At 35.9% G+C, this 72,089-nt stretch overlaps 1 protein-coding gene and 1 long non-coding RNA gene across 3 annotated transcripts; one reads left to right on the top strand and one right to left on the bottom strand.

Annotated features, from left to right (window-relative positions):
• The first annotated feature begins 5,470 nt into the window (after window positions 1-5,470).
• On the top strand, window positions 5,471-23,203 carry LOC149803628 (uncharacterized). 2 transcript variants are annotated; one of them, XM_089953381.1, is made up of 2 exons: window positions 5,471-5,614; window positions 15,093-23,203. In XM_089953381.1, exons 1-2 carry the CDS (start codon window positions 5,609-5,611, stop codon window positions 16,581-16,583), a joined length of 1,497 nt encoding a protein of 498 aa, XP_089809507.1. In that variant the 5' UTR covers window positions 5,471-5,608; the 3' UTR covers window positions 16,584-23,203. The 2 variants fall into 2 exon arrangements, with proteins under 2 accessions (XP_089809507.1, XP_089809506.1); XM_089953380.1 differs by lacking the exon at window positions 5,471-5,614 and adding an exon at window positions 8,288-8,576.
• On the bottom strand, window positions 21,091-52,318 carry LOC149803629 (uncharacterized). The gene is made up of 3 exons (XR_016420239.1): window positions 52,224-52,318; window positions 25,813-25,988; window positions 21,091-21,199 (listed from the first exon to the last, which is right to left on the bottom strand). It is a non-coding gene; the product is annotated as an uncharacterized LOC149803629 (long non-coding RNA).
• Between the last annotated feature and the right edge of the window lie 19,771 nt (window positions 52,319-72,089).

Raw genomic sequence — 72,089 nt, forward strand, 5'->3', positions numbered from 1 at the left:
TTACAGTGCAGTGTTTTCTTTTTGTTTACATTTTTCTGTCCCTGTAGTATCTAATACATTATTCAAATATGCATGCCATATGTTATGTATCTTCATTTTGCATTGTTTGTTTGGTTTTTCATTTTTTTTATTTTCATTACATGCTATTGCAATGTAACATTGTATGTTGGACTTGACCTTGTCCAACATTTAGTTCATTTCTGGTTGACCTAAATTGATTTTTTAAAATTGTATTCTTTATAAACAACTAATGCATAGCTAAAGTATTCTCCATGTGTATGGGTTTAAAATCAGTATTATTATTAATAGAAGTAAATATGTTTATTTGGGTCTAGGTCTAGGTCTTGGAATTTCCTTAGTGAATTTTACAGTCCCGGTTCTGGTTTTTTATTTTGTAAACATCAGGATCATTCTAGAAGGTTATTTTCTACTAGGTAATAGTTTTTCTTTTTAGAAAATGCTAATTGTGACCTAAAGTAAGGTAGAGAACTATATAATCTTGTAACTGTGAGAATGTTTCAGTCGTCCTTTTAAGATCTAACACTTTTAAGTTGTATTATATGTTGTGTCCAGTATTTCCTTTTTGGCTGGACATTTTATTTCTTCAAATTATTGAATTCAAGTGAATTTTTCCTCTGGAAATACAAAGGGATCTGGTAAAATTCTTGGACAGAGATATTCACTGGAATTTGTAGTGAATTCAAACCTGGATTATTTACTGTTATTCAATAAATGACTGTTGGCACATCAACACTAGGAGCTATAACAGAAACATCAACGCCTTCAGCTTTGGAGTTAATGTGGACTTCTACTAAATTGTATTCAGGACTTTAAATTATTAGGAATTGTATCTGTAATTCTTAGATTATTTTCTATTTTTTCATGTAAATTTTTATTCTAGGGAAATAAATTATTTGTAAAACTTTACGAAGCTTATTACCTTTTACTCTTTTCTGTTACTTATTTGAAGAGCATAGACTCATAACACATGAAACTTGTATTTCATTTGAAAATAGGCCAAGCAAGTAAACTTTTATATGCACAGAAGTTACAACAAAATTATTTCAAAACCAAGAATAAAAGTGACAATGAATAAATAAATTTTCTTCCATCCACAAGAATCAGTATCCATGATATTCAATTAATGAAAAGATAAATTTCCGTTATTGTTGGAAAAATGCTATTTTTATGTTTTCTGATTATTTTAATACCTCATAAATTGAATAAAACTTCACCTATTTCAAACTCGGTGAAACAGCTGAGGAAAGATTAGTACTACTGCTTCTCAATTTTTGTTCTCATTCTGATTAGATATATGCGGACACCTGTCTTCAAATCCATAACAAGGCAAAAAAGAGCAATATCAAATTTCTATGTCCATGTTTATGCATTTTTAAAAATCTAGATTTCCCATCCTAAGCATGGTCTTGATTTGTATTGTATATATCTTCATCAAATTTGTTCTTACTTGCACATGAAAAAGAATCAACCATCCTCCCATTAAAATGGTATATTTATTTTTCCTTCTTTGTGTTCAATCAACAAAGCCGACAAGACTAATGCTCAACATTTCTGGCTATCTTTGTCTGTCCAGACTCGGCCAACGAATAACCTGAAAAAATACATTACTTCAGAAAGTCAAACATGACAATAATGGTAACACTAGTCATATATCAAAGAATGAATGTATGAAGGCTGTCATGACTAATTGTTTGCAACTCAGTCCACCTAAGTCAACAGAGCAGCAAGGGGTTCATTTTTCGCTAATAAATGGGTCACCACTGGCAAAGGGACAGGTATCAAGATGTTATTTTTCTAGATCCCCACCCCATGTACATTTGTAAGAAAGAGTATGAAAGCATCTAGATAACTTACATATAATAGTACCATCCCCCATCAATTAGTCCAGTGATCAAATGATTAAATATAAAATGCCTTACATAAATTAGTTTACTCCATCTAGACTTCTATCTGTTGCTAAATTTGCAGGATAAATATCTGGGATAATTTTACCATTGATGCCACTTTTAGTGAATTTCAATGATATCCTGGCTCACCATGAACTAGGTTTCTTGATACAAAACTTTTGTTCTCTCATGCCTGGAGAGAACCACCGACCATCGGCAAGCAACTTGTAAACTTTATTACCACCCTCTTACCAATACCTTTCAGAAAATAAAATTCTCATCCAAAATATAAAATTTAACACAAATACAAAACATTTTGTACACACAGAATGAAATTAGATCGAATACTACTGTTACAGATATCTGCATTATAATATATTTTAATTATAATATACTTTTTATTTAAGCCATGTGGGTCTATGACAGTTATATTTTAAATTCTTTATTTCAGTGGCTGACTAGCACTATAGGAAACTACTGAACACTATGTTGTAGGAATCAAATTTTCATAAATTCTATAATTCTGAAAAATCATTTTCTGCTCTAGTAAAAGTAATACAGGTCTTACATGCATTCAGTACCGACTATTTCAGTAACAAGCCCTGAAAAATACCTACGGCAAAATTAATGTTTAAAAAGTACGTGGACTGTTTTGGACGATATCAACATAAAGATATGATCCAGTACAAAACGGATTGAATGTCGCGCACTGTGATATCATAACGAAAGCTTCGCATGTTGAAGAAAAATCGTACTTTTCTACATTCTGATGTTTAGACACAAAGTGATCATTCATGACCTAGTTTAGTTCAAGGCCACTATTTTCAAAGTCCATAGTGACCAATACGGTTTTGTCTGGTAATTAGGATTGAATGGATTTTGGTTAAACTGTACTAGTATTAAATTTAAGAACAACAAATAATATTCAATTTAAGATGAATAAATGCGCCTACATGACCACATTGGCATTCACTATATTACACTTCTTGCTGCCACGGATGGCCTTGAAAACAGAAATAGTTTGTGGGTTTTACGCAAATAACCGCACACATTTCACCACTATTCTCGTAAAAAAATCTCCAATGTATTTTAAAAATCTGACGTAGGTGAGAGTATATGTTCGTTTTATTAATCTTTCTGCGCTTTTAAAAATTCTGTTTTCTTTTATTTCTGCCGGATACGTTAAGGAAAATCCCAGAAAGTCCTTTATGTCATACACGCCAAATATAGACAGTTAACCTTTCAGCTGTGAATACATTCGGATTTCATAATGTCGGGTTTTTACATGTGAAAGCGGAAAAAGTACGAGGTGTAATGAGGTTACCATTTTGAGAAAATGTTTAGTTAGTCTGGTTCCCTGACCACTCTCCACTCTGTTACTCGTCGTTATGACGAAGAGTAACGGAGATGACAGACAGAGGTCAGGGAACCATACTAATATTAAGTTTGATCGCCAGCGCTCCCTAGCCCCGGTGCCTATTGCTACTATACAATATAGTCGTTCATCGAACTCTCTATCTCTTTCTCTGCACACTGTCAATAACACAGTGTTGCACATACCGACTCTTATATATCATTTTACCATATCTTGTCTTCACAGTGAATACCTCCATGGAGAACAGTTACCACATAAAAAAATCACTAATAATAATGGATAACTCCATAATGCATTATAGAATCTCGATCGTGGTATTCAACAAACGTTCGATGTCTTGCGGTAAAACCATGAAAATCAACATAAATAAATCTGAACGCATACGTGTGTGTGTGTGTGTGTGTGTGTGTGTTTAGGATTTTTAACGTAGCTTTAAAAATTTTGCAGTCATATCGCTACGATGTCTGCAGTGTGCCAGTTTATACTGATGTCTAGCAGTGGGGCATCAAGAAGGCTCTCAAAACTCACTGATTTCGACTGCAAGAACAAACTTAAAGACCTAATAATGTTTCCTACCTGAAATATTCTCAGCATGTTTTTTTTTTTTTGTTGTTTGTTTTGTTGTTTTTAATTTTTTAAATTTTTTTTAATGTTTTTCCAATTTCATGGTGTTTGTTTTTGTAATAATATTTCAATATGTTTTTTATCTTATAGGTTTTGTCTAATGTTGTAAAGCGCTAAGAGCTTCTAAAGATTAGGCGCTGTACAAAGTCCTCATTATTATTATTGTTATTATTATTATTATCATGCCGCAGACATGTAGCATGATGTCCCACCCAATCACATTATCCTGACACCAGGCCGACCAGTCCTAACACTAACCTCTTAATGCTGAGCGCCTAGCGAGGCAGCTGTTAAGAACCATTTTTATAAGTCTTTGGTATCACTCAGCCTGGGTTCGAATCCACGACCTCCTGCTTGCCAGGCGGACGCTCTAACCACTAGGCCAGCAGAGCGGTCTGAAAGCATGTATGCAATTATATAACCGCTACTGGACGATTTCACTAACTCACTCACATCGTGCTTAATGTCATTGTTTCTCTCTCTCTCTCTCTCTCTCTCTCTCTCATAATTATTCATTTTTATATTGTCATGTTGAATATGTTGCAATACTTGTATCATATAAGAAGAGGGCTAATTTAAGTTGTTAGAACTGTTCCCAGTACCAATAGTATCCTTTTAAAGGAATAAAATATGTTTAAAAAGACAATGGACTTTGGTTAAACTGTATTAGTATCAAATTTTTAGAACAGCATTAATATTTATTTTAAGTGCACTTACATCACTACATTGACATTCACTCGTTTAGTTACGGTTCTTGCCATCATGGGATACCTCTAAAAAAAACATAATTCAGGGGTTTTACGAAAATATTCGCACACATGTTACCATTATTCTCGTTAAACGAACCCCAAAGTATTTAAAAACTGGGCGTAGGTGAGCGTATACGATCGTTTTATTTCCGTCGAATACAATGTGGAAAATCCTCGATGTCAATTACGCCAAAATACAGACAGTTAACCTTTCAACTATACATAGCAGTCCTATTTATATCTCGCAAGGCTCGGCTGCGTGATCTAATACAAACAAATCGGTTTTCTTACTACAACACACGAGGAGGAACATGTTTTGGAGACTGCATCTGCGCCTGAAAAGTCCAAGAACAGTTAATATTTAATTTTTAAGATGAGTAAATACGTATACATGACGATATCGACAATCACTATGGTTACGGTTCTTGCTGTCTTGGGTGACCTTTACAAAAAACCTAATTCAGGGGTTTTACGCAAATATCCGCACACATTTCACCACCATTCTCGTAAAACAAACTCCAAAGTATTTTAAAAATCTGATGTAGTGAGCGTATATGTTCGTTTTATGAATCATTCTGCGTTTTCACAAATTCTATTTTCGTTTATTTCTGCCAGATACGTTATGGAAATTCCCCCAAAATCCTTTGCCATACACGCCAAATATAGACAGTTAACCTTTCAACTATGAATACATTCGGATTTCATAATGTCGGGTTTTTACATGTGAAAGCGGAAAAAGTACAAGGGGTGATGAGGTTGCCATTTCTAGAAAATGTTAAGTTTGATCGCCACCACTCTCTAGTCGCGGCGCCTATTGCTACTATACAATATAGTCGTTCATCGAACTCGATGATCTAGCTCGCCAACGAACGCTGCTAAACTAGATTATTAGTGGACAAGCCATTTTGTAGAAAGATATAAATATCAGCATCAATAACATAACCATTAACAGCATGGCGGTGAGTACAATAGTTTTGAATATAATTTTGTATATTTAAAATAGAATAGCAAATATCAAATGATTCTTCATGCTCTCTCCCTCCCTCTCTCTCTCAATTATTGCTAATTTATAAGTCATTTTAATTCACGTACGCATATAGCAGAGCTCAATTGATAATAGTAAGCGCTACAAATAGCTCTCCTATTTATATGTCTCAGACGAGGCGGCTTGATGTAGAACAAACAAAATAAGAAAACTGAAAGATTTTAAGAAACAGAACAAAATCTATTCTTTCTGGACAAGGGATGAGAATACCTCATTCAGGTAAGCGGAGAGAGGTGAGATATTTCATTTAAAGTCAGAATCAGATATCCCAGTATCTTCCTAATTCATATTAATTAATCAAAATCTTTAATATCCAATTTACAAATTGTGCACACAAGTTAAATATTTTCAATAATTATGTACAATTTGCAATCTTTGTGAACTCCTTAGACAACTTCAGCCATCGCTTTGCTGTATCTGCACGTGCGGCTGATTATGTTTAACTTGTATCACCGATTTTGATAATCCCTTAGAATTGTTCAACAATTTATTAAACCTGTGACTCGTGCTATAACTGAATAATGCTATATTTTTAACTCATAAAAATGTCATCCAACTCAGTTACTGGAATATGGACATTTAAGACCAACAAGTATATGTGTATGTGTAAATGTATGTATGTACAGGTGAATATAAATATAAGTAAATAAGTCTATACATATGTATTTAAGCATATAAGTGTATGTGTATGAATGCAAGTGTGTATAGGCAATTGTGTATACATGTCTCGCTAATTTTAGATTACCATTGTGGCCGTTGTAATGTAACATGATGTCCTTTCTTATGGTGGTAACATTTTTTGACTTCATCTAATTTTATTTTATCTGTATTGAATTTATTTAGTATCTAGCTCAAGTATTTGTTCCAATTTTAAAATCATTACATCTCTACCCCAGCTGTACGCCAGATTAAACAGCAAATTATCTCAATCTCGAGAATCTTGTCAGCATGATCTCATTTATTGTTTTCTTTATCGTTTTCAGACTATTACTCTGTTCTCTATCTCCTTCCCTGCACACTGTCAATAACACAGTGTTGCACATACCGACTCTTATATATCATTTTACCATATCTTGTCTTCACAGTGAATACCTCCATGGAGAACAGTTACCACATAAAAAAATCACTACTAATAATGGATAACTCCATAATGCATTATAGTATCTCGATCGTGGTATTCAACAAACGTTCGATATTTTGCGGTAAAACCATGAAAATCAACATAAATACATCGGAAAGCATGTGTGTGTGTGTGTGTTTAGGATTTTTAACGTAGCTTTAAAATTGTTGCAGTCATATCGCTACGATGTCTGCAGTGTGACAGTTTATACTGATGTCTAGCAGTGGGGCATTATGCCGCAGACATGTAGCATGATGTCCCACCCAGTCACATTATCCTGACACCAGGCCGACCAGTCCTAACACTAACCTCTTAATGCTGAGCGCCTAGCGAGGCAGCTGTTAAGAACCATTTTTGTAAGTCTTTGGTATGACTCGGCCGGAGTTCGAATCCACGACCTCCTGCTTGCCAGGCGGACGCTCTAACCACTAGGCCACCAGAGCGGTCTGAAAGCATGTATGCAATTATATAACCGCTACTGGACGATTCCACTAACTCACTCACATCGTGCTTAATGTCATTGTTTCTCTCTCTCTCTCTCATAATTATTCATTTTTATATTGTCATGTTGAATATGTTGCAATACTTGTATCATATAAGAAGAGGGCTAATTTAAGTTGTTAGAACTGTTCCCAGTACCAATAGTATCCTTTTACAGGAATAAAATATGTTTAAAAAGACAATGGACTTTGGTTAAACTGTATTAGTATCAAATTTTTAGAACAGCATTAATATTTATTTTAAGTGCACTTACATCACTACATTGACATTCACTCGTTTAGTTACGGTTCTTGCCATCATGGGATACCTCTAAAAAAAACCTCTAAAAAAACATAATTCAGGGGTTTTACGAAAATATTCGCATACATGTTACCATTATTCTCGTTAAACGAACCCCAAAGTATTTAAAAATTAGGCGTAGGTGAGCGTATACGATCAATTTATTTCCATCGAATACAATGTGGAAAATCCTCGATGTCAATTACGCCAAAATACAGACAGTTAACCTTTCAACTATACATAGCAGTCCTATTTATATCTCGCAAGGCTCGGCTGCGTGATCTAATACAAACAAATCGGTTTTCTTACTACAACACACGAGGAGGAACATGTTTTGGAGACTGCATCTGCGCCTGAAACGTTCAAGAACAGTTAATATTTAATTTAAGATGAGTAAATGCGTATACATAACGACATCGACAATCACTATGGTTACGGTTCTTGCTGTCTTGGGTGACCTTTACAAAAAACCTAATTCAGGGGTTTTACGCAAATATCCGCACACATTTCACCACTATTCTCGTAAAACAAACTCCAAAGTATTTTAAAAATCTGATGTAGGTGAGCGTATATCTTCGTTTTTTGAATCATTCTGCGTTTTCACAAATTCTATTTTCGTTTATTTCTGCCAGATACGTTATGGAAATTCCCCCAAAATCCTTTGCCATACACGCCAAATATAGACAGTTAACCTTTCAACTATGAATACATTCGGATTTCATAATGTCGGGTTTTTACATGTGAAAGCAGAAAAAGTACGAGGTGTGATGAGGTTGCCATTTCTAGAAAATGTTAAGTTTGATCGCCACCACTCTCTAGTCGCTCAGCCTAGTGCTGGTATACAATATAGTCGTTCATCGAACTCGATGATCTAGCTCGCCAACGAACGCTGCTAAACTAGATTATTAGTGGACAAGCCATTTTGAAGGAAGATATTAATATCAGCATCAGTAACATAACCATTAACAGCATGGCGGTGAGTACAATAGTTTTGAATATAATTTTGTATATTTAAAATAGAATAGCAAATATCAAATGATTATTCATGCTCTCTCCCTCTCTCCCTCTCTCTCTCTCAATTATTGCTAATTTATAAGTCATTTTAATTCACGTACGCATATAGCAGAGCTCAATTGATAATAGTAAGCGCTACAAATAGATCTCCTATGTATATGTCACAGACTCGGCGGTTTGATGTAGAACAAACAAGTAGGCTTTTGTGTTACAATACATATGTCGGGACACCATTGCACTTGTGCACACAAGTTAAATGGCGGAACACCATTAAACAGCATTGCATCGCCGCCTGAAAAAGACCATAGTTATCAATAATTTTGGAAATAACTGTTTATTCATGACAGTTAAGGTGCAAAGCATTCATAATCAGGATTGAAAGGACTTTATTGACGATTTAACCAAGACTAGTTATAACCATATAAGAAAACAAAGAACTTAAGAAACAGAACAAAATCTATTCTTTCTGGACAAGGGATGAGAATATCTCATTCAGGTAAGCGGAGAGAGGTGAGATATTTCATGTAAAGTCAGAATCAGATATCCCAGTATCTTCCTAATTCATATTAATGAATATAAATATAAGTAAATAAGTCTATACATATGTATTTAAGCATATAAGTGTATGTGTATGAATGCAAATGTGTATAGGCAATTGTGTATACATGTCTCGCTAATTTTAGATTACCATTGTGGCCGTTGTAATGTAATGTGATGTCCTGTCTTAATGTGGTAACATTTTTTGACCTCATCTAATTTTAGTTTATCTATATTGAATTTATTTAGTATATAGGACAAGTATTTGTTCCACCTTTAAAATCATCACATCTCTACCCCAGCTGTACGCCAAATTAACCAGCAAATTATCTCAATCTCGAGAATCTTGTAAGCATGATCTCATTTATTGTTTTCTTTATCGTTTTCAAACTATTACTCCTTCTCTGCACACTGTCAATAACACAGTGTTGCACAATCCAACTCTTATATATGATTTTACCATATCTTGTCTTCACAGTGAATACCTCCATGAAGAACAGGTACCACATAAAAAAGTCACTACTAATAATGAATAACTCCATAATGCATTATAGAATCTCGATCGTGGTATTCAGCAATCGTTCCATTTTTGCGGTAAAACCATGAAAATCAACATAAATACATCTGAAAGCATGTAGGCAATCATATAACCGCTAGTGGACGATTTCAATAATTTACTCAAATCGTGATTAATGTTGTTTACTCACTCTGTCTCTCTCTCTCTCTCATAATTAGTCATTTTTATGTTGTCATGTTGAATATGTTGCAATATTTGTATTAGGTAGGGAGAGGGCTCATTTAAGTTGTTAGACCTTGTTCCCAATCCCATTGTATCCTTTTATGGGAATAAAATATGGTTAAACCTATAATGGACTTTGGTTAAACTGCATTAGTATTAACCTTTTAGAACAGCATCAATATTTAAGTGCGCCTACATCACTACACTGACATTCACTAGTTTAGTTACGGTTCTTGCTATCACAGGGTAGCTTTAAAAAGACATAATTCGGGGTTTTTACGCAAATATTCGCACACATGTTACCATTATTCTCGTCAAACGAACTCCATAGTAGATCGTCGGAACTGTTTAATATATTCGACAAAGTGATGATAATAGAACTTGAGGCAGCCTGCTCTGTCGACTAATCTACTTTTGTTATTAAATGATAAATCCGTTTAACATTCATCTAAAGACCCATGTAAACCGGCTCGACAATCTGCGGAATATGTATTTAGAAAAAATCGCAGCAATTCGCGTCTGTTAAAAATATCTTTCAAAAAATACTTACAAATGAATGATTCAAGTAAATCCAACTAATACATGTGGGGAAAAATAATTAAGTTTAACAACGTACATGTGTACTAATTAGATTGATGAAGTTCAGACTAATTGCCATCCAGATCGTTATTGGACATATTATACGTGTCTTGGACCAAACATGTCTACTGCAAGAAGTGCCACGCTCTACATCGCTGACTTTCTACATACTTGTAGGTAACTAAGAATGGTGTACGGATGCTTCATACCAGTTTGAATACCAACACAAGCCTAAAATACTAATCCACAAAAATATCTGTATCATTCACTGGCAAAAAATACTACCTGAAAAAATCACAAGAAAGACCTAAATTAATAATTTCAGTTGTTCGAGCCACATTTTGAATCAATGCTGTTACCTTAGCAAATTTCATCCAGTATCATCTTTAGCGATATTGAAAGAAGCTAAATCGACAACCGTGATAGGTTCTTTCTTATAAGAGTGTCGTGCCAACGAACGTCGCTAAACCATGTGATCAGCAATCAGAATAATTTATAGGTAGATCTTAAAAACATCAGTACCAGTTACCTCTTAGAAGACTAGCCATTTCCAGTATGGATATCTGTATACCACCTTTGAATATACATTCCTATTTCAGAGGAATACCAAATTCTAAATAATCTCCCCCTCTCACTCAAGACACACACACACACGCACGCACGCACACACAGAGTGTAACGGTGGTAATAAGCATTCGGTTAGATGTACTGTTAACTTCTATGTTCTGACTCCACTTCCAATCCTTTGATTTCATGTACTAAAGCTAATAAAATCCTTACAAATGATTACAATAGATGCAAATTAACGATACAATTATTGATAGGACTAATTTAACTCCTCAGCCTCCTTGTCCGAATTCGTTTCACTTTATGTACGCATGTTATAAATCAAGCAATTTTGATTTGGGTGTCTTTTGCGGTGTTAGGTACGTAGAAAAGGTCCAAGACTTTTTCCAACTATCTACTGGCAATAGCATTGATGAAAATCAAACTTTTATATGTTGTGTATCTGGGTTGCATTTACTACCATCCCTCCAATTTTGACAGTTAAACCCCTGACCAAAATCGTCCTTGATATGTCTATTTCCACCCAACCATCTTGCAGTTCTCCAAAGATTTGATGTCTAACTTTTTGGTGCGTGCGTGCACGCACGCACACACAGGGACGTCTTTGAAAGATGACCTGCCTGAGAAAATATGCCTGCGTATTTTGATTTTTGAAAGCTTGCTAAAGTTCTTAAAGAAGTACAGAGCGATGTGGAGGGGAGATGGGGTGTTGTACAATTTTCACAACATTTCACTGTCTGGCACGTAAACGATTCAAAACAAAATTCTTTATCAGTGTAGCTTGTGATTTTTTGTATTTATAAATCACTGCACCGGGCTAAACCTAGCTTGTAAACGTACAAAAGTGCTTTACAGAATAGAAGATTATTCGTTACAAGTGCCACGTCTCCTTTTTAACAAGCATTATTTCCTGTACCTGCGCTTGCATGGAAATTGAAGTACCGTAATATACCTTTTCCTGTATAAACTTTAAAGTAAATCTGACCGGCAAAACGTTCTGAATTTCTTCTCAAACAATTTTGGTATATAGTTTCGCTTTCTTAAATTGTGTATTCAATCTAAGCTTTGAAACGCTGTGGCATTGACACTGAGGTAAAGTATACATCACTGCTGTCATGCACTTCTAACATTTTAAATAAAATAGTTCCTATTCTACAATTTCTTGCTAAAGTAGTTTTGCAAAAGTTTGTTCATTCCTGCTTTTTTAGTAATCTGCACCTTAGCTGTCATCACAAAACTCTCGGATGAATATTATCGATCATTGTTTACTTTTACAATGCGACTTCATCTAATTTGAGTCAAAACAATTGGACGCCGTGTATATTCAGTAACGGTGCAGGGGATCGGTTGAAATTATTTGCATCATTCACAGAGATGTTTATTTTCGTTCAATTTTTTGATTCACTGTAATGTAAGCTGGCAAAACGGTGCTTGTATCAAATGAAACTGATGGTCTATGTGATCATTATATGTGAAATAGAAAATGGACACAACTTTAAAACAAGAAACATCCGTCATAGTATTTTTAATGTTGATTAAATCGTTTATATTGTTAACACACTGAAGAATCGATATGAACACTAAATCAGTAATTCATGCACATGACATATCAAAACACATTTTAATAATGTAAAGCTAATGACACTAATCCTAACATTACCTTTTAATCAACTGATTAAAACGAATACCTCCATAGAGGGTATGGGGGGAAAATACAGACAGACAGACACATTAACTAATCAATGAGACTGAGTAGAAAATACGACGAATTTAGTATATTTTCATATATTACCTCAAGTTTTGTAACTGCTATCCTCTTCATGAAAATCACAATATGCGGTAAAGTCGTCTAAAAGGAATAAGGAAAACTGCGTTTATATTGCTTTTGAATTTGTTTTATTAAAATGAAGCTACAGCTCCAGTTGCATTTACAATTGACTGAAATTAAGAATCAGGTAAAAAACCAACATGAAATAAACAAAAGACATATAACTGTGAACAATATTAAGTCGACTTTAATTTCTGTGAAATAAATATTTGGAACTTGCAGTACCCTTGATCAATAATAATCAAAATCTATGCTCCAAATCCAAAACACGAATAAATTAAAATGAAATTTGCATTCATGAGAGATTATACCGAATTTGTTCAGGGCAGCATCGAGTCTTTGTTCCATGAATTCACTCCAGTTTCGTCCAGTGTAATGAGTTGTTGGATAAAAGGGTGGTCTAAAACTACGGACGTGCGTTACATTTCAGCTGGTGATGCATGTTTAGAAGCTGGAACAACTTTTTCAAAGCGATGGCTAGCCCTCGTTTACAACCTGGATTTGCAAAACGTCAAGTCCAAGATTAAAATCTAATTCAACTATTGAGGAAACCTAAGACTCAAATTAGTTCAAGAAATGTGACAAGTCAATATTAGTCTCAAGAAATGCATAATAGTTTCCATTATTTCTGCTATATAGGATAGATCAATATATCTATCAGGGAAACAGTTTTATTGTTAACGCCTCAAAGCCAATTGAAAACGTATCAAAAAATTCTTTAGTACCTGGTGCAACTTTCACGTCAAAAAATAAACTGACGGATAACAGCTAATTAAGCTTCTGGTCGTGTGCAAACTGTCACAGATAAAGAAGCTGTTAACAAAGTTAATCAAGAAAAATTCTCGTCAACTGTTCTCCACATACAACGTCATCCTCAGGGCCTTTTTGTGAGGCTTCATTTGCACACACGGTGGTTCATTTTGCCATTGTTAATGATAGCGTTTAGGCTCCCACTGCAAGTACCTTGTGCAAGACCAGTTCTTTCTCAAGAGTTATTGTGTCTTATTAGTTGTTTAATATAGCACTTATGTAGCAACTTATATTTTATATATTGTTTAGTTTTAATTAAACATGCAATATTTTGACCAACGCTAGTCTCTAGCAAGAAATCTTTGCTTGTGAATTCCATCGATTATACCATTGAACTTATTTACTCGGTTCTTTCTACTGTAAGTTCTAGTTTAAGTAAAACTTTTCTGTTTCTGTTTTAGTACTTCCTTGCAGATTATTTTTCTCATTACATTTTGTGATGTTTCGACTAGCAAGTATCTGACTCTGTGTTTTGCAGAATCTCTTTGCAAATGAGGTAATTGTATTAGCTATGACTCTGTGTTTTGCAGAATCTCTTTGCAAATGAGGTAATTGTATCAGCTATGAATGTTTGTAATCTTGGTAAGATACGGCCTGTTTGTCCCGTTTCAGTATCTCTTTGCATTTTAATTAATTCTATCAGCCATCAATACTTGCTTATATACGGATAATGGCATTGCCAGTATAATCTGATTGTGATTAGTCCTTGTTATGTATAAATTTCTGTCTTTTTGACTTACCTAAGACATTCTAGAACTGTCTGTGACCCCCCAGTGCTCTCATTACACCCACTGTACAGGTGTGGCCACCTAGCGGGAACGTCATGCACACATATAGACAGGTCTACATAATATATAAGCATATGCGGATAGCTAGAATTTGAATTAACATACAAAACGTGATTTACTTTACTCAGCTCAAAATCTATATTACATTTGCTCTCAATATTTCTCGCTACTTTGCTATCAAATTAAAAAATGTATGCATGCATGTATGTATGTCTGTCTGTATGTATGTATGTTTGTATATGTGTCTATCTTTGTGTGTGTGTATGTATGTGTGTCTATGTTTGTATGCGTGTATGTGTGTGTGTCCTATGTTTGTGTGTGTATGTATGTGTGTGTCTATGTTTGTGTGTGTGTTTATGTATGTATGTATATATTTATGTGTGTCTATGTTTGTGTGTATGTATGTATGTGTGTGTATATGTGTGTGTATGTGTGTGTATGTGTGTATGTGTGTGTGTATGTGTGTGTGTATGTGTGTGTATGTATGTGTGTATGTATGCCTATTTTTACGTATGTCTTCCTTTTCTTAAAGATCACACTATTTTTAATTTCTCCAGTGGTTCAAAACTGTCATATATTACCTGTTATGTATGTCTGTATTCTTTTAAATTTCTGACAATGTGGTTGCAGAATAATGCAGATCAACATCCTCGCGATGGACGACGCATGATGAACAGAGCTCAGTTTATAAATGAAGTCGGTCCAGCTTCTCATTTAGCACAGAAGAGAACATTGGGTTATTACCACCATGCTTTCGTCGTAGAAGTACAGCACAGAGGTGCTCAGATTATTCATTATGGATCAGTCCGCTGCTCTGGAAAGGTACACGAATCATTCTTGAAATTTGAAGATATGAATTTCGAACTAGGAGTCTATCTCATATGGTGTAATGGGTATCCAGCATCAAGAGAGCAGAAGGACGAAGCTATCAGTCGTGCCCGCTCACGTCTTGAAGAAGACAACTATATGGTAGCAATTAATAACTGTGAACATTTTGTGACCTGGGCCTTAACAGGAACGCCTTCGAGTCGCCAGATAAATGATGCAACGCGTGCAAAAATGTTGGTGGCAGATACCGTTGATGCATGTTGCAATAAGAAAACCAAGATCAGTGCAACTGGCAGTGCTGTCATAACGACAATAGTCGTTAAAAAAGTAGGGAAAGCATCAGTAAAGAAAGCGGAAGCAAAAGGCATTCAAGAATTGGGGGAACATTCAATTGAAACAATAGGAAAAGCAGCAGTAGAGGGAGCAGAAACAAAAGGCATTCTAGCCTTGGGGGAAAATGCAGTGGAAGCAGTAGGAAAAGCAGCAGTAGAGTCAGCAGAAACAAAAGGCATCCTAGCCTTGGGGGAAAATGCAGTGGAAGCAGTAGGAAAAGCAGCAGTAGAGTCAGCAGAAACAAAAGGCATCCTAGCCTTGGGGGAAAATGCAGTTGAAGCAGCCGGAAAAGCAGCAGTAGAGGCAGCAGAAACAAAAAGCATTCTAGCCTTGGGGGAAAATGCAGTTGAAGCAGCCGGAAAAGCAGCAGTAGAGGCAGCAGAAACAAAAGGCATCCTAGCCTTGGGGGAAAATGCAGTGGAAGCAGTAGGAAAAGCAGCAGTACAGGCAGCAGAAACAAAAGGCATTCAAGCCTTGGGGGAAAATGCAGTTGAAGCAGCCGGAAAAGCAGCAGTAGAGGCAGCAGAAACAAAAGTCATTCAAGCCTTGGGGGCAAATGCAGTTGAAACAGCCGGAAAAGCCGTAGGGGAAGAAGTACTTGAGAAAGTAGCTAAAAACATTATTTTAAGACCAAGTTCAGCTACATCAGTATTAAAAGCAGCTGGAAAAGTTGCAGCTGCTAATGCTGTCATTGAAACAGCAGTTCTCGGATGGGATATATATAAACTAAACGAATCCCGTAATGCTGGAAAAATCGGTAAAAGAGACTTTGAAAGAGGAATAATTACAAGGACATCTGGAGCAATTGGTTCTGTTGCCGGAGGTACTGCTGGGACAATTATTGGCCAAGTATTAATTCCGGTGCCCTTTGTTGGTGGTTTAGTCGGAGGTGTTATTGGTTCAGTTCTCACCAGTGTTGCTTCTTCTGCCGTATCAGGCCTTGTATTTGACAGTGCATGATTACGTGGTTATGGGGATTTGTAATGTTTCTTCTAATAATTTTTAAAGATGCGACCATATTCAGAATTCTCGTACAAAATATGATTTTATTTCAAAGTGTCACGTTTCTTGTACAGATAGTAACATTTGTCAAGATTCAGATAGCATATAAACAACATTGTTGAATTTTGATAGCTGCAGGCTACATGTACTTTGAAACATCAGAGAATAGTTGACATACTCCAATTGTAGGTAACAAACAACAAAAATTCTACATGTGCAATATAGATAATTACAACTCCTTCTCAAATGAGCATCAGACCCTGAATTTTGAAAATTCTCATACATAAAGCAGTAACATTTGCAACATCGCACAGCGCACAGAACACAAACACTCACACATATGTGCGTGCAATTCCGAAAGTGTTTGGTCATATTAAACTTAAACTTTACCGATACATTTTGAAAAATGTTTAAATAAAATGTAGTTTTGTGACAGAGGTAATATACCGTTTTTATAAATATCAAGAATCATTACGTCTCGTTACTTCAAACTTGTGTATGATTCTTATCGGTTCCGGTGAGGCAGGTAAAAATTATAGCGAATAAGATAAGGCATTTTATCCTTTAGGTTACATGTGTGTATATAAGTTTTGAGATAAGTATATCGTTATTCAGGGTAGGAACACACACCTATTTACTTTTAACGAACCCGAATATAAAAGTATCCGGTGTCAAAGGTAACTATCTTTCTGTTCTGCAAACGGTTTTTTCAATCACACACACACGTGTCCAAAGGTAGGTGGCTCGATACCCACGCAGGCCAGCAAACAAGGGTACAAAGGTTGGGGATTCGATACCCGCCCAGTCTAGCAATTGTTCACTAACTCGTTATGTCATTTGAAAGGGAACTGGTTCACAAAGATATATCTAATGATGTATTAAAGTTGCCTTTAGCAATAAAATAGACCAAAGAAAAAGAACACAAAATATAAAAAATAATCAATGATTGTATGCAAGTTCTTACAGTAGCCCACTTCTTGCACCAGTTTATGTTAATAAAATTCACTCTTAAGTTCGAAAGATAATTCAGAAATATCCTATACATACAAGGCATTTTCAAACGAATTATTATAACAATTGAGGGAAGAGTCGAATTATCAGCAAAACTGACTTAAAAGGTTTTCGCCATTTTATTAGTGTATCTAGGTAAACAATATTACCAGTGTTGCCATATTCCATAACATATTATACTATGAATATTTCAATATAGCTGTACCAATAAATTACATTTTTGTGTTCGACAATCAACAAAAAATAAATACTTGAGAAAATATAACATCATTATGTTAAAATTGGAAAGAGTGGCCTTTAAATAAATTTTGTAAGTCATGTCTCTTAGGAATGGGGTTTATTTTCCAACATTCAAAACATGAGCCTGGATCAACGTTCAAACAACGAGATTTTCTGATTTACTGCACCGCACTAATGTTGACGATGATCAAGGATCACTATCAATGCCTCATCACTCACTGTGCACTGTTGCCGAAATACTCACAACCACAACATAATGTTCATATTCTAATTAATAAACAATTATTTATTGTTGTTGTTAATGTTGTAAAGATGGGAATTTTTTCAGCATAGGATGGGATATACATGGCGGCCATTATAACTGGTGGCCGAAGTGCCCTGTAAAATCCCGAACTACCAACTACGGGAAGCTTAAATTAATCCCACGAATGCCTAAATCCAACTCTTGTATCCTCACCAAAATGAGAGAAGAAAAACTGTTCTAAAAATATATTGAGATTATATTCATGGGTGCTGAACCGGAAGTAAATAATTGTGGCCTGAGTGAACAACAATAACAAAAACAACCATAATGATCATAATAGTTATAATAAAAAGACTAATAATAATCATAATAATCAGACTAATACCAATCATAATAATAATACTAATAATAATCATAAAAACATGACTAATAATAATCATATGACTAATAATCATAAGACTAATAATAATAAGACTAATAATGTGGTTTAGTACAGCGCTTTATCGTTGGAAGCTCTATGTGCTTTACATTATTAGATAACACGATAAAACATACTATGACAATATTATATAAAAAAATCCACCATGAAATTGCAAAACAAAACGATGTCAGGTTTGCTTGCATGTCATGTATTAGTTTGGTTTTATTTAATATGCGGAGGTTTCTCTAGTAGCAAACAGATGGGGCTTAGGGATTGATACGGTGGGATGGCATATGACACAGAGGTGATCTGATGCAAGTTCGAGGAACACCAATGAAGACTAGAATATTATCATCAGATTTATGAAGAATCTGGTCTAAAATGTGACTGATTATTGGTGGGTCGGCTAACTATTTGAAGGTGAAAATGTGAATAAAATCTACGAGTTTTGAGGTGTATCGGTTTTCAGGACAGTCAAATTGAATATTGAAATATTAAAGAATGATCAGTTTGCCACCTTTCAAATTTCTATACTCCCGGAGGTTAGGAAACTGTCCCAAAAAGAGAGATTCAATTAGCTTGATTTTTCAATTAGGAGAAGGGCGGTAGAGGCAGCAATTAAAGTCCATGCATTGACTCTGGTTGTGACAGGAAGAGCGGGATTGGGATTAGAATATAACGAATACACTAAAATTTTGTGAATGAGATGTTTATTTATAATGTGATTGAAAAATTCAATCTTACACCAACCTCGAGCGCATAAATTTCAACAATGAATTTACCAAAATGATGCGCACTGAGTTAAACAACCGATATAAGGAAAATGGTATCGTTCCCAAGTGGAACGAATCATAACATGGCACTTAAACGAGTAATCAACAAGAACTGATGAATAAAAATTAAGCAAATATGATTTACCTAATGGATCTATCACCATGGATGATCAAATGCGTAGAAATTAACATAAACAATACAAATCTTGCATTTACCACGAAGGGTATCAAATATGAATTTACACAACTATGAGTCTTTTTTCACCTAGGATGAATAGAGTATGGACTTTTTTCAAATGCTAGTATTATTTCATCCACAAGTAGGATGTATATACATGTTTTCACTCAAATAGTAATACGGAATATATTTAGGATTTTAGCTCAAATAATGATACAATAAATAAAATAAAACGGAACATATAATTTCTGGTGTCTATTCGACAGCCTCAGAGTATCTTCAGTTCCACCGCTCTATCGGATGATCAAGGAACCAACACGCATAGCACTCCCCTCCAAGTCTGCCAAAGATTCTTTCATAAACCCAGCCTTTTTGCGGGTCCCGAAACTTTGGTCCCCCACCACGATGAAAAACCATCTTCGAGCAAACGTCATCACCTAGAGCGGCAGACAGGTTATACAAATCCCGAGAGTATTACGACTCTGCATCATGTAGATCTACCTCCAAAATCACACATCCAATTCCAGACCCTTAGTCACACCTCCCTCCAAAATCAGACAGCTGCAAATATAATGACTAAAGTCGGGCAGTTCACGAGACACGCTCATGTACGGATATACTTTACGTGGAGTTGCTTGTTACATATTAAATCATTTCCTCGGAACTACTGTACAAGATTATTATTCTAATAACCAGGTTCGTATATGAATCTGTATCAGACAAGAATAATCTCACAGAACTCGATGATTTTTCCCATCCTTTAATACATGCAACATTTAAATCAATTCAATTCGTTTGTTCAGTTATAAAATGGCTAACTTGAAAAAAGACTCAAGTGTATCCAATATATGACACGGGTCTAAGTATTTTGTAAAACTTAGAATACGTAGTGGAACAGCCACAATATCAAACAATTCTACCACATAATACGGACAGCAAAAATATAATAGAATTCAATTTTATATTTCACCTACATTTCCTGCAAAGTGGACAGCTTCCTGATAAAACTTTTTGTGTTGTGACGTTACTATATAACTTTAAAAGTACCTCGGCTATGTTGTAATGAACGGCCAGAGAGCTTAAGTTTATCGGGTTTCTCATGGCTCTTGCAGCATGGGGTGAACCAGCCTCGGTGTTTTAAGACGTAAATAAACCACTCTTGGCTAATGCCGTATGCGGAAACAAAACCAAAGCACATTTTAGTTCAGATATAAAACATAAACATCATGCTTACACAGTTCTGTGACATTGGTATCATACAGACCGATTCCCATTTTCCCGATGAACTGTCTCTCCACTGTCTCAGTTAGTGGATGTTGAGCGCCATGACACCTTTTGCATTGCGTAAATATATTAGTCAACCCTATTATATTCTACTCTAGTGAGTTAAGTAACATTACACAGTACAGACGCAGATAATCGCAAATTCTTCCACGCTTACGTCTGTAAGTTAAAGGTATATATTAGTATTTGGAAGGTGGTGAACTATGAAGTCCGGTAGCGCGAGCTTTGCCCGATAGGCGAACCATTTTGGAGACAGGAATACGTTACCAATCTCGTAATTTCTTGCAACTTCAGAGCACAAGGTTAAGTCCTTCATTTTAACATGTAGTATTTTATAGTTTGTAGGTGAAGGGTACGAATTTCAGGCCCCCAAACGCTTGGGAAAAACCGTTACACCTGTGCATCTCCAAAGTTATGCCTTTCCTTAAATGTAAGAGAAAAAGAAAATACATTTTATTACATTTTAAAAACTTCTTTCTAGTACTTCGATGAATAAGTTTGATTTTTAATGACATTCCTGGAAGTATCTAACTTTTCTCTTGAGACCTGCTGTATTCTTCACTTATTCTATGATATTAATTATGAAATATAATATTTTATGGATTGTTTTAACTGTTACTAGGAATTTATTTGTTGTTGTTGTTGTTGTAATTATGGGGTTTAATGCCATTTTCAGCACAATATGGGCTATACATGGCGGCCAGTATTAATGGTAGAGGAAGAACCTGGGAAAACCCCGGAAAGAACCACCGACCCACGAGAAACTACTGGAATTTTTCTCACATACCCACATAGGCAGAACCCGAGACTCGAACCCACGCAGACAGAAGTGAGATGGCAGTGATCCGTAACGATGAGCGCTTTAGACCACTCGACAACTCGGGGCCCCGAATTTATTTGTATTTGCAATGATAATATTGGATTATTGTTTAAAACAATTTCGCTGCCAACTTCCTGCTCCATAATAATTAATTTTGAAATAAAATGCTTTTAAAAGCAATATAAAAATGATACTCCGTTATTTATGGTCACGCATTCCCCTAAGTTTTCTTTACTATAAAACGAGTTTGGTAATAGTTTGAAATATTCAATTCTTACTGAATTTTAAATAAATTTTGGCTATCTTTAGCTTATTCGATATTTAATTATTTACCTCATATTCTTAAACAAAGAAATTCCAGAATATTATGAAGTTCCTCTTTCGATTTGCGAGTTTCCTACCGATAAATTGGGATGGTGAGAAGGAAAACTACCATAACAAGTAATGGCCAAGAAACATTTATCATAAATGGCAGTTGAAGAATTCGTATCATAGGAATTGGTGGAAAATTTATCCTAGGAATTGGTGGAAATTTATCCTATGAATTGGTTGAAATTTATCCTAGGAATTGGTGGAAATTGATCCTAGGAATTGGTGGAAATTTATCCTAGGAATTGGTGGAAATTTATCCTAGGAATTGTGGAAATTGATCCTAGGAATTGGTGGAAACTTATCCTAGGAATTGGTGGAAATTGATCCAATAATTGGTGGAATATCTTATCATAATATGAGTATTGCTGGATTCTGCTTTAAATAACATAGTCCTATTGTTCAAATGATGGGATTCGATTTTACTTTAGAAATTGGCCCTTATGTCAAGTACGACCTTGACTCAACTGAATAATTCTTACTCTGAGAAGGATAATACAAAATAATAAAGTTGTTTACTGAAGCTGCCACTGATTTAAAAACAAGGTCAGCAACTTAATACATTGTTTCTATTATTAGTTGTTTACGTCGAAAATAAAAAAATAAGAAAAAGATCAGTCAGGTCAAACAGAATCGAACTCTATTCTGGACAATATCAAATCAAGTCAACAATATTACATTACAATAGCATGTAACGGAATACATTTTTTTTAATAAAAAAAACTGACAGACAAATAATTACATTAAATAAACATAAAACAAGTGAAAGCAAAAATATTCCGGACTTGACTACTATACTTCAGTCTTTGAAATACTGATGCATCGGTTGTTCATCATTAGAAAACTGTCACAAAATTCTTTCTGTTCGATATGGTAGTCTTAATCTCTCATTGCTGGACCTGAGGATTGGGGTGGGTGGGTGGGTTGTCAATGGGGCCAAAAGCTCTCGCCTTTACATGCCACTCACACATTTCATCTAGTCAAAGACAACAAAAAAGTGCCAACCTAGATCTTATATCTTTCGTTAATATATTGATACTGTGCCTAATATATTTCATATATATAAATAGGTTTGATGCAACTTTGCCTAATTTTCGTAGCTTTTGTATTAACTTGATTAAAAATCTGTTTGTGAAAATATTGGAAATTGGAATGAAAATGAACGCTTTGTAGACGAATAATACCGACTTTCTTTGATTTCTAATAAAAACATATTACAGGAGAAACTCTCTCCTTCATCTCTGTCTCTGTCCCCATCTCATTTCAAATTTTTTCCTGTATCAATTTAAGTATACTTAAGAAGATATACTATTCAGATGAGTTTATTATATTCCTATGTAGTAAATTTTCCTTATTTCACGTTATTTAGATTTGTACATTTATGTATTTATGCTCTTATTTTCTTTCTTTCTTAAATACAAAGATTCTTTCCGAAGATACGTATGAAACTTATGCATGATTTTATAAATTGTGTTATGACTATCATAGTCCCTACACCCAGGCAGATGGGGTTATGTAGGATAATATAAAATCCCAGAAAATAGAATTGAAAACGGACTTAACTTAGCTACTTAAGTGGATACGTTACAACAGACAGCAAAGTATATACCAAGAAAGTACTTCGAAATAAGATAAACTTTATAAACCGATTGTTTACGTAACGAGACGAAGGTTTTGCAGTAACAAACGAAAATGAAGGCAAGCGTTTTAAACCTGTATCAAATCCAGAACTGAAACCCAGTAACAAATAAATAACAAATTATCTATCCAAATAAATAACAAATTATCTATCTAGGTAATTATTTTCGCTCTATGCGTAATTGGTCAGCATTAATTGGCCGTTTCACAATTCATTTCGGTTAGCTTGTTTGCTGTGTCTGCAAGTTGTTTAAAGTCTTGCATACTACTTGTGAATGGTATGCTTTACAGGTTAACATGCATATAGTTTTCTGCAGCGAACAAGACAAAACAAATTCACTGGGTTGAATTTGTTACATATTTTCAATCAGGGTAATTGGTATTTCGTTTGACCTAACCTGTCCGAGTAAGCGTTCCCAGTGGATCGAACCAAGTATTTTGGTGTCATGCAAAAGGATAGGATAAAGGTAGACAGGATGAGGATGCTGTTGCACAGTAAGCAGGCATTTGCTCGATCGTTGTACTGCTTGTGTAGAGAACATCTTTTTGAAATAAAAGCCCTTCCAAGCGTAACTATATGCCACTTCAGTAACATCCGTCCATAACCATCAAATTCTTTTGTAATAGGCGCTAGTACTTTGGTTCTTTATAAATAAGTAAGTGTAGACGTTATAACACTTTGACTAAATACATAGGATTGAAACAAACAGAAAATATATAACTTATCAAGAACAGGAAAGAACACCACAATGCGTTAAAAATCTTAATCCAATTCAATACTGTATTACACACACTCCAGGTAGTATAAAACGTGAACAACATCTACAAGTTTTAATACCTAAACTAGAGCCAATGTATTAACTGTACCAAGACGTTTTTGTTTTTCATATTGTTGAAACCTGGTCTAGTTAGTTCGTTTCTCGTATCCTCGTGTTTCTAGGTTTTATTTTATAACTCTTGCAACACTTGTTTCCGCAGCATTTATTTGTGATAAATTCATTCACTTTTTAAAACATTTTAAAGATCACAGCTTTGCTTGGATTTTAATACTTTTAGAGACTGATAAGTTTGGTATTTAATACCGGTTTTGTCCGTAAAATGTTTATTAGTTGCAGTTTAGGAACGAATGTGTAAAATATCGGGCTTTCGCTTTTTAAACTAAAAAACCAAATTTTTAAGATATATATATTGTATTGAAAAAGATAAATCAAAAAGACAAATCCAGCAATCCGACCCCCCCCCCAATAAATAAATAAATATGATAAGCTAAATATTTAGTTGAAAAGTAAGAACAAATGGAATTTTGGGCCATTTATACAAAGAATCGTGAAAAGTAGGAATAATGGATAAAATCCTGGAAAACGGAAAATAATAATTTTGTAAAAATCTTATAACGGCTCCAGTCTTAAGCCATTTAAAAGAAACAAAATGAAAAACAAGTAAACTAAACAAATAACAAAATAACAAAAACAAAGCCAAAATGAATAAATAAGCCAGGATTTTCATATACTATACTAATCATGTTACAATGTTCACATGAATTTGATCTATTTTTATTATTGTTACAGGTATTTATCTGACACCATTATGTGAGAGGAAAGATAACGAAGATCAAACTGGATGACAATACAAAATAAATAAAATGTTTAATTTTAATTTTTAATGTATTATTTGAGATAAACACTCCAGTAAACCGTAGTTATGTTTTAGTAGAGACACAAATACAGAAATTAAACTTGCTTGTTAATCTCTCGCAGACGCAATTTAAAATGATAAATTTTGTTTTGCTAAAAGTTTAATTTCAAAATTGATTTTTACTAAAGATTTAAAATCTGGAGCTGATAAAGTTTGTACTTAACAATGTTTCTCTATCCCATTATTATAATCATAATTTCAATTTCTAATCAGCGATAAATTTAGTTAGAAAATCCCGTCATTAAACGATAACAGTCGACATTTGGGAAGTTACGATGGAATTTTTCAAATATGAATGGTAGAAACTCTTCTAATTCCATCCTCCAAAAGCATTGGAGATTTGGTGGAGTTTTGATGCCATCGTATCCCAGCTTTGCTAAGTATATATGGGAGAGATGGCACTTACGTTATTTCAGTATGCTTACTGTTACTTTGCTGAAAATGTGAAAAGCTATACTAAGAAGTTTGAACTATTGCAAACAAAGGGTCGGATTTTAGACTGATGATACTAAACCAAGTTCCATTGATACATCTGCTCCAGTGACCAGAAGAATCGATGCATAGAGGTTGCAATGGCAGAGAGGAACCCGAGAGATGGAGAAAGGTCTAAAGTCAGTTGTATCAACAGACCCTAATGTCACATCTGGGTCTGCTATAATTCTACGGCGATTATCCAAACCAAACGTGAGCCTGAAATAGACAGAAGTGAGTAATACGATCTGTATTAATAAAAATCTTGACATATGGAACAACCTTATTCATTGACACATCTATCAGGACACAGATGTAATAGATTTAATTTCCAAATTGTTGGTTAAAAATGGAGACTTCTTATGAAGCATACAATGCAGTGCAGGAACTAGACTATAGGTAGTATGAAGAGATAAAGCCTTATCAACATTGGCCAAGTCCAAATGTTTCAAGCTGGAATGGAGGATGCATCAAAAAGAAACACCAGGGCTAGATACCAAGTTGCCGCCTAATTCCACCACCTAGCAGAACATCGTTGCAATAGGATTTTAACATCATAAGAACAGTTTCTGAGGATCTCAGTAAATGTGATATGGCAGGCAAGATGAAACTAGTAAGACAAATTAACGAGATGGTTGATGTTGAGGATCGTGTGTAAATAATTGTTGCATTTATGTTAATATACAATGCTATTCACTTTGTACACGAAAAGAAGTTCGTATCACTCTGGTAGATTTGTCTGTGAAACTGTTAAAAAATAAAGATAGTGTAGTGGTTACAGTAGAAAACAATTTATACTGGACTGGAGCATGTTTGAAAAGGCAAAGTTCTGATCTGTCATGTCTGGAAGACCATGGTTACTGTACAGCAAATCTGTCGCGAATCGTACGTATTCAGGGTATGGGTTGGCTAAAGAAATAGGAAAGTGTTTGCTGGGAAAGAGTCTTATTGGAGATGTACCAATATATGGAAATGTTCACATCGATGCTCCTTTGTAGGATGCGTACACCTTTCTATATCCAATAGGGGAAGTAGAAAAATTGTCTGACCCCACTCATTAAGGTTGTTCTCGCTTCAAGACCTCTTACTGGGACAATACGTTTACGGGAAACGAAACAAGAGAAGGAAAACAATCGAAACAGAATATTCTCCATTCATATGTTCAAGTCCAATGCAGTTCGATTTGCAAATGATGGAGGAAACAGGTCGTGATGAAAGAGCTATAATATTTCAACGTCAGCATGTACTTGAGGTTACTCAGTGATGTTATTTAGCGGATTGCAGCAAATATAGGTTTTATTTTAAGGTCTGTGAGGAAGGAAATACTTACAATTTGTAAATACGATTCAGTATTCATGGGCCCTCAAAAAATCATCTAAATCTGACAGAAAATGTTAAGCATATTCTTCTGGAAGCGCTGACAACGAAACATTACTGTGATGCTGCGAACAACATAAATATGTCTCTCTCTCTTATATATATATATATATATATATATATATATATATATATATATATATATATATATATATATATATATATATATATATATAAGTGCTTTTCATTAGCTGTTACGAAATGGATTTCAGAAAAAAAGGAAAGTAACGGTTCTTGCCCAAGGACACATCAAGATTGGCGACATTACTGGTATGATGCTAGCATTGAAACAAGCACGTTTTCGGTCGTTATTCAGGCGCGATTAAACTCTGAGCCACCGCAGTTACATTTTTAATTTAGGGCCAGAAGCACATCACGTGAAGTCTTTGATGAAGACGATACTGTGAACAATATTATTCAGATAGCGGTCTGATTTGGATACCACGCTGACACAATTTTCCTTTGGCACATGTTAGCCATCAAACGAAAATCTTGAATGGCATCACGTGTGTTTTTGGTCTATGACGCATGTAGATAAAATTAGAGGTTTGATCATAAAAAATTAGATAACCTGATATTATTAATCGTTATATTTATTTTCAAGACATTCAAGATTACGTCAATTGTATTGTCTCAACAATTAAAAGATGCAAGTCTTTTAAAGCGTGTGCGTGTGTGTGTGTGTGTGTGTGTAACTTCTTCCTGACCTACACTTCTGTATCAAATCATACCGAACCTTTCTAATAAGCTGTATTATTATTATGATTCGTAAGTAAAGAGGAGGTTCAATTGCTGCTCAAGTTTAAGTTAAACTACCTTTCGAAATGTACGTTGGGACAGGAGATAATAACAAATTGCTCGCAAGGATTCTACAATTTGAATTCCATATAAATGCTAACAAAATGAGAACATCTGCTTATACAAATACTACCAGTAGAAATTTAACATTACTTTTGGTTGTATGTAGGGCTCTGGTGCTGTAATGTTAAAATACTCTCTGCAGTTCGGTAATCTGGCTTGGTATCTTAAGGCACAGGAACGCAGACATTTTTTTTTTTTTTTTAAGTGTAAACGGTACTTGAAGGACATTGCCCCAGGGCACATAAGAGTAGCCGTGCTAGTATGACATGCTGAGTTTTCTATATTTTTTGTTGTTTGTGGCTGTTGAACCTATATTCTTTGTTTGTGTTTTTATTTCTTGTTAGTTGTTTCTTTTATGTATTTATGTATTATTTTTTGTTTTATTTAGTTATTATTGTGTATTTGTTTGCTTGCTTGTTTTACTTTGTATTCACTTTTGGAACACTCATTTTAATTATGAAATATTTATCTGTTATTATTGGGCTACTATGCATTCTTTGTTGCTGTCGAGCCCAAGGAGATTGTTCCCGTCCTCCAATTAGTAATTGGAGATCTCGAGAAAAGAACAACATGATGATAGTTTTTGACTGGGCAAATTCCGCCAACCGGAATATTATCCTTTATTGAACTGGACCAATACTGAATGACATCAGAGCGGGGAGGGAAGGTCAATTTGGGTACTAATCGCAGGTAAGCATTAATTACATTGTTACATTTACTTTTATCCCCACCATAGCTACATATTCACATTTTAATAACAGTAATACATCAGTTGTTATTATTGTGTTGGTGCATTTGCCAGCCGAAGGAAGACTGATGACATAAGATAAGATGTCAGAGTAAACTAGTCCTTGCTGTCAGTAGGATGCTCTGCTGCAGACTGGAAGATAGCTTGGCAACTTGTTGGGCTGATACAATTGTGCCCAAAGTATAAAAGTTTTCATTCTAGTGTGACATTGATCGAAGGTACAAGGACAATAAAGTGAAATGCTATTGCCATAAGGTGACTTTCATAACATCATACAAGAATGAAGCAGAATGGCTTAACATGCAAGAATAGCCGAATATCACGGGCTTAGATTCTCATAGTAGAGAGATGTTTCTAAGTGAGACTAAAACTCAGTACTGCGTACAATCTAACTTTAGACTGTGCTGCTGAAATATCAGAGATAACTCTAAGAGAAGAAAAAGACGGTTGGAACGATTTTTCTTTCCTCTTTTGATCTGGATACAAAAATAAATCTCTAATATAGCAAAGGAGTTCATCTTTATCATCCCAATACAGATGCATCTGAGTGTGTGGATTTCATTGGGAACAGGAGCTACACAATGTAGGCTTTCCTACAGCTACAAACCAAGGCTGACAAAGAGAGAACGCCGAATCATAATTACAATTGCACCATAAATGGTTCTTTTCAACCGAGAAAGGCGAACTTCCTTCCTTCTCGTCGACGCTAGGGAGAAGAGGAACATTTTTGGAGCTCAAGGTACTCAAGGGGAATTTCAATAAAATGTTCATAAGCATGTGTAAAGAGCAAAGAAGTATACGAGAGGTGTCCCATGTCACCTAAACACGAGTAAATTTCAACCAAGTATACGAGAGGTTTCCCCTTCCATCTCAGCATTAAAGAGTGAGAGCGTGGTGTCTGGAGTTAAAATACCTGATGAAAGATATGGTTCCGACCCTATAGTGTAGACCACAGAGAACTTAAGAGTATTGCAGACAGCTGCCCTAAAGCCCTGTTGAAACTAAAGGATCTTTCTCCTCGAAAAATAATATAATACAATTTGCAACAGTAGTTAAGGTAGGGCTCACATCATCAATACATTTCCTGCATTAAATTCTTTAATTCGCTTCATAAACCTTTGGTAAATAAATTGTCTTCTAACCTGAGCGATGCATTTGGCAACCTTGATCGAGCACCGATTCTGGCTGATACATCGTTTAATATGAGCGAGAGGTGAAAGTTTATGATTTCCGGACAACGCATTAGGGTCCCTCTGTGCTGTCTAGGCAGGTACCATCTTAGCATTAATCACAAGGAACCATTGTTCAACAGGTAGTGATATTGTTTAACCACAATCGCTCATGCGACAGGTAAGCTATTAGGATGACCCGTGACTTGGAAATCCTGACTTTGTGCAGAGCCTGAGGAATTATTCTGAAAAGCGGGAAGACATGGACGTACAATCGATCACACTTCAGAAATTAAGTCGTCCAACGACCATGAGATCTGGTCTGGGAATGGTGAGCCTCCTTTCAAGCAAGTCTGCGTTGACTTTCAGCGCAGATATAACAAATGTCTCTTCTACCTGCTGTTGCAAAGACCATTTCCCGAGGACTACTCACCCCTGTCTGGACACGATATCTGCCCAACTATTACCCTTGCCCGGAATGTGGGACTGCATTTCTATAATGCTGATGGAAGAGAAGATTCATTCTGAGACCACATACTCTGCAGGATCGTTACTTCGGGCCTGAATCTGGAGAGTTGAAAAAAGGAAATAACGAGGCTTTGATGCGTGAATCAGAACATACTATGGCCAGAAACCTGTCGTGATTTGTCCACTAACTCAGATGGTCGTAACGTTTTGATCTTCCTGTGATCTAAGCTTGTGAGCGCTCAAGTTTGCTTGAATCAAGAAACGATAAAGTCCCGAACAGCCCTATCGTTCAGTATCGGTTTCTGTGTCGTCATCTCAAGGAGGAATTGATGCTGAAAAACAGGACATACCTCAACCATGATCCGGCGAGCTGCTTGATATTCGATATAAAAGAAAATTAATTTGAAACAGCGTGGAAAACCTAGGAATAAAATGAAATTTTTCTTTATATAGGATTATGCGAAGGGAGTGTATGACTAATTGATTTAATAACTTGATATATTAGTTTTCGTTATTTACGTACAACGGTGTCAGTGGCGCAATTAGTTAAATAGCTGACAGTGGAAAAGTCATTGCGGGTTCGAGTCACGCAGGCGGAAAATATATATTAATTATGGAGACATTAGAGCTTGGATAGTTGTCTCTATAGACCTAAAAGACACTATTTACGAATGTACGGATTGTTGCTAATTATACTATAAGACGCACATACTTTCCTTGAGAATTAGTGGTGTTTGAGACGCCTTATGATCTTTCTAGGCTGTCGTTTGACACCCTAACAGCTCATTTGGGGATGACTACACTAAGCATAATTAACACCGATCGGTTACACGTCGGTTGTGCATAACAACAATATATACATAACTTTTTTATGGCATGTGTGTCTGTAATCTCAAGGTATATCATTTAATAGGCATATGAGCAGTACCATATCCTTTTACGAAATAAAAAAAATATGGACGTTTGAGGTATACAAATTTTAATTGATGACATACTCTAGCAAATAATGGACGCCGAAGATCTAGGTTAGCTGTTTGATGAAATTGCTTAACTCGAGGACAAGTACACGTTGATTCATCCACTGCTAAGTATATCCGAATTAGATAAGAAGTTTAACAAGATATTCCAGTTAGCTAGTAACAGATATTGTACACTATTTAAAGAACGTAGATCTATCAAGGAAATTGAACGGGCTATGTTGGAGACAGATATCCCCGTGGAGGAATTAGTTCCGTTTCCTTGTGTCGTGGACAATGTACTAGCTAAAGAGGGGCAACACTTGGAATGACGAGTTATAAATCAGACCAATAAAGTCTCTGAAGAAACCTGTCATTGAGACTAACATTGGCACTCTAGTTAGTGCAAAAATTACCCGACTAATTGCCAAATAGTATTTTTTATTACCCGTTCGTTGGGATCTTTTATTTTTTACATGTTGAGAGTTTCAATTTTAGCCAAATACGCATTACATTCTTCGATGGTTATCGCAGCGGTATTAATCATACGAATATAATTTTGTAATCATGAGCATGCTCCATTCCGAAGCGGTCTTTTATTGCGACGTCTTTGAATATTGGTGTTAACCAAACCGGCTATAACGACATAACTCTGATAGCTACTAACGATTAGGTCGCCACCTACTGTCAGCGTAGTTATTATTCCAGTTCCACATGCGACGTCAATGATTCCACTTGCACGTTTGTATTTGGCAAGTATCTGTTTTCGTATGTTGAGCCTCGATGACTTTATCACGTCAATACCCTGGCGGATCGTCCATAATAACGGATGTATGAGTTCATTAGCATATACATAGCTTGATTCCACTAAACATGTATCTATTGCTTTAAACCTAAATTTCGGATAAATCGTAGCTTCTTCTCAATCCTGATCGTACGATCCTCGCCGATATTCAACAATCAGTGTAACCTTTGAAATTGGCTGAGGCATATTAGAAAAGTCTACGCTGTCAATTAGGCTGCTGGTGGCAATTTTAGTTTGCTTACAGTTGTCCGCAGAACTTAAGTCAATAAGAACAACCCTGATAAACCGTGATATATTCGTCTCTCGATGCGGTGAGATATGCAAGATTTGACCATTCGATACGATTGTCGATTATCCATACCCGCTGAGGATTTTTGTTTTACAGTCCTTGTGAGGAACAAATGGTGATTACGTAACAAAGGTCCTATGGAGACTTGTCCAAGCAAAATGCCTGATCAACAGTATCGAGTGGTACAGTAACTTTAACACTGAGTAAAAGTTTGATCCTTTCAAAGCTGCCAGGTATTGCCACAGCGACGTTTAGATTCCGGTTATCTGGTAGCCTATATAACAACGAAACTGGATCGACTGGATATTTTAAACAAACCTCGCTGGAGACGAAGACTATCATGAACATATTTTCGAGAAACTGCAACTAGATCTTTGTGCGTTCCCAATTCACATTCCTCGTATTATCTTACGCATTTCCTCACATTGTATTTTATCTGATTGCAAACGCATTCCGACTTTTAGCTGTTTGAGTTCGTTACCATTGCCTGTTATCATCAGTGATTAGTTAATAATAATAGTTGTTTTGAGCTTGTCATGGGCGAATTTACCTGTGATAAGTGGGGCTGACCTTGAACCCACACGCGATTACACAAGAATGTCGCGCGGACAACCATGTTAAAAAATGTTTAATGTCTCAACTGCAATTCTACATATTTCATCCCCTATTATAACCCGAGGTATGTATTTCTAGCCCATCCTAACACTGTCCCAGTTTAAGTCGCCACTCCACCTAAAAAAAAACTTGTATGTCCGTGCGTTTACTTATCTCGTCGCTCTGTGGTCTGCGGCGAGTTTATGTGTTGGAGTCAACACAACAAAATTATCAGCGAGGTTTCTGAACACGATAATGAGCCGAATTTGTCTTTAGATATTTTTTCGATGTATTTTGAATCTATGGCAATTCTGACTGCCGTGGATGGATTCTTCACGTGTTTGTGAAGACCTCTTTTTTCTAGTATCACGTATAAATGAGAAAGGCTAGCTTGTAAGAAGAGCAATAAATTTGCTAGTTTCCTTAGGGAATGCATAATTTGGACCCTAAACAACCTCGGCCTCTCTTTACGTCATAAATATATTACTGCCGATTGGCTAATCCCTGGTCACATTTCTAGAAGCAATAAGCGTGTCTCTAAACGGGTGATACAGAGGTATCAGTACATCCAGTGTTGCGGGTTCTGCCATCGGTATGTTAGAGTTCTGGATCAAAATTTCTCAGGATATAACGTCAATTTATTCTGAAATATTCCGAACAAGATACCAAATTTCCCACAATTACCATGAACGGAGCCAGATTCATCTATATAAAAGTGGGGCAAATGTACAATGTAAAGTTTCCATGAGTTATTTGACCATGCCTTTAATACAATGCCTAAAGCGTTTGGAATGACAGAAATAGTCAAAGTATATTTTCCACACTATTTCAATAACAAAGTTAATCAAATTGTTCTCTCCCATTTGCAGGACATTCACTTTTACGACCAAGATGGCATGTACATAGAACAACGAGATGAATTCTACCGGTGGTACCAAACTCACTACTTTCAGGAAGAAATTTTGAAGTGTCGTCGAGGTGATGTGGACATTTTATGCCATTGCTGCCACAAATTTCGACAATAACTTCTGGATCACGGAGGTATCAGTCCATTGAAGGAACTTCTACCAGCGCTAAAGAGTGTGGATTATTATACCAAAAAGAAGTTCATGCCCGATAACAAATTGGGCATCAGAAGTCCTCAGTCTTTACCTCTAGGTCAACCGTCGATAATCCACCAAAGCGTTACGTTGGTTAGGTTACTTGATTGAAAATGAAGAAAAATGGACACAACATGATAGAAAGGGGACAGAAAAGAAACCTGGAAGTCTTTCGGTGAATGGGTGGGATTTAGAAAACTTGAAGATCGTCTACGAATTCCATAGTTGTTTATTTCACGGATGCGTCAGGTATTTCTCTCAACGAAACCAGAAAAAGCATATTCTTTGGGTTAGAAAAACTGATATCAAGTGGCAGAATTTTGTAGTACAAATAAGATCAACGTTTCAAAACTGATCCCGAATTTAGAAGCAACGTCAGTAGTTACGACGTGGTGGACATGGAGCCATTGAACCAACTTGACAATTTGTTTGGAGGACAAACTGATGCGACACGCTTGCTATACGACGTAGATGAATCTCAAGGAGACGAAATCAAAAATATCGCTAAATGTTCCTTGTATTATTGCATGTGCAAATACGTTCTGTTTGCCGCAGGGCTCCCTGGACTGCTTACAGAACATACCAACTAAAGATTGATCAAATGCAAAGTCTTTCCTCCAGCTCAGTTGCATCATCTGTCTTAACAAATCATTGCCAAGGAAAACTGATATTTCCATTATGCTGTAGGTGTGCTGAAACATGTAACAATACAAGTCTTGTTGCCACACTGTTCGCGTGTTGTGCTCAGGATATTGAAAAACGACTTTTAAAAGTCTACGAAAATTTGGCATTTTTCTACCACAGAACAATACCAAAAGGACGAAGACTCAAAACAAGGGGATTTCTCAGGTAGCGTCACCAAATTTCTAAAACAGCAACAAGAAGCTATTAGCTATATCTCGTCTGTCCTTAATACAGAGAAATCTTCAAAGAACAGTAACGTTACCTAGAATGCATCACTCTGGATAAGTGAAAATGAACGAATGAAGACGGTCGTTTGCCAGTCATGTTAAATGTTATATCGGGAAAATCGGCACAACGTCCGATATTACCAAAGACGGAATATTTGGCAGATCCAGGTCGCTAATTTGAAATGGTAGACGACAAAGAGACCCTCGTGAAACAAGTGGAAATCATGTGAAAATTTGATCATGTTAAATTGCGAAGAAGCGACAGAGCTTGCACCTCCAGATGCGTTTGAAAGTGTCATCATTGCAGCGTACGTGACAGCCAGTGTTCGTTCAGAATTATACAAAGCCGTAGAACTTTTAAGAGATCGATGCCTTTACTTTGACACGGACAGTTGTACATATGGTTGCCAATAATAAGATTGACAGAGAGAAATTCGTACCAAATTCAAAGTCAAGGGACTGACACTGAAGTATCGATGGAGTCCAGTGAACTTTGACGTATTGAAAGAAGCTCTACAGTCCGGACGAGACTAAGACTTTCGCGTGAGAAAACAGAACAGTCTTAAGTTTATAAAAACACGAAATATCCGTTGTCTTTTAGAAAAAGTTTATAAAATTGTGTAGTAGCAACGAGTAGGTCCTCTGGATCACAACACTTTACTGAACGGACACGTTCATCTTCAGTATAAAAGGGAACAGTTCAGGACCAACACCTCATTGCGAATACAAACGCCGACCTAGAAAGATGATGAATAATTCAACACAGCAACAACCATGTGAGGGACCAATTATGAGCTCCATGGGCGATTTTGAGTCCTAACATCATCACCTATATCGACGAATTTGACACAGCAAGCGAGAAAGAGGCTCACCATAAACTTCATGTTCGATCATGAAAACGATTACGATGCTATGCCTTCCGATCAGAGAATTGCCGTACCCTGCGACTTTAGCAACGTAGCACGACCTTGCCGGTCCTCTACTATTGTCGCAATTGATGCCTATTGTTTATCTTACTGATCTGCTAGCTAATGCGATGCCGATCAACTTTTCGGCTTTGCTGTTAAAAGTGTTATTGTACGTGTACCTACCTACGGGTCGCATCCATAGGCTTGCTAATCACTCTGGATAGCACCTCCAGTGACTCGTCGAGATGTTTTAATCAAAAGAGGATTTCACGTTTCCTTTGACTTCTCCTGTATATTGTACGTTAAAAAGTCGATTCCAGACTTTGAAAGGAAGTCTAAATAGTCTAAATATATGAAAGTGGAAGGACCTACTCCAAATTATTTAGCTTGATTGGATTTGTCTACGTGGTAGAAAAGTATATGGTACGGTGATTTAGTTGTGCTGTGTCACATCATGAACTGGACAATAAAGACTCCGCTTATCTGGAACACGCCAGATGATCTCAGCGCTGTTACTTATCCTCATGGATACTATAGAAGAGAACAGTCGTTGTTTTTCTCTTGAACTAATGGAACACATTTATGAAGAGCTCGTACAGTTGCAATGGAAGCGCAAAAAATAATTATATCCTTTAAGGCACAGACGTTATAACCAGTGGTACATGACTGCTATAAGAGTTTTGAATCTTTTGAAAATACTCAAATAGTCAGACATTGATCAACTACGAGACCCTTTAGATTGCATTGACTACAGTCCTGCACTTGCTGTGGGTTATGAAGAATTTCCAAAACAGTATTATGCTACTGAAACCAAACTTAAAGGTATACATTTACCAGAGGCGAGACGATGATTAAAAGAATAATCGACGTACATGTTACACAAACCCATTCAACGAAACGTTCCCAGAAGACAAGTCAAAGTTACTGGCCTCGATGATCAATGGTAAGACAATATAGCAGATGTCCCTCATTTGGCAGCGTAAATTGTGGTTACAAATATTTGTTTTGTGTCACTGAGTAGTACCACTGACTTCTAAAGCTTGTTCAGATTTAGTAAGAACGGTCGTAATCCACTAAGATTATAAACAGACAAAGGCACAGAATTACTCAAACAAACGTTTGAAAAAGGATTAAAAAGAGACATCTAAATTTTCACCACCGAGAATTCCGATACGAAAGCCAGTGTCGTGGAACGCTTTAAAAGAATTTGATGATGACGTACGTGGACATATTTTACACATGAACTCACTCTCAAATACAGTGACGTGTTACCACGTCTCGTCAAAGTTATCGATAGTACCATCGTAGCATCGCATCTGCACCCGAAGCTGTGACCCGCGAAAACGAAGTGTCTGATCGATTGTTTGGAACTCTACCTACTAATCGAGAAAAGCAATAAATAAGAAATGCTAAAGAAGAGAAATTTGGTTTCTATTGGACTCAATAAACGCATCTTTGACAAAGGTTATTCATCTAAATGGACATCCGTATTGATTTGTGTCACTGGACGAGCACGTTGACTCAGTTCTCCTGTCTATAAATTGGAAGACATCAGCGGTGAAGTGTTAAGATGAACCTTATATTTACCAGAGGTACAAAGAGTGACAAAGAAAAGAGAATACGCCGTATACGATATGGAATGCATTCACTATCGAAGAATAATAAAATGGGCAAACGATGATTCGAAGAAGTGAAAGTGCGTTGGAAAGGATATCCATCTAGTTTTGATTCCTGGATTTCTGCATTGCAAGTCATCGATTATAAATGGAGGAGCAATCCTCATGCCGTTAATCACAGTAGTTATGTTTCGTTCTCAGAGTTCCTCTTTTCAAGAACTAAAAAGCAGGGTATGTCGCTATGGTGCTGAGAACGTGTTCCTAAAACTCAATCCGTCTTTATCTGTTAAATCTAGGTGGTGTAATGTGTTAAAAGCGCGAGCCACGATGTGTGCTTTTAAAGTAGTGCTTGAGAGCGCGAACAGGATTTTGCATGGCTCTTGTTCTCGACCTCTATATGGAAGAGAACGAGTGAGTTATGACTCTTTGGTTATCGATAGACGATAACATATTTTGGGATACATACCTTGGTTATGTCCGGAGAACCACTAAATACTCCTATCTGAGCTGAAAAGAATTACGGTCGACATAAAGGTCATGCAGCTCACTTACCATGCATGAAGAAGCAAAAGATATCAGAAAACATGACTTGTATGATATTGGCTTTAGCGAAGTCTGAGCAGTAGGTTCAAATTGGACCGATTCGAGCCATATTAAAATCCTTTATTTGTTTCATTTGGAAACAGAGTGAGGGATTTTGGTCGAATGAGAACAAAAAGATTTAAAGATCCGATAATTCTATATCCAGCCAAATTTCACATCTACCAGGTGCCAGAATGTGTCCAGTATCTTTGGGCGGTAGCCTTTGATAGAAATTGGGGCTGAATGTTTCTCCTCAAAGAGGAAGAGAAAAAGTGGGCCAGTTGAGCTATTGAGACACCCAGAGGAACGGTATTGTTGGGATAATAACACGCATCTTTTCCCTAGTAAACCTTCAGAGTGGAGGGCCTTCTTCCGCTCGAGATTGTCTCCTTAATTGAAGTTTTTAATTGTTTCTCTCGCAAGGTATCCTGATAAGCGCCGAGCATGTTGAAGAAGAAGACGGTCCGAGCAGGAAAGGACCACCCGTGACCGTGGTCGCTGAAGAAAATTAGGGTAGGCAGGAATCTTCCTGGGCATATCTTTTTTTCTAGAATGAGTAGCCCAGGACTTGTCTTATCATTACAGGAGCTATTAGCGGCACCTCCAAGGTCAGCCCCTGACGCAGGAATAATCAAATCTCGGGCATGATTATGACTGTTTGATCAAAATGTGCAATTACTGGTTGTACCAAAGTAAAGGGCAGATTGGAAACTAAATCTGAACAGTATAGCATGTTGGCAGGCGAAAAGAAATTCGAGATTTTACTTTTTATTATACATTAACTTGTATAAAATCAATAAGAAAAAAGATCTTTATAGTTACGTTTATATAAGGAATGAAAACCATTGTGGTAGGTTTATTATCCATGTCATTGAGGTCTACAAGAAAATGACAAAGTGAACTTCATAAAGACAGCCCTACATTAGAAGACTGCTGATAATATCAGCGTTCATTTTTTAAAATATTACATTTGTTTGTGGCTTTTCAAATGTGTGATATACCAACGCCAGTATTTGTTTTACAAGTGATTAGGAATGTACCCATTTTATTGGTACAAATATGGAAAACATGTTGACCTTTTGAGATAGATATATTAGGATGGCGCAAAAAAGCAGATAGGACGGTTTGCTATAAGTTTTCTTTCGCTTCCCCTCTGACATATTTTTGATCCATTCTGATGAAACTTTGGATCCATGCCAAGCACTACACCTGCCAACTTTAACGATATTCTTACTTGAAATTACATGAAATTGTTGCTTTCTCTCTTTCTCCCTGTTTGTCTCTCTGTCTGTCTCTCCCTCTCTCTCTCTCTCTGCATTTCTCTTTAATATCTTTGCATCTGCTTCAATTCTTTTTAACTCTGAATTTATATTTCTCTCTCCTCTTGCCGCATCGACATTTGTTTCTCTCTTTCTCTCTTTCTTTGGATGTGTATTTCTCTCTTCTTTTTCTCTTACTCTCTGCAAATTTTGTAATTCAATTTATCTTTTTAGTGGATTTGAAATATACCATCGTTGTTTGTGCAGGGGAAGCTTGATTATTCCCATTCCATCTGTTGCTTTGTTTACTATAATTCCTCTAATTTCCAATCAAAACCAAACACAGATTTACTAAACATACCCAAAGCACTATAATCCAAAACTTCGTTTCCCACCAAATACTTAACCAAAATATTTTTATCTCCTGTTTATTAAAGATGCTTTCGCTTCAGAAGATCATAATATCTGGCGAGCTCAGACAAAGACTCAACTTTATTGCGTAAGATTTAATATAAAGTTCTCCACTTTACATGACATTGTGAAAATTTGCTGAGTTCACTAAAGAGTTTTCAAATATGTGAAATTAAAATCTATACCATAGACAATTAAAATTCAGAAACAAAGTGAATTTAAATTTTAAATGTTTTAAAGAAATTCGGATCCCGGAACGACCCTCAATTTCTGTTACGACTGATATATCTTAAATTAAGTAAAGGAAAAAGCGAAAGGAGCAAACTTTATGAAAATCAACACAAACATTATTTCTCTAAAGTTACATTGCGAAAATTTGAGGGAATATACAATATTGTGAATAAAATAACAAATAATCCTAAAAGTTCTATCACAAGTCTAAATGTAAAGAATATCCAAATGGCTTCCAATAATATCGTGAATGTAATGATGTAGTCATAGTCTTATTCGTTTTGAATATGTTGATATGCCAGCTGTATTGATGTCACGCTTATAATTCACAAGAATCCAAAAATAGAGAGTCTGTCCAAAAAGTCAACGAACAGTTTGTAATTCCTATGAATACTTTATATAAATCATTCCTATCAAAAATTATATCTGGATACAACAGCAAATAATTTCATAGACTGAACTTAAGGCAGGAATTAAAATAATGTGGTCCCCCCCCAACCTTGTATAACCCAATAAAATGGCAAAGATGTGGGTCAAACGTTCATTTCGAGAACATTATAAGTTGTAAATAATGCTTGACCTTAAACTTTAATATCAGTAAACAACTTTTCAAGAAATAAAAGTCAGCTACGCCATATTTGCTCTGCGCTCAGTCACGGACAATGGTCAAGAACATAGAGTAAATATTCATTAGCATTATTTTGAAATAAACGTGACTGTACATTTTATTATAGCAAATACGGGAAACTTGTTAACTTTTCGAGTGAGACATGTTAGGATCTCACAAGAAACAAAATGGACAATACTCTATACGTTTTATTCGATTCCCTCCGAAAGGTTTAAGAAGTATTTTCATACCCTACTGAAGTTTTGATCAGTGCTAATTTGTACACGTACCCAAGTTGAATCTATTCTCGCTTGAAACGCTATGATTCTGCCGCTTTTTAGCAGCATCACTACTACATTTAAGTCAACCATTTGCAACCCTAAATTATATATAGCTCATTATAACTTAAATTTCTGTAAAAAGGATCAAATCCATGGTTATAGATGTTACAGCCAGTGTCTATAAGAATGTATCGACATGAAATCAAATTACTCGTCATTCAATTATATTAATGGAGAAAAAGAATGGACTGTGAAACTTAAGTATCTGATTATCAAAAAAAAAAAAAAATTCAATTAAGACACGCTAAATGAAACTTCAAAGATATAAACAGTTCACTAATAGAACATTTGAGATGGGACACAACTTAACTCTGGCATTTTTGGTTGATTTACCTCCCTTCTTCCACCATATTTTATTACTTTAAACTCTACAGGCAGTTTGTGTTTAGAATATCTTAGAATGTCAGATTCAAGCTACATAGGTAGTGGGAACATGAACTTTGGCACAGTCAATGCGATTTGTGACGATTGAAAACATATTTCATGACCTTGCGGTCAACAAGAAATAAACAAACGGAATTTTATAATCACAAATATAAGAAATAGATTTTGTGACGAGTCTATGCTCTTAAAATAAGCAACAGAAAAGAGTGAAAGACTACAAATTTTGTCAAATTTAACAAATAATTTAAAAAGTAGTTTAAATAGTTTAAAAAATATACATAGAATACAAAGTGAAAATGATAAAAATAGAACTTACGGTATTGCGAATTAAATTCCAAAAATAATCCAAGAATTACAGACAAAAGTCCTAATAATTTAAAGTCCTAAACAAAACTGAGTTTAAGTCCAGAACAAATCGAAACCTGAAGGCGCTGACGTCTCTGTTATAGCTCCAACTGTGTTGATGTCTCAACAGCAGTCTTTTGTTGAACACATAAACATAATTCCAGGTTTGAATACATTATAAATTCCAGTGAATGTTTCTATCCCAGAATTTTAAAAGAGCACTTTTGTATTTCCAGAGAAAATAATCACTCAAAAAGAAAAAGAAAGATTTTCGCAATAAAGAATTCTTTTTACTATTAGCCAAAAATACATGTGGTAAAAAATTACATAAGTTGAAATCTTATGAATGACACAAAGTATATATGAAACAATATATTTATATACACGCTAAACTGCGTCTCCTATTAAGATGGCTTTTCCCTTAATGTGCTTGATGTCACTATTATATGCCTGCAACATCACAATCCACCGTGATAATTTCTGATTTTTGTTTTTCATCTTGCCGATGAAAGTAAGGGGGTTGTGATCACTAACCACAATAATCGGAGAAGGAGCTGAACCAATGTAGATTGTTGAATAATTTCTCTGGTGCTTATTTAATTTCTTAGAAAAATAGTACACTGGATCATATACACCATTTTTGTCTTCTTGAATCTATACTGCTCCAATTCCAACATTACCTGCATCAACAGACAGTTAAATGATTTGCTGAAATTTGGATCTATAAGAACTGGTGCATTCTTACGTTTGGCATTTAACATATCAAAAGCCTCCTGATATTTTTCACACCAATTAAACTATGTTTTCTTGCTCAAAAAATGTGTCAGGGGTTCAGCAATTATGGAGAAATTGGAACAAAATTTCCGATAGTATCCAGTCATGCCCCACAATCGCATCAACTGCTTTTTACTGATGGGTACAATAAGTCTTGACCTTAGTAACAATAGGTTTAATTTGTCCATGTCCCACGACATGTCCTAGAAATGTTACACCATCACAGAAAAACATAGTTTTAGATAAATTAATTGTCAGATTTGTATCAGTGAGTTTGTGAAAGGGTTTCCAAATTGTCGCTAAATAATCTATCCATGTGTAGTTCTAGATGATGACATCATCGATTTAAGCATCACAGATGTAATCATGTTCACGAAACGTTGAAAAGTACTAGGCGAACCTTTCATCCCAAACGGACTCGCTTTATGTCGAATGTCGAAATTTCCTTTGCCCTTTCCGTCAGTGGAATTTGCCAAAATCCTTGCAGAAGGTCAAATTTGGTGACATACTTTGCATTTCCAATTTTATCAATGCAGTCATCGATTCTTGGTAATGGAAATGTATCTGTTTTAGTCACCGTGTTCACCTTTCTATAATCGGTGCAAATGCGCAAAGTATTACATGGTTTGGGAACAAGAATACACGGTGAACGTCAGCCACTTTTACTGGGCTATATGAAAGCATTGTCCAATTTAATAGTGAATTTAGATTTTCAAACATTCCTGTTCGAGAGGGTTCATCCTTTATGGTTGTTATTTCACAGGTGTGGAATTTACAATTTCAACGTTATGATAAATTTTATTTGTTATTGTAAGAAAATCTGGAAGTAAGTGCTCATATTCAAGTAATAACTGCTTTAGTTCATTCATTTCTTTTTTCGGGAAATTTGAAAGTTTCTGGTCCAGATTATTCATAATTTCTGAATTCCGAAGATTTGTTACTCCAAAGTCGATAGAATCCGATCGCATTCTTCGCTTAAATCCTCACTGAGTGGGACAGGTACAATTAAATTAATTGCATGATTAACCTGGCTATCTCTCTCAACATACTCCTTTAACATATTTATATGGCACTGTTGTTTTTGTTTTCGCCTCCCAGGAATATTTTTTGATACACTTTAAATCATTTACTTTGTTTTCAACTGTGTAGGGACCATAATAATTAGCATCAATAGGATTTTTTGGTACGACAAGAAAGGCAGAACTCAATCTAAAGGCTCAAAATTCCTTTCTTTTGTATTTTGATCATACCTTAATTTAATTTTTGACTGAGTAGAGTGCAGAGTAGTTAATGCAACCTCACAAGCCTTTGAAAACTTATACTTAAAATTGAAACATAATGGAGAAGATTAATATTTTGGTATCTTCATTAGAAAGAAGTTTCTCTTTAAACAACTTCATTGGTCCACGAAGAGTGTGTCCTAAACCTAGTTCAAAGGGGCAGAATCCTAAAGACTTTTGAACTGATTCCCTTACAGCAAACAATATTAAATGGACGCCTTCATCCTAATCTTTACCCATATCAAAACAATATGGTCGAATCATATTTGTCAAAGTTTGATGAAATCTTTCTAATGCCCCTTGGCTCTCAGGGTGATAGGTAGAAGGCTTGAACTGTTGGATGCCTAATTTGTATATAACTTGCTAGAAAATTTCAGACATAAAATTTGACCTTTAATCAGATTGGACAGATTTGGGAAGGCCAAATCGAGTAAAACCTTCATGAAAGCTTTTACTATTGTTTTAGTTTTAATATTCCTCAAAGGAATTGCCTCTGGGAATCTTGTTGACGCACACATTATAGTCAACAGGTATTGGTTACCTGACTGGGTCTTAGGTAAAGGACCGACATAATCTACCAATATTCTGCTAAATGGTTTGCCAAATGCAGGAATAGGTTGCAGATGAACCTTAGGTATCTAACTGTGACAAGATCTGTAGTATTACAAAGATTACATTTAAATTTTGGCCAGTAGAAGTGATTAAAGGTCGTTTGATAAGTCTTATTCATCCTTAAATGACCAGTCAAAGGAGTTTCATAGGCCAAACTAAGACGTTTCTGTCTGTGCAATTTCGGAACTCCTGTTTGATAGTTCACTGACCACTCATCATCAGCAGGTACCTCAGGTGGTCTTCATTTTCTCTTAAGGACCCCATTTTTAATGAAATAACAAACATGAACTGTGTCTTCAGTTTCACTAATGGCTCTTTGAAACAAACGTGAGATCTCAAGACCTTTTTCCTGCTCGACGATAAGTGATTGCTGTTTATCACCCTGATTAGAATAAAGAGAACGAATAGTTAAAAGTGGATCACTGCGATCAATACCCGTTGAGTGATCCAAACTAGGAGTGAAAGTGACATCAGCAAAATCCTGACCAATACATGTGTTAGATAAAGTAATACTTTCCTGATCAGCATCATTCTCAAGAACTTTCTTTGGCATAGCTCTAGCAACTGCACAAGCTGGGTATAATTCAGAGATTTTATTTTTAATAGGATAGACTTTCTCATCCAAACAAGGCTTGTCCGTTACAATTGGATTAACCATAACCTTATCTCCAGCTATGTCATTACCTAGTAATAAATGACCGCCATCAATGGGTAAAGACGACACTGTTCCGACTGACACTAAGTCTGATAATAAATTTCCACAGTATAGGAGAACATTAACAAAGCCACACTCTACTCCCTGAATAAGAACACTCTCATTAGAAGAAGACTTCTCAAAAAAGACAAAGTACCTGACAATAAAATACTATGAGAAGCTCCTGTGTTCCGAAGTTGCAATAGGGATATGATTGGCCGAATCACCCATAAGTGAGATAGAACCTTTCGCATGAATGGTTCATAGTTCTCCATAATAAAATCTGACATGGGTGTATAAGACCAAACAAAGTTATTGCTTCCAATACATGACCGTGTCCTTGACCTCTTAGAAGTAAGAGAATTTGAAATAGGTCTTTCTTGATTCTGTTGCATATTTTTCAATTTGTAGCAATCCGATTAACGTGTCATTTCTTCTTGAATTAGGTACAGGTAGGAAGAGATAAAGAGTTATGATCAAACTTATCAGAAACCTGATTTCTAAAAGTTGTGCCAGATTCAGATTTGAAAGGGCTCGTATTAGGCAGAAATACTTTTTAAACAGACGACCACTGCTGAGCAGAAGACTTACTGACCCTAAAACCTAAGAAATACTCGTTAGCAGTGTGAGTAGCATTTTCTAAAGTTTTGACCTAATGCTCATCAAAATAAGTCTTAGCGTCATTATGGACACAGTTCTTGAATTCTTCAACTAGTATGAGTTGTCTGAGATTTTCGTAATCTTGATCAACTTTCTTGGCTAAGCACCATCGATCAAATAACTTCTCTTCTTCTCTAGCGAATTCTACATGAGTTTGTCCAGCTTCTTTTTTATAGTTCCTGAACATTTGTCGATAAGCCTCAGGCTCTAACTCATAACCCGTTCAAATTAGTTCTTTAACAAGATCTTAGCCCTTTCCTATTCTGATAAACACACTAGACAAGATGCTGTAAGTTTTATTCATTTCTCTATGAAATATTTACGAATGATTCCGTAACCTGCTGAAGTTTTGGATCCAAAACAAATTGTAGGCATTCCCAGTTTTACTCTTTCTTCTCTTCAAATGCCATGAAAATGCTGCTGCTTCTCTCTCTCTCTCTCTCTCTCTCTCCACATTGTCATGGTATTAGAAAATATTTAGTTAGATCTATTCCTTACGTGTCTCTTCAGACTCCACTTCCAAAGTCGTTTCAGTATACTTATGCATATTAAAACTAATCCAGTATATGCAACTAATTTTTTGGATGCGAGTTTGAGGATACATAGTAAACACGAATGGTACCACTGACTGTGCGATGAACTAGATTTACACTATCAAAAATGTTAAAGTTCACCGTGTCTCATCTTTTAAGAGCATAGTTGCACATTTATTCCTTTCCTTTACTGATGAAGAAACAGTGTAGCTATAATCTGTTAAACATAAGGACTAAATTTGTACAAATACCTACCTTATTGGAGTGTTGAATCTGGTTTTGTATTAAATAGATCAACATAAGTATTCTTGTTTGATGAGTCAACTAACATTTTATCGATTTAGTCAGAGATCGTAAAAAGGTGAGAAATGCACACGCCTATCAGATTAGAGCTGCGAATCATGTTTTGAATTAGGTCAACATACATATTATCATTAGTGACATAATTCTTACGTCGTTTGGATTCTGTAAGAGATCATTAGAGATAAAAAAAATATATTAACCTTAATAGGCTTTTCATTCCAATGATAATTTTAAAAAAAATATATATATTCATAAACTTAGCACGAAATTAATCTCGTTTAATAGGTAAAAAAGATGAAGCAGATTTTGTCAATTGTAACACTCCTTTGAAACTGATATTAACCGATTTGGTGATATATTTTCTTTGTGTTACGTCACTTTCCCTTTTTTCAATCTGCTTATTATGACTAGGCCATCTTAATTTCATAATTGTTAAATCCATTGTTTCCCAAATACCTCGATGCATTTTAAACTAATTGTCATCCAGGTCTTTTTTGACATATTGTGCATGCTTTGGACCAAACGTGTCTGCTGATACAAGACTTTAGTTTTACATCCTCGCTGACGCTTAATAATAAATGTATCTAAATAATTTTAGATAACTAAGAATCGAACCAATCCTCTGCTACCTTAACAAATTTCATCGACGACCCTAGGTTTTTCCTTGCATGAATATCGTACGAACGTAGCAAAACATATGTGATTAGCGATCAGAATAATTTATACATAAATATTAATATTAACATTAATTGAACCATTACCAGCATAGATGTGAGTACATGTCTATCAGTTTTGAATATATATTCCTATTTCAAATGTAATACCGTATACCAAATAAGCATATCTCTCTCTCCACACACACACACACACACACACACACACACATGCGCGCGCGCACACACACACACACACACATGCAAGCATTGCCTACATTAGGAGGACCTTGTAAATCCACATATATTAGAAGGTCCACCTCTGGTAAAGCATTTATTCGCTTCCTTTATAGAGAATTTTATTTGATTTTAGACGAAAACATGTCATCGGAATTTAGATGGTTTGAAAAACTACATTTTTATTTGACTCATATGATGTGTTTTCCACAAACATTGGGGGATGACACAAATGTGGTAAATGTCATACACTGCGGGCACACAGGTTTACACACCTGTAGTACACTATTCTTGAGAGGACTTCGCAGAATTACCTCCTCCTTGTCAAATGGAAAATTTCAGAATTCCATTTGCTTCGTAAATTGTATTTATTTCATTGATCTGTGTTTCCAATTTTACTTGGTGAGGTATAGATAAAAAAGAAACAACAAAATATATAAATATATACATTTTCCTATATTTGTTTTACTTTATTGTCAAGTTTGCTCAGCTCTAGTTCATAAGTCGTTTATAAACTAAGGTATTATTACAAGCCATGGTTTGATATCTTGAATCGGCACAGGCGTTGGATCGCGCGACTTCCCACCTATGTGTTACAGCTTACTCCTAAGATCAGAGGAACCCGCGGGGGTAACGGGGCGTGTTTTAAATCCGTCCCCACGTGGACAGACAGCAAGAGGACATTGTCCGCTAAGTTTGATTGAATCGGGTCACAGCGACACCCAATCGGAATTGAGATAGAGGGTGTGATTACAATTTCGATCCGAATTATAACTTCTAACTAGCAAGCAAAAATTTAGTCTCGCCTAGCAAGATTGCTGAACAATATAGGGTTACTCCGAGGAAGCCACTCGTAATTTGGCGGTAAAACGTAGAGATGAGATTCTAAGAAAAGAAAAAGTAGTTTCGTAAAGGTCAGTAAGCTATTTGCTCGATTTTTGCAGAATGTTACGGCATTGCAATTGTAATTATGTATAGGATGTATAATTAATTACTATGATCGTTTAGTGCATATAATTGCCTTTGTAGTATTTAATTTACACGCGTATTTGAAAAATGAGCTTGAGTATTATGTATATAATTAGGTAGATTGGTAGCTTATGGTCAGAATTAATTTTGTAATTCGCTATTAGGTTACTTCGTAGTAAACTAGTGCATTTATTCGTGTGATATATTAGAATTTACACATGCTTGAATTGTGAATTTGGAAAATGGTTGAAGTGTGTAAGATTGGTTAATATGGATGTATGGATATATCAGAGCATGGATATTTGAATATTTGTGTACTTTGTTTGAGTTGTAATGAAAGAAATGCGTCTGATTATTGTGATATTGCCTAATATAATGGGACTAGGAATACGTACTGATGTGACGCAATTTTTGTATGTATGTATGAGAAGCAATTGATACCGTGCTTTTATTACGAAGAAATTTAATAGCCGTTATCTGATGACAGACTGGGTGTAATGTGAGATGATAGGGCTAAGGAAAATATTGTACAGTCCTTGTGTTTTCACAGGAACTTTTTTTTTTGGGGGGGGGGGGACAGAACTCCGGTCCATTTAAGTCCCGAGTCTCTAAAAAGGGAGACGGAAATGAGACTAACAGAGCAGTCAGAGTCAACAAAGTCTAGTCGGTGGAGAGAGTCGAGGAGGATGAGGAAAGGAATTGAGAAGGGGGAGGTAGTGGAGAAGGAGGATCAGTATGGAGATGTCGAGAGAAGAATGAAATTGGAGAAATTCGGGAGGAAAGAGGAGAAGTAATAGGAGGAATAAGAGGGAAGAATACACAGATGAGTAGAATACAAGGACAGGTGGAAAGCTATCTCACACTACTAATCATATGATGCAATAGACTATCACAGGGTCGAGCGGAAGGAGATTACTTGGGAAATTTGAAGCATTTGACTATTGAATTATTATTCAATTGTTACTCCTTGAATTTCACTCTTCTGTATATTCAATCATTTAGCCGTCGGCATTGCTGACTGGTGCTCGGAGCTTTACATCTATCCTTCACTAATTTAACTTCCAGCCAAAATCGAGACTGGGTGGGACTTCTATAATAATTTAAATAGAATATTGGGGAACCCCACCCTAACCATAACACACCTGTCACAGTGGCGGCGTAACAACCCGTCACACCACATTTAGCATAAAGACATTCCGATGATTACAAATGACCCTGTAACAGCTAAATATCACTTGTCGTTTTTTAATTTTACGAGGAAATTTACAATTTTAGGGATTTTATGGATACAAATAAGACAACAAAAACATGTGAACACACAACAATAAATTGTTTTGGCAGTAGCATATTTTAAAATTGTAAAACTTTGTCAATTTAAGACTATAATTGAGAAAGGTGAGCTAAAAACTGTTGTAAATAAGGCAACTAGAATCGTAACCAATACAAAAAATTAGTAACTATTGAAGTTTTATGTCGAGAAAAATAAGACTGGAAAGTCATGGATCCCGACTACATTTATATGCACCAGTTTGTAGTGTCATAGCTTATGACGTAAATAGCTTTCAATCAATACAAGCTGGAGTAAGAGTCTTTACTACAACTTTTTCTTCCTTCAGTCATCCGACAAAGAAACACATTATCTATCAATACTCGTTAAAGCGACTCCATTAATAAAAGGCTCATTTAACAATCGTGACAATCATGTTCCCAGACACTGTTTCTAGGTAGAAGGAAATACCTCAAATTTTTCCTCCTCTACTTAATACAAATTGCATCTCAATTAATGAACAATCATTTAAAAAAGATTTAATTGGATTACCTCTATATTGATGTTTAATTGAAGAAAGTACACAACACATTTTTTTTTCTAATTGCGAATATTACCCAGAATAATGCCATGTAATGTTCCAGACTTTACTCCATATGGTAAATTAACTTTAAATATCTTTAATATGGTGATACAATGCTCCCATATGAAATTAGCATTAGTGTATTTAGGTCAGATTTGTTCGACAATCATGCTCATGCCTGCTGGTATTCGAACAACCAACCTTTCGCTGAAAAATAAGACCACAAAACAGACGATATTTGCCTTTGATCAGTTGAATTTTCGACTATCTGCTTGTCTTTGTTATGGTATCTTTTGGCAGTTTAAAGTCTTTTATAGAATGATAGAAAGGATGTTATTGCATGTGAATAAAACAGTGCTGAAATTCATAACTTAATATAATTTTGCTTTTCATTTCTTACGTGTGTTAAACACGTTTGAAAATGATTTATACCGTCGAAACCTATTAATTTTTAACCCAGGATATATAACTGTCTCATTTCTAGAAAGATCGTTCCAGTGGCCAAGTGGTTTGAGCGTCCGCCTCGGATGTGGGAGGTTGCGGGTTCGATCCAAACACTTATAAAAATGGTACTAACAGCTGTCTCGCTACGCGATCAACATTAAGAAGTCAGTGTTAGAACTGGTCGGCATGGTGTCAGGATAATATGACTGGGTGGGACATCATGCTACATATATGCGGCATGATGTCCCCGTGCTATACATCACTCTAAACTGCCACACAGCGGACATCGTAGCGATATGACTGAAAAATTGTTATAGCTACTTTAAACATCCAAAGCAAGCACACTCATTTCTAAAATAGTGCGTGTTTTTTAAGTAACTGTCACAAGTATTCTATTGCTGTGTTTTTTTTTTTATTGATTTACGTCACAACACATAAGGACTACACAACCTCCTATGTGAGCCTTTAACCTGTCAAACAACAGTCTAGTAGACTTAAGAGGGCGTGTTTCCCAAGGACGGCACAACACATAATATTTACATCCGTAAACTCCTAGGGTGCCACCGCATCTTACCGAGTTTACAAGGATACAGTAAACTTTAATTAAGGACAGCACAACACATAAATCTTAATTAACTTTATTCTAAGGAGGACTGCAGAATTTCCCATGTAAACTCCTAGGGTGCCATCGCATCTTAGCGAGTCCACAAGGATACAGTAAACCTTAATTAAGGACTGCACAACCTCCTATGTGAGCCTTTAACCTGTCAAACAACAGTCTAGTAGACTTAAGAGGGCGTGTTTCCCAAGGACGGCACAACACATAATATTTACATCTGTAAACTCCTAGGGTGCCATCGCATCTTAGCGAGTCCACAAGGATACAGTAAACCTTAATTAAGGACTGCACAACACATAAATCTTAATTACCTTAATTCCTTAGATTCTCTATGGAGGAGGACGGCACAATACATTTACAGTATTTACGGTAAGGTATTTATAGCAAGCACGGCACAATACACATAGTACGGCACAGACAGATACGGGGTTATTTTCTACTTTCAACAGATTTTGCACACCCTCCCCCAAAATCAACCCCTGAGAGCGCAAAAGACGCCCGCCATGGCGGGAAGATGTGTTTATCTGTCGAGTTTCGAAAACCCCAATAAAGAATACGGACCCTATAGTATATAAACTAGACTAATACCTAGAAATTCAAAGACAGGTGTGACATAATCTTAATTTTTTCTTAATTATAATCGCAGAAAAAATACAGATGAACCAGAAAACCAGACGGATTCAGTAAAACATTTATATCGTCTGTGAAAAAAATTTATTATTCATCCCAGTAATCAATTACACTTGTCCGTGTTGACAGTCCTTGCTAAAAATCTACGGGGAGTAATCGGATATATTTTAGTTCTGTGTTAACCATTGCCACAAAATGTTCTGAAAGGACAGAGAACAAAGAATATAAACTTACCTTTGAGTCTGTGAAAATCTGTAATGTGTATACAATTAAGAAAACGCTCGGCTACACACAAGGTATAAGTTATTAAAGGTAGCATTGTGATGCGCAGTACAGAACAACGATAGTGAAACTAGAATCCGGTTAATCAGAACAGGAAACGATGATAACTCTGTTAACCGCGTTAAATATCCTCAGTAGAGTTATCTCCATTCATTGCCTGTATCTTTACATAAAAGAATGGGATCAAATTTTCGTACTTCTTAGAAAAGCTGATTTGTATATTTTATTTGCGACTTTTTGTACTGAAGACGTGCAGATGTCAAAATACTTGGCAGCGGCATATATCGACTTAAATATTTCTTCTTCGCTGGTCTCTATATTGAAAGATTTAACTGCCCTAGGCTTTCTGTATCCCTCATCATTCCCGCGTGTAATACTCATGCTCTGTGTAATAGCTTGAAGATTTTTTAAAGAATTATTTTTTTTGGGATTTGAGTCAATATGATCGATCACAAGACCGTCTTTGATCTCCCCCAAGAAACATTCGAATATAAAATAATGTTTCTTCCCAACGGTGAATCTAAGATGACCAAAATCATCAGCAAAACCGACTGTATAACGTTATCAATGACCTTGACAGAGTCAAGATTGTTATTTTTTCTTCGTAATATCGTTTAATTCTCTATATTTGTTTACCACCACAACACGCACACAGCTGTGTTTTCCATTTAACTCCAACACCACACCGTAAATACGGCTGTGGACCAAGACTCTCCCGTCGCACACTTTGCAAATGCTGGCCACAGAATTCCTCCACGAGGTTTTATTACAAAGAGTTGAAGATCCCGCCATCAACCACTTACACTGATTTCTTATGTGAGCCATCGTGTGTGTATGTGTGTGTGTGTGTATATATATATATATATATATATATATATATATATATATATATATATATATATATATATATATATATATATATATATTATTTAAATACTTGCCTAAAATATAATATGGAGGAATTTGAGAGATTATCTACAATCTACAATCCAGCCTTGGAAAGCTTCTAGATTCGATCTTGACAGAAGAACACCTGACTTGAGGAGGCGAACTCTGACTGATCCGACGATTACTCTGATTAATATAATCAGGGATGCTAAAAAAGAATTTCGTGATGATGGAACATCTCATGTGTGGTCAACATTCAAAATTATACGCGATGACTCTGTCAAGGACGAAGTCATTAATGCTAGAATGAACGCTACGCGAGCGGAAAAGATAATCGTTTATCTCAGTGATCAGAAATAATTGTTCAGAATGAAATTGGATTATCCGTGACAAACGTGACCCTGTCCTTGCTAATGGAAAAACCGCTGTTTTAAGTTAAAAAAATTCCAAGCCAGGATTACTGACTGTTATTGACAGACCATATTATGAACGAGCGTATCCTTTAACAGAGATTTTGTTTATGGAATTTATCAGCTAAATGATAAACCCAACGTCGATGATCTTGCACCAATGAGATTTTCCAAACTGAATTGTGTAGCCGAACGAGTAATTGAACATTTTACAAATGCGATGCGTAGAAATGGGTTAACTGATTTAAGACGTAAAAAATATATGAGTGCGCTGAATCGGTTAAGGATACCTGAGCGACAATTAATGATGTTGCCGAGTTATCAAGTAAAATAAAATGTCCAATAGTAGTAAAAACGTTAACCGGAGAGGTTTTATATGAATCAAAGAATAAAGCAAAGGGGACACCAATTGAAATTATTAATCATAACGCACACGCGCGGACCAGCGCATTTACAATATTTCCACGAGATCGAACTATAAGATTTTACCCCTTAGAGAACTCTGGAAAAGGCATGTTTGATTTTATTCACAAAACAGGTAAAAACGATCCCGGATCTGTTAAGGATATTCAAAATCTGTATGTTTATTTAAAAGTTCAGATGACAAATATGATCAATTTGTGCGATCTAACGGCGAAATATGTCAACGAGAATCTCTTAATGAAACAACGAAAAGTCTTGCACAACAATTTTCAAAAAATACTAAACAATTACTAAATAATTGTTTTAAAGCTCCGTCAGTTGCAGCTCACTTCGCAAGAGAGAAAAATGCGTGGAAGCCAACACGATTTGAATTTCTCGAAGACAAACAATTCAGTTGCTGTGAATACGGACACGGTGGACTGTGGAATACCAAATATGACCCCAATGACGTTATCTCGGTTAATATGGTCGCGTGTTATCCAGGAAGTTCTTTTAGGAGCGGGTGAGTGTTCTGGATATTTTAAAAGATTTGGACACCCACAAACGAGATGACGCGAGTATCGATAAATGGACCCATACCTGATTTTGACCTGACCGGGTTTGCACGCATAGTGTCGTTCGAAAAAGCTAAGGGTCTTCATTCAATCTGTTATGTTTGGTTTGGTAGACACTTTTCAGATAAACGCTGGGCACCAATAGTTTTATTACGATACATGCTTGATTGTAAAATACTGATATCGCTGACTGTAAGTGAGACAATTATATCATATCGGAAGCAAACCGAAGTTTGGTTACCATCACCTGATGATGATAGCGCCGCAAAGGATCTCGGTAGAAGAATAATTGGCAAGTTTACTCGAGATGGAGCATATGATCACCGACGGCATTATGCAAGATTAATTCTAGATGATGCTGAATATGATTTTATAATCGCTGATGCAACAGCGAGAAATATATTTGTAAGTCGAGAAAACGTTTACTTATCTGACATAACACAGTTGGGTACTATTGTTGGTTATATGAGTGGCGAATCGTCTTAGTATACTCATTTAAGATCTTCAATGCTCGCTTATGTATCTATAAATTTATTATCGATGTGAAATAGATTCCCTGACACTGCAGTCAGAGTTGCCACGGATTCATTTTATATCGATAAAAATATACATCACTGGTAACTCGTTTTACAAACATTGATACATCATGGGGTTCGTAGAGTATAAAACAAGAAATGTTAAATAATTATCCTGAATCCGCGGATGTTACGATTAAAGATATTTATCGTAGCAATCAATGCCCATGACAAATGTCGAGGGCGGCATCAGTGTATGATCCAGTATCCAGACACAAGACTGTTTATCTAAACGGCCCAGGCGGTTCTGGTAAGATCACTCGGGTGATCGAATTATTTCGACAGAATTGCGATGGTATGATTGTGCTAACAGCAACACGCAAACTTGCCAGAGAGGTGAAACAACGAGGAGTTAGTACGTGTACTTATCATCGCTTTTTCAGATACATGGCGACACATGGGCTTCTGACTGAATGGGAGAGAAATATATTCCAAAAATTATTATTTGGGATGAAGTATGCACAGTGTCGTTAGAAACATTGAAAATATTTCTTGATTGGTTATTGACAAAAAATACAGCTGTGATAATGTGCGGAGATCACGGTCAACCACCGCCGTTTGTTGGGAAATCTTCACATGACTTTTGTTGATTATTATGAAGAAATAACTGATGATCATAGATCTCTTGATCCAGAATTAAATCTGTTCAAGAAATTAAGCAGACTACAACCGAATAAAATTCAGCGTGAAATAATGTGTCAAATAATTTCAGAAACTTCAATGAATGGTCAAACTTAGTTCATTTGGCAGTATCTCGAGTCAGACGAATATCTCAGCTGTGGAGAATTGTTATAGACGCTACAGAAATTATAGATGATGTAACCGATGATAGCACAATAAGAACAAAATAAGCCGGTTATAAACAAAGTGATTTAAGAAAATTCGAGAATTTGATATCGATGCCGAATTTATCATGACACTGAAGCAGCAGCAGAATAATCACTGTGCTAGCTGTAATTGAGTAATGTTGTGGCAGTACTCAAGTACTCAAGTACTAATCCAAGACAATTTACCGTAGATTGAAAAGATAACCGTCGTGGTCATACACGTGAAAATGTGATGTTGACCTGTCTCGAGTGTAATCGACGTAACGGGGCTAGTTAAGTGATCACGGTGGTAATTGCGTGTCCTCGGGAATTACTTGTAATTGTTCACGTGTAAATCCACGTTGAAGAGCAGTTGAATCTAGTCTGTAGATTGCAGATCTACCCGTGGATCTTGTTATACTAGATATCTTGTGTGTCGTAATGCTCCAAATCGGATCAGTCGCTCTTTTTCCCCCCTTCAAGTTAATCAGGTTAACATAAATATCTTACAGTCACATTACCTAATACTGGCTGCGCTGAAAAATCACGTCGTTGTATTGATATACGCACGCTTGTGATTGCATTAACGGGTTTCAACGCAGTTGTTCGAGTAATTTCATTATTTAATGCAGCTATCACAGTTGGCAATCTTGCAACCCACTCGCGAGATCTTTTGTCTTGAACTATTTCCTTCGCGTATTGATATCCAAATAACCGCTCAGCAAGCGTTCGATTAAATCGTTCAACAATTGCCTGATCGCGATGAATTGCATTATGTCCTCGTCGTATTTTGACATTATGTTGCTTCATCAGCAGCGATACTGCACCCTGAAATTCTTTGCCAGGATCAACCTGTAACAGCTGAGGCCATCGTAGATTACCTCGTTGATAAATTCGTTTAAACGCAGAAGCTACTTCAGCAGCTGTCTCTATTGATAACGGTTCTGCTTCTTTATATCTACTTGCAACATCAACAACAGTTGACGCGTATTTGTATGTTTTACGACGTCTAGTATCATGCAGCAACAATAGAATATCAGCCTGATGAACTTCATTAGGGACGCTGACATCAAAATGCGCGTTCGGTATTGTTTTAGGCGGTGGTAGATAAATTTGCCATATTGCCTGTCGAGATAACCATTGTTCAGCAGTAGAACGTCGACCCCTGCTGCTTCAGCGAGTTTACTAATCGCTCTCTACCTTTCCAATATCCTCTTGGGGAATAATAAATCGATTCCATTCATTCGATTAATTAGCGTTTCCCAATATAAGCTTACCTTTCATTGCAGATCTCACCAACCAATTAGCTAATGATTCTTTGAAAGATTTATTTTTTATGGAATTTAGCGCGTGAATTAATTTCACATCTGCTATGTGTCTGTCTGGCAGATCTTTACTTTTATAAGCTACATCGTGAGCGCGACACGCTTTATCAATAGCATTTATTGGATATTCACCTGGTTTTGGTTGATCTTGGTTATAAAGTCTGATATAAAGTCTGGTACCAGGACCACAGTAATTATATCCTGGAAGACGCTTTTCTCCTGGGTACTTAGCCCACGGAGTTCCTGGTAGTTTGGCTAACTTGGCGGCAATATCACCTCCGTGATGCTTTTTTTTTAAAAACCCGACTGTGCGGGAATAAACTTAAATTTCTTTGTACCGCATCGTTCACATTTACCTATAACTGCTAACCTGTTATTTTTTGTTGTAATAGTTGTTAACGCATCTGTGGGGGTACGCGCCCTGCATTTCACACAATATAAATCCATATTATTTATTATATTTCTATAACATGGAGGTCACTGACTTTTCGACGGTAAGAATACGAGAACTGGTTAAACATCATGCTGTGCTACCTAATTATATCCGAATGATTATCACAGGTCTATCTCGATCTGGTAAAACGCAATTGTTACTTAATTTAATAATGAAGTGGATGACCTGGAACAAGTTGTATTTGGTAGCTCCATCTGTAGATGATCAACGATGCTATGATGTACTTAAAGATTTTAATGACAAAGCAAAATTATTAAATGAAAACGGCGATAATAATGTTGAATTCATTACTGACATCGATGAAGCGCCATCTGTAGATGACCTTGACGGATTTATTAACAATATAGTTGTGTACGATGATGTGATACTGGATAAGCAATCAAATCCAGCTAGAATATTTTCTCGAGGCAGGCATAAAAACACAGATGCGATTTATGTAACCCAGCGGTATACACACATACCAAAAGTGATTAGAGATAACTGTAACATTCTTGCTGTGTTCAACGGAGTTGACGCGCATGCGTTGCAAAGTATTCATCGGACTTGGTGCAACGGTGACATGGATTATAATCTTTTTAAAAATTTATTTAGTCAGGCTCAGTCAACGTGGCATGGATTTATAAGGATAAACTTGCATGACCCATGGTCACGATATCGAGTCGGGCTTGATAAATTTTTTAATTAATAGCAGCAGAGAGGGTGAAGCCTCATACTTGGTACTCAGTTTGCAATCCCTTTTTTACGATTTCCAGGAAGGCTTATTTTTGCGAATAAAGAGTGAGTCAATTAGAGGTTTCCCTCTCTGCTGGTCCCACCTTATTTCCTTAGGTTTAACTCTTAGGCATGTAACACTGTTTACTAAATAAATATTTATTCAGAATTAGTTCTTTGAGGACACATATACTGCGTGATTTATTTTGTTTTATTCCCTCGTTTAATTTATTCATGGTCATTAAAATTTACATATACGGTAGAAGAATGCCAGGTGTTAACTGGCTGAGTTTATTTGGCGGAAATGGAGATGTGATTTTGGTTGCAGAGATAACTACACAGCATTCACAATGATAATTCGTGGGATTGAAACTAATTGGAGACAATTTTATTCAGTTTTTTCTACTACATTACTTTTGTAGGGGTTTTAAAAAAATTGTAATTTACATGAATATTGTTTATTCTTAACACTCCTTTTAATGAAGAAACAAATTTGTAGTATGATATTATTTATATGGTCACAACGGTATTCACAAGTGATACAGTAAAATATGACATCTGTGGATTGCATACGATATATATATTTGTATATGGTTTTTTTTTCTTCTTCTGAGATATGAAAATTGACAGACATAATGTAATAATCGGGAGTTTCTCTGCAAAAAAAATCGGGAGGTATGAGATCGAGAGAGGTAGGTGTGGAATCTGCCAAAAATCGGGAAGTTTTTTTTCGCGGCTTGAGAGTTTACGGGCATGAACTGTCCGGGCTTATAGAATTTCAGTCAGGGCTTTTGAGTTAATTTAAGTCACCAGCCCGGGGCCTGTGCCCCAAAAATATCATTTAGCACTGGTATTAGAAAGTAATTATGAATAAACAATGCTTTTATTATTACATAATGATCAGCACGATAACCATCTAGCAAGTGAATCTTCTCAGAGAATAGAAAAATTAACTCCACGTGAATACGAATGAATATAATTAATTATAGTCGCCTACGCAAACTAAGTGTTTTTGGGCGACTTGCTAATTCCTGATGACCAGGATATTTAATTGGTCGGGGATGTAGGAATGGAGCCGCTACAAGCCCGCCTTTATGTGTAATTGTCACAATTCTTAATTAGTCTGTCTGGAAGTGGCAAAGGTGGAAATTTATGCAGGAACGGCGCACAAACCCAAACAAACAATTCCAATCCGCCAAATAATAAGAGCCTTTTATTAAATCAAATAGTATTTCCAATCATAGTTAACGTAGTATTAAACTACCAATACAATTTGAGTTGGTATATCGAACCTTGCAAGTTGCAAAAACAGCCAGGAATTCAACCTCAAATGAGATGCAGCCTTACATATTTAGTATGTTTGAGTTAACGTAAGTAGAAAATTAGCCAAAGGTTTCAACCTCCAATCAAATTCAAGTTTTCATTCGTGGTATCACCAAGATAGAAAATCAACCAAAGGATTCAACTGCCAATCAGATTCAGGTTTACAAACCTGGTTCTATCAATTAAGAGTCAATACCGAGTTTTTCAATTTTCAATCCGATTTACCTGGCAAAGTTAGAAAATCAACAAAAGGATTCAACTGCCAATCAGATTCGGGTTTACATGCCTGGTTCTATCAAGTAAGAGTATATACCGAGTTTTTCAAGTTTCAATCTGTTTTACCTGGTAGAGTTAGAAAATCAACCAAATTATTCAGCTGCATAGGATTCAACTGCCAATCAGATTCGGGTTTACAAACCTGATTCCATGAAGTAGGAATACAAACCGAGTTTTTCAGTTTGGATTCGATTTAAGTTGTACAACTCCGTACATCGAGCACAACACTGTAATAGCCCTAAAACGCCGTATTTTCATTTCAAATCAAGTCCAGTTGTACTAGTGGACAATAAATAGAAACAATAATGTGTAAGTCACCTCTGTAACTGTGTCAAATTATACGAGTTTCGGAATTTTCCTACATCTTAACTGTTCCAAAGAATTATAGTACGTAGTGTACGTTGTAATACCTAAACATTTGTACTTATTGTTATGTCTAAGCGACTTAAAAAGAATATATTTTTTTAGTCATTGTTAGATATAGTAAGTTGTTAATTTTGAAGCGGCGGTAAAAAGGATCAAATTAGTTTTGTGGTTTTATCGAATCGGGATTCCAAGTCAAAGTGGAATCTCTTAGATAATAGGCAATTTTTCTTTTAGTCCTAAGAAGGGCCTTTTTTGTCTGGTCGGCAGCTTGAAGGTGTTGTTGCGATTCTCAAAGTGCCATATATCTTCTGCCGTATGTTGATCTTCGCATGCTTAATTGCGAAATGCCTCGAACCCATACATTCTTGTTAATGCAGTGGCATAATCCACAATGATAGCGAGCTGTGTTTCATGATAAGCCTTCGAGTAGTGTTGTGACAGGATACGCTGCGCAAAGAGCCATTGTTGTGTATCGGGTCTTCTCTTCGGTTTAAGTGACCTCCAGGCCAAATACTTTATTGTACTGATAAAGTTTTTGGTCTTCTTGGGGTCACTTAAATTTTCCTTTAAACCCAATTCTTCGGATGGTTGCTCAGTCGTGATCCCCTCTTCATTTTCCTCGTCAGTGCTTTCTTCTTCCGATGTTGTTGTTGTGAACTCTCCTATGTTCTTCTCTTCTTTCTCCGTAATGATGGTAGCATCACTTGTGGTTACGTGTCTTTGCATTTCTGCATCCTTCCTTTTATTTTGCTGCCTATCGCTGGTCTGTGTAGATGTTGTAATTCTAAGCTCTGGTAGCCTGTGTTGGGTGTTGATGTCGTTGCATACTGCCTAAGTTATTAGCGGGTATAGCAGAGTGGTTAGCTGCCTCTTTATGGACAGGTTTCCTTCTCTGTTTATACTTCTTTTTGCTATTTTGCCTTTTGGCTATACAATAGTCTCCCTCATCTCCGACACGTAGGTCCTCACCCTCATTGTTGGAAGTCCAAACCACCAGTAGAGTTGTTCTCTTTTCTCCTGCCCTCAAACTCCAATTTGAAGCTTGCTTTTTGCCAAGAGCTTTAATGGTTCTTAGTGCTGGAGTTGGTATAACTGCAATGGCTGGTAGCCACCTTGGTGCCACGCCGTTCACTATTTGTGTTGCAGTGTTTTCTTCCATCATTGTTGTGCTGCTAGCTTGTTCAACGTGGTTTGGAATGTGAATGAACTCCATGTGACAGCAGGGTATCAAAGAACACACCAAATATATTGGTATATACATTCTCGTTAAGCTCCTTTAAAACATTATAGCATCGCTGATCATCAACTGATGGTACAACTAAATATAATTTATCCAATTTTAACCATCTCATTATCAAATTAAGTAATAGCTGAGTTTTTCCACTACCGGATGGGCCAATTATTATCATTCTAATAGAATTTGGCAACGCCGCGTGGTGCTTAATTGGTTTTTGTTTTTTTTACAGCGGAAAAATCAATTACATCCATAATATAAATATACTCATGGATCTATATTGTGTAAAATGTAAATCTCGCACAGCAACAATCAATCCCGTTTCAGTTTCAACACGCAATAATAAACTAGCTATATCTGGAAAATGCGCCGTTTGTCGCACAAAAAAATTCAGATTCGTAAAAAAAAAAAGATTCACGGCGGTGATATTGCCGCAAAACTAGAGTCGCTGCCTGGTGCTCCCTGGGCCAAATATCCTGGAGAAAAACACATTCCAGGATATAATTACTGCGGTCCGGGAACGCGACTCGATCTTAGACTCGATGAAAATCATCAAACAAAACCTAATGAATCCCCGATAAATGCCATCGATCGAGCATGTTACGTTCATGATATTGCATATCAAAGTAAAGATCAGCAACAAAGACACCTCGCGGATGTAAAATTAATTCATACGTTAAATGCTATACCTAATAAATCTATCAGAGAGAGATTATCTTCTTGGTTAATAAAATCAGCGATGAAAGGTAAATTAATTTTAGGAGCTAGTAATTAATAATATGGAATCGATTTATTATTCTCCTGCAGGATTTTGGAAAGGAAAATCAGCAATTAATAAACTTGCTAAAGCCGCTCGAGTAAAAATTCCGGTTGCAGCAGCATGGTTGTCGAAACAAGCGGTATGGTAAATTTATTTACCACCACCAAAACAAATTCCCTTCGCTCATTTTGATGTTAGTAGTCCTAATGAGGTTCATCAAGCTGATACAATGTTTCTTCCACACGATATTATAGGATTAAAAACATAAATATATACTAACCGTAGTTGATATCGCTAGCAGATACAAGGAAGCAGAATCGCTAACAGGAAAAACCGCAGTTGATGTAGCAGACGCATTTAGTAAAATTTATCAACGAGGACCATTAACGTGGCCAAATTTACTTCAAGTTGACCCAGGTAAGGAGTTTTTAGTCGCGGTATCATATCTGATGAAACAGAATAACGTTAAAATACGGCGAGGTCACACTGGAATTCATCGCGACCAGGCAATTGTTGAGCGATTTAATAAAACTCTCGCTGAAAGATTATTTGGATATTAATACGCGAGAGAATTTATTCAGGATTCAAGATCATATGAATGGGCCAAAAGACTACCAGAAATAATATCAGCGATAAATAGCGAACCAACAAGAGCAATAAAGATGAAACCGGCCATAGCAATTACAAAAAAAAATTATACTAATACCGAGGCGCGATTTCTCAACACAACCAGTTTTAGGTAGTATCACGTAAGATATCTGTATAAACACGGCGAACTCGAAGGTGGCAGAAAAAGAGCAACTGATCCTATTTGGAGCATTACATCACATAAAATATCTGCAGTGACAAGATCAACCGGTAGACCAGCAATGTACATATTAGATTCAACCGCTCCTCAACGCGGTTTTACTCGTGAAGAATTACTTGTAATTCCAGCAGACACTCAATTACCGCCCAAATCACTTAACTAGCCCCACGATTATGATTACACTCCAAACACGCCAACGTAACATTATCTTTTGTGTGACCACGACTGTTATCTTTTCTGTCCACGGTAAATTGTCTTGAATTATTTTTTTGATATTTCCATACCATAATACAATTACAAATCTCACAGTGATTATTTTGTTGTTGCCGAAGAAATAATACAAATTCAACATCTAGATCAAATAAATAATTATTTTTTTATCAAATTGCATTTAACTAGTTAATTTTTTTTTATTGTATCATTGTAGATTTTATCATCAACAACCATCGACGATAAAACAACTCTACCGAGTTGAGATATTTCTCTAACTCGCGATACTGCTAAATAAACTAAATTTGACCACTCGATGTGATTATCAACAATCCAAACACGTGTATCGGTAATTGTTAATCCTTGCGAGGAGTGGATTGTCATCGCGTATCCCAGTTTCCACGGGAATTTTTCTGCATTTAGCGCGCACTCAACAGCGTCAATATTAACTAAAACAATATCATTCAACGCTAAATTTTGTTTTTCTTCTCCTGGCACGTCAACATCAATATTTTGTTGTCGTGTATCTGTTGGTCGATAACATAACGGAACTTTTTCATTAGGGAATTTTATTTTATGTAGTTTGAATAATTCTTGTTGAAGCTCGTCACTATTTTTCTGCTAGCAACGATTAAATCGCTCGGTTTCCATAAATTTAAAAAAAATTTCATAGCTGTTTCTGTAATTATTTTTCTCATTATTTCACACTGGATCTTATTTGGCTGCAACCGAATTAGTTTTTTAAATTCAACTAGTTTATCATCAAGAGATCTGTAATCGGTATCAGCTTCTTCGTAGTAATCAACGAAACTTTTTAACCAATCATGAGGAGAATCTCCCTCTATAGGATTAGGCTGGCTGTGATCTCCGCACATTATTACCGCGGTATTTCTCGTTGATAACCAATCTAGAAATAATTTTAACGTTTCCAGCGAAACTGTACAAATCTCATCAAATATAATAATTTTATTTATATATTTTTCTCCCATTCGCGATGAGGCCCAAACGCCACAGCTATATTTGAAATAGCTGTGATACGTGAAAGAATTAACTCCACGCTGTTTCATTTCTCGCGCTAATCTGTGTGTTGGTGTTAACACAATCACGTCAGAGTTTTTAAATAATTCTATAACACGCGTTATTTTACCTGAAGCTCCCGGTCCGTTTATGTAAATAAATTTATACTTTGATATTGGATCATGTACCGATGGCGCCAAAGATATTTCTAATCCAACACCACGACAATACTCGTCGTTAACTTTAACATCAGCTGATTCACTATAACTAATAATATTCTCGTTCTTGATTCGCCACGTTCCCCAAGAATTATCTCCGGTCAATTTTAATACTTTTTCCTTGTATTTACTATCAATATAGAACGAGTCAGTAGCTACTCTAGCTGCGTCATTAGGAAACTTATTTACCATAGAAAGTAAATGTATGCTCACATACGCTAACATTGAAGATCTTAGATGAGTATACTGTGGTGATTCTCCCTCAGTATAACTCACGATTGTTCCTAACTTTGTTCCGTCGGTTAAACGAATAAGTTCTTGACTGCAGAATGTATTTTTCGCAACTGTATCTGCGATAATCAAATCTTTCTCAACATCATCCATAATTAATCTCGAATGATTTCTTCGGTGATCATAAGCGCCACCTTGAGTGAATTTGCCTATTATTTTTCTACCTAAATCTTTTGCAGATTCGTGATCTGTTTCTAACCAAACTGAATTTTGTTTTTTATAATATATATTTGCTTCACAAACCATCAACGAGGTCAACATTGATGAATCCAATATATATAGCAATAAAACTATTGGAACCCAGCGTTGTTCGGAAAACTGTTTTCCGAACCAAATATAGCAAATCTTATGAAGACCGGCGGCAAACTCAAAAGATACAACACGGCAAATCCTGTTAGAGGAGAATCTAGCAGCGGACCATTATTTGCTACACGGGTCATTTCGTGAGATGGGTGGCCAAATTGCATAAAATATTTACTACACTCGCCCATACCTAAAAAACTTCCAGGATAACATGCGGCCATATCAACAGATATCATATCAGCGTGATTATATTTAGTATTCCACAGACCGCCATGTCCATACTCGATGCAACTCGATTGAACATCAATAAGAAAATCCAATCTAGTTGGTTTCCAGAAATTTCTTTCTCTGGCAACATAAGAGGCAACTGATGAAACTGTAAAACAGTTAGATAATAACTCCTCAGCGACATTATATTTTTCCGCTAATTCCATCATCATGCGTTGTAATGATTCTTTACGATATAATTCTCTGTTGGGCCTAACGAATTGATCGTATTTATCATCGCTGCGAAATAGCCAAACAGATACTGGATCTGATTTACTTAATTCGTAAATAGATTCCAAAATATCTGAGGAATAAGATTTAACAACGCGATTTTGGGGAAATATCATCACCGAGGAAGTCCAAGCATGACAGTTATGGTCAATTATTTCTATAGGTGATTCCCGTGATTTATTTACCGACGAGTACAGAATTTCTCCAGAGAGCGATTTTACCATGATGGGAAATTTTAATTTCGCTGATAACATAGCAACATCATTTATGGATGCTCCATCAGTTATTGACTCGGCCCAAGATATTATTTTTTCGCGTCGCAGATCAGTTAATCCATTTCCACGTTTCGTTTTTGTGAAATGTTCTATTACTCGCTCTGCTACACAATTTAATCTCGTAGACATTTTCATTACAGCGAGATTTCCGATATCTGGTTTGTCATTGGTTTGTCATTTAATTTATATATTTCGTAAACTACCGCGGTAACAAGATAAGATCTTTCGTAATATGGTTTATCTAAACCAGTTAATAGTCCCGGTTTCGAGTCCTTACTTAGAATAATTGTTTTCTTCCCGTTAATAATTGGATCACGTGTGTCTCGAGTTATCCAAACATCTGGGTCATCTGTCTGCACAATAAATTTTATTCAAAAAATATACTTTTCATTACCGAATCGCTCAATTAATTTTTTTTGCGCGATTATTATTCATGGCAAAATTAAATTCATTAGTCTTCCACGTGGACCATACATGAGATGCGCCGTCTTTATAAAATTCTTCCTTGGCAAAATTAACTTCAGGTAAAATTTCTTAGGTTCATCAAGATCAAATATTTTCATATTATATTTTAAACAAATATCTAAATAATAATGAATTATTGTAAGAGATTGATAGTCGGTTCAGCTAGTTGCTGTAATAAATCATGCAAAGGTGAGTTTTTGTGGCAAGCATCTGCAATGTATCCGTAGGAGTAATCCCGGACCGATTAGATGTATCCGATGTGATGTTGGAACTCGAGGGAAAACTCGATTATGTTTTAACTGCGGCGAGAAACGCTATCGAGAACTAAAGCGACATTATGACAATAAAGATGATCCTGCTGATAGAATTATCAAATGTGAAGAAGATTATCTTGATAGATTTTCAACAAATATCGATTTAGACAAGTAGATACCCTATAATGAGCGATATCTTTACAAGACATGCGATCATTAAAAATTACGAGTCATCACGTGATGGCGTCGTTAGACAAGTTAAAACGAAAAATCCTGTTGGATATATTAATAAAAATGGCTATCTTCATTTTACAGCTGAAGGCAGCAAAAATTATTGTACTAATCGTTTCGTGTATGAATGTTTTAATGGATTAATTAAGGATAATTTAGTGATAGATCATATCGATGGAAATAAAATAAATAATTCTATATCGAATCTCCAAGCCATTACTCAAAGTGAAAATCTATCGCGGGGAAATGGTGGTAAATATTCTAAAAGACCCAAAGCTGTTCGATCAATAAATTTAGAAACAAATGAAGAAATGATATTCCAGTCAATGAGCGCTGCTGCAAAATATTTTAGCATCAATCCCTCCTCAGTGAGGCGAGTTGCAGAAAAAATACAAAATTTTACCTTCTCGTATTGTTTTGGTGACTGGATCTCATTCTGCTATGTTCCCTTAATACTCGATGGCGAAGATATTTAATTTTAGTAATTAATTTTGATATTATAATTTTTTTGTTTTAGATAGGATACATTTATTATAATGAATAACGAAAATATCAGCCATATAATTAATGAACGTGAAAATTTAAAATTATCAGCAATTAAATTATCAGATGATTTAGTTACTGAAAAAATAATTCCTGACATCGAAACAATATTACAAAATAAATTTGATGGTAGATATACTTTATCTTCTGAATACAGATCAATACAAAAGATTGAGTCTGCAGTTTATAACTTACTGGCTACCGTGGATGAATCACAAATAAAAAATTTTGTTAATTTATCTCGCGCGATTGAGAAAATTAGAATAAAGTTATCTAGCAAGTATGAGTCAGCGAAAACAGTTACTATCAGTGTTAGACAACTAAACAAAATAATGGATCTGGAAAAATCAGAAGAAATCTAAATTTTGTTAATTATTTATTTTATTTTACTGAATTATTTTTTTATACTGAAATTATATAAATTTTCTTGATTTTGACTACCAATTACCCTATAAAAAATCGCCAAATCAAACATTTTCTTGATTTTGACCACCATTTTACCCTATCTTAATTAACAAATCAATCAATTCTGTTGATTTTGACCACCATTTACTCTATCAAACATCACCAAATTCAGTAAAAAAACAAAAAAAACAAAATAATTTCATAATACAATAAATAAATATTCTGAATATTATATAAAATAAGTTATTTTGTGAAATTATATAAATTCTTTTAATTTGGCCGGTAATTACCCCTTCAAAATCGCCGAATTAAACATTTTCCTGATTTTGACCACCAATTATCCTATCTAAATTAGCAAATTAAACATTTTTGTTGATTTTGAGAACCAATTACCCTATCTGAATTAAGCAATTTTAACAAAAAACAAATAACTAAATAATTTCAGTAATACAATAAATATTATTTTGATTATTACATAAAATAAGTTATTTTGTGAAATTATATAAATTTTGTTGATTTTAACCACCAATTATCCTATCAGAATCAGCAAATCAATCAATTTTTCTGATTTTGACTATCAGAATCGAATATTTTTCAATAAAAGAAATAAATTTTTTTTGTTATTTTTCTAGGATTTTATCTATTTTTTAAATTTTTTTTCCAGGGTAAAGAATTTAAGATTGTATCAATAAATTAATATTTAATGTTTCTCTACGTTTATCAAGTAAATTTCCTGATTCATCCGTTAATCTAAAATGTATTCGTGATAAAAACTGATTGTAACATCGCAGATAAACTGGATTAATTGGTTCTTGCACGACTAAAAAAAGAACAAATCCCTGTTGGGCCTAATTTGATGACGCGTCTGCGCTGTAACTATTTTCGACGATATCACAACCAATATGAACCGCAATAACTGTTGTGATATTCACTGGATCTGGTGAAATATGTTTTCCGGCTTCGTCCTGGTCGTTATTATGCCTGAGGATTGATGGTGGTTGCGATTTGTCCCACGCGGCAAGCATTTTTTCAAAATACTCATCAATGACGTCACTGACCTGGAAACTTAAAATTTGGTAACGTCGCATCAGTTAGTGAAAATTCAGCTAAAATATATCTTTAAATATTTTATAATCAATCACTCTCTGAACTAATCTTTTGTTAAAATATTCCATATCGTCCGCGAGTTGATTTAGTATTTCTACACGCTTGATAATCTCGCTACACGAACTTGATACATTAAAAACACAATCCTGAAAATATTGCCGTAGCAACCGCAGTTGTCGCTGATGTTCTTGATTAATTTCTTTAAAATACTCAATAATTTCATATTGACGAATAACCACAATTAATTCTCGTTTTTTACCACCTTTCCCTTCTGGAACAACTTCACCAAAAAAAACCCATGAACTTTGATTATCACGACGAGGTGTATAATCACTACCTAAATTTGAATTTTTTTGACTTAATTACTGTTTCTTTGTATTTTGGATTAATTTCGTGATAAGATTGTCTGTCTGTGGTATAATCGCTTTTTATAGGTTTTGGTAGCGCTGGTGGTGTTGGTGGTTGAATTAATGGCCATCCTAGAACCGTTCTAATTGAACTTGCATAAATATCTACGGCGTAATCTGGTGAGGTTATTTCGATAATTGAAGACAATGTTGGTTCGTGTACAGATATCTTTATTCCAGGTTCTTCATCGCCGGTAATATTTTTTATTCTAAGTAGTAACTCATCATTAATACCCTCAACCTGAAAACTACCTGTTGGCAATCCAACAACGGTCCAATCTGGCGTTCCGTCTTGCTTGTTTTTATTCGCAAATACTACTGAATTATTTGACATTAATGGTCCAAAAGACTTTGATCTAATATTTGGCCAGCTACACTGGACAACAAATTTTTACAAAAGTCATGTTACTGAAATAAAATTAGTAAATTCTTATCAATTTTTATGTGCTGAACACGAATATGACAGTCAAATTGCAAAATTGGCTCTAGTTTTTTTGTAATCTGCAAGAAATTAATGTTTACATAACGAAATGCATTCCAATAGTTAAAAGGTCAACTGTAATAGCCTACCTATAAAAAATCAAGTCATTGACTACATCTTAGATTTCTTCGCCTGTCTCTTGTACAGCTGTTCGGGAGCATCTCTGAGGAGTGTCCAGCAGTAGTCAGCCAGCATTGTAGTGGACCATTTTCCCTGGTATCTTTGTTCCATTGTTGCGATATCTTGATGAAAACGTTCGCCGTGTTCATCACTAACAATACCACAGTTGCTAGGAAAGAAATCCAAATGGTAATGAAGGAAGTGAATCTTTAGAGACATATTGCAGCCAAGTTTCTTATACTTCATCAACATGTCTTCTACTAGTTCCTTATAGTTTTCTGCCCTAACATTTCCGAGGAAGTTTGTAGAAACTAGGCGAAAAGCATTCCATGCTTGTTTCGCGTCACCTTCCAGCAAGTTGTTGAACCGGTCATCTTTGAAAAGCTCTCGAATCTGAGGACCCACAAAAACTCCCTCTTTAATCTTTGCTTCGCTGAGTCGAGGGAATTTTTCATGCAGGTATCGGAATGCTGGCAAAGTCCGGTCAATGGCTTTCACGAAGTTCTTCATCAAACCTAGTTTGATGTGAAGGGGTGGTAGCAAGATTTTCTGAGCCTCAACCAGAGCTGGGTGTTGGATATTCTTCTCTCCAATGGCTACATTCTGCCTGTGAGTCCATTCCTTCCTCATGTAGTGCATTTCCCTTGCTCGGCTATCCCACTCGCATAAGAAACACATGTATTTTGTATATCCTTGCTGCAGTCCCATTAAAAGGGCAACTACCTTCAAATCACCACAGAGGTGCCAGCTGTACTTGTTATACTCAATGGAATTCAGTAGCTGCCTTAAGTTATCGTATGTCTCTTTCATGTGGACAGCATAAGCTACTGGAATAGATGGAAGAATGTTTCCATTGTGCAAAAGCACAGCCTTGAGACTCAGTTTCGAAGAGTCCACAAATAGTCTCCATTCTTGTGGGTCATGAGTGATTTTTAAAGCATTCATGAGGCCCTCAATATCGGAACAGAATATCAGATTACTTTCCTTTCTGAAGAAAGGCTCCAATTGCTGGTGGCGCTTTCGATATGCAGTAATTGTGACATCTTCTTCTAGAAGATTCCATTGTTGGAGTCTTGATCCTAGCAATTCTGCCTTGTTCTTTGATAAGTCCAAATCACGAATCAGGTCATTTAGTTCTTCCTGTGTTATTCTGTGTGGGGTTGATGATGCACCACAGTGAAAATCTGGATCACTGCATGCTGATGGACCAGGAGAAGAACAGGTCGACTCACCTTTGTCTTCGTCAGATGAATCAAGAGAATATTCTGCTGGAGGTTCTGGAATAGGAAGTCCCTCACCATGTGGAACTGGTCTCAATGCAGACGGAATGTTTGGGTAGACTATTCTCGACTTCTTTCGCTTCGTTATTCCGCCGGAAAGAGGAGGAACCAAGCAGAAGTAACAGTCATTTAGGTGGTTGCTTGGCTCTCTCCACACCATTGGGACTGCAAACGGCATTGATGACCTTTTGCAATTCAACCACTGTGAAAGCTGTGTTGTACATGTAGCACAGCATATATGCGGAGCCCAAGGCTTGTCTTGGTCACCAACCTTGCATCCGAAGTAAAGATGATATGCCTTCTTCACTTGAGAATTGATACTTTTCTTCTGGTTGGCAAATGTCACTTCCCCACAAATATAGCAAAAATTGTCCGCGGTATTAACACACTTTCGAGGCATTACTGTTCTTTATTGTACGTAAATGGATAAAATAATAAGTTTTATGTAACAGTAGCTTGAACTGTCTCGCACAACGTCTAAAATATTTTAAATGCTGAACCTATCTGATTGGGCTTTATATAGTACACTGCTTACGTCAGCTTCAGCAGCCGCCTGGCATTAGTATAATAGGCCTACACATGTATAGTACACTGCTGACGTCAACTTACTTCAGCAGCCGCATGGCATTAGTATTGCATTGCATCAGAAAATGATGCAATCAACTGTGGATGATGTGAGCATGATGGTATTATGCAATGTTACATCATTATTCCGGATGTTGCTGCAGTCCTACTGGAGAAATTTACACAGTGAAACATAGAAAATGAGGTATATGAATATCTTCAAAACGAGAGCCAAT

Source organism: Sinohyriopsis cumingii, chromosome 3 (assembly GCF_028554795.1).
Source record: "Sinohyriopsis cumingii isolate HCF-2022 chromosome 3, ASM2855479v2, whole genome shotgun sequence".
Lineage (NCBI taxonomy): Eukaryota > Metazoa > Mollusca > Bivalvia > Unionida > Unionidae > Sinohyriopsis > Sinohyriopsis cumingii.